The sequence below is a fragment of the Meriones unguiculatus genome, chromosome 20, assembly GCF_030254825.1.
Source record: "Meriones unguiculatus strain TT.TT164.6M chromosome 20, Bangor_MerUng_6.1, whole genome shotgun sequence".
NCBI lineage: Eukaryota > Metazoa > Chordata > Mammalia > Rodentia > Muridae > Meriones > Meriones unguiculatus.
The window spans coordinates 38293148-38361979 of record NC_083367.1 but is presented as its reverse complement, the minus strand read 5'-3'; the positions used below and the strand labels follow the sequence as shown (position 1 = coordinate 38361979).

At 39.3% G+C, this 68832-nt stretch overlaps 2 protein-coding genes across 3 annotated transcripts in view; one reads left to right on the top strand and one right to left on the bottom strand.

Moving 5' to 3' along the window:
- Window positions 1-9277: 9277 nt before the first annotated feature.
- On the bottom strand, window positions 9278-48641 carry Gopc (golgi associated PDZ and coiled-coil motif containing). Of its 2 annotated transcripts, XM_060373501.1 has the most exons (9): window positions 48114-48641; window positions 30588-30752; window positions 28525-28548; window positions 24280-24455; window positions 22785-22950; window positions 19894-19989; window positions 18421-18585; window positions 15502-15682; window positions 9278-12968 (listed from the first exon to the last, which is right to left on the bottom strand). In XM_060373501.1, the coding sequence occupies exons 1-9, from the start codon at window positions 48399-48401 to the stop codon at window positions 12838-12840; spliced, it is 1392 nt and encodes a 463-aa protein (XP_060229484.1). In that variant the 5' UTR covers window positions 48402-48641; the 3' UTR covers window positions 9278-12837. The 2 variants fall into 2 exon arrangements, with proteins under 2 accessions (XP_060229484.1, XP_060229485.1); XM_060373502.1 differs by lacking the exon at window positions 28525-28548.
- A 9040-nt stretch (window positions 48642-57681) lies between these two features.
- The window catches only part of LOC110541275 (nephrocan), an 11397-nt gene continuing 246 nt past the window's right edge, over window positions 57682-68832 (top strand). The window contains exons 1-3 of the mRNA XM_021628051.2: window positions 57682-57899; window positions 65243-66144; window positions 68383-68832. The exon at window positions 68383-68832 is cut by the window's right edge and continues 246 nt beyond it. Of these exons, the coding sequence (XP_021483726.1) occupies window positions 57711-57899; window positions 65243-66144; window positions 68383-68830 (1539 nt within the window). The 5' untranslated portion in view covers window positions 57682-57710 and the 3' untranslated portion in view covers window positions 68831-68832. The remainder of the gene's footprint in view (window positions 57900-65242; window positions 66145-68382) is intronic.

Genomic DNA, 68832 nt, shown 5'->3' with positions numbered 1-68832 from the left:
GAAACTGTCCCAGGGGCAACTTGTGCTGTTGTTGGCTAAAGATTTCCCAGTGAAATAATGATATACTCTTCTGACCTTTAAGGCAACTGAACAGGCAGTAGTGACTGACTGCAGGGAAATCGATGGGGCAGATCCATGAGGAGCCACGGCAGTAATTCGCCAGACAAAATTAAGAAGCTTGAAGTGAACCCTTGAGCTTTCATGGAAACTACTGCACAATTATAGAAACTCATGGCCCTTGTCCCAGACCCTCCCCATTTTATCACAACGACCAAAGACATTTCCTGTACTTCTCTTCAGAAGTACAATGAAAACTGGTTAAACACAGGAGACAACCTCCTGTGGAAGGAACATCTTCTGAGACCTGATAGAAGCCGCTCTCTCAGGGAAAGTATGTCATAGAACTATGAAAATGTTCAAAATTAGCAAATTTACATACAAAACAACTCCCTTCTGGTATCTCCTCCATGGAATAAAAAAAAAAAAAAAGTTATTGTATGTGCATGCATGTATGTCTGTGTATCACATGCATGCAGTGCCCCGACAAGCCAAAAGAGGGAGCTGCAACACCACCAGGAATTACATTCCAGACCATTGTGCCTTTCTAAACCTTTTTTTTTTTTTTTCTGAGTTGGGGTCTAGCCACACATTCTTGGCTGGCCTGGAACTCTATGTAGACCAGGCTGGCTTCAAACTCACAGAGACCCATCTTCCTGCCTCTGCTTCTAGGGTACTGAGACTAAAAACTGTCTAGTATTAGATGCCTCTATAGCAGTGGTTCTCAACCTATTGGTCATGACTCCTTTTTGCGTAGAACGACCCTTTCACAGGGGTCACCTGAGACCATGGGAAAACAGATATTGACATCATGATTCATAACTAGAAAAATTACAGTTATGAAGTAGCAATGAAAACAATTTAATGGTTGGGGGTGACCACAACGCGAGGAACTGTATTAAAGGGTTGCAGCATTAGATGGTTGAGAGCCACTGCTCTAACAGAGGAAGAATGACAATTCAACTTTACCTCGAAACCCTGAAAGCCAGGTTTGAATGGCCACAGACAGGGTCTACAGACCATTTCCTAGGACAGAGGGAAGCCTCTCTCACTACAACAGAAAAGGCCATGAAAGTACTTGATGCCTATTGAGAGGAAGCATCCCTATAATAGGACTCCCCAAATCTCTCCAAAGTGATATGAGCCTTCTGTTGCAAAGGTAACTTGAACCATCTTCTTCCTCTTAAAATTAATGACAAGCTTTATTCCACCTGCCCTCTCCAGCCCTTAGTAAAATAGAAGAATGCTAGGCAGTAGTGGCACACACCTTTTAATCCCAGCACTCCGGAGGCAGAGGCTGAGTTCAAGGCCAGCCTGGTCTACAGAGTGAGTTTCAGGACAGCCAGGGTTATACAGAGAAACTCTGTCTAAGACGATTGATTGATTGACTGATTGATTGAAAAGTAGAAGAGGTCAGTCAACCACAGCCTTAGTTAAACCTTATCAGGCTATGGTAGACAACCCTGGAGCTTTGGAGCACTGGAGTAATCTTCCCCACAGCCCTTGTGAGAACCCAAGCTACACCAAAGGGCTGCTTAAGGATGTTAATTTTGTCTGGCTTCTGCCACTTTGGGTGACATTGGTCACCATTATTCCCTCCAGAATTTTTTTGCTTGTGTTTGTTGTATATGCTGGTAAAGTTTGTGTTTTCCAGACTGGAATAGTACCCAGTCAAGAGTTCGCCCAGGGCTCTCACTCACCCTTCCCAAGGCAGAGCCCATTCCTCTAATCTCAGCATCAGTAGATCGAGTGTCCACAGATGTTAATCTTCCAACAGATAGGGTCAATAAATCCACCCTGCAAACGTGTCCAGAAAAGGGACCTCTACCCTTCAGTTAGAGGGTTAGGCAAGAGTTAGGCAAGAAGACATCCTTGTGAAGGGACTAAAACAGAAATTATGTACTCCTGGGGCTAAGAGACTAGAGCTTCTCAAGACCTCAATCATAACCTCACCTGTTTACTGCGGTCTCACTCCTCCCTTGACAGCGTATGGAACATGTATCTCATATCCCAGTTCATGAGAAAAAAATGAAGTAAGAATCTGGTATAGGAAGACTACAGGATACTCCAAGGAAAACAATCATCTTACATAGAAAACTTTTTTTTTTTTAAGCTCCCTCATTCCCTCCCAATCCCACCCTCCCTCATCTCCTCCCTACCCCTTTCCAAGTCCACTGATTGGGGAGGACCTCCTCCCCTTTCATCTGACCCTGTTTTATCAGGAATCTTCAGGACTGGCTGTAAAGTCGTCCTCTGTGGCCTAGCAGGACTGCTCCTCCCTTGGGGGGTGGGGAGGTCAAAGAGCCTGCCCTTGAGTTCCTGTCAGAAATAGTCCCTGTTCCCTTTACTATGGGAAACCAATTGGTTACTGAGCTATAATGGACTACATCTGAGCAGTGGTTCTAGGTTATATCCATACATGGTCCTTGGTGGAGTGTCAGTCTCAGAAAAGACCCCTGTGCCCACATATATTTGGTCCTTGTGGAGCTCCTACCCTTTCCAGGTCATACTAACTCCCCCTTCTTTCATATGATTCCCTGTACTCTGCCGAAGGTTTGGTTATGAGTCTCAGTATCTGCTTTGATATACTGCTAGGTAGAGCCTTTCAGAGGCCCTCTGCGGTAGGCTCCTGTCCTGTTACTTGTTTTCTCCTATGTCCAATGCCCATCCCATTTGTCTTTCTAAGTGAGGATTGATCATCTTACCCTGGGTCCTCTTTTGGAAAACTTTTTTTAAGTGTTGAGGAAGAGAATTCTCAAGTACCATCAACCTACCTCACTTACCTAGCATGAAAATACTCCACCAACTCACTAATGCCTCCTTTTACCTCCCAATTAAAATTGTGCCTGACAGTTTGTTATTTTAAAGGGTTTTTATGTTATTTTTATCTTACTGAGACAAACTCTCAGGTACCACAGGATGTCCTCTGACTCTCTATGTAGTTGAGGATAACTTTGAACCTGTGATCCTCCTGCCTCTACCTCCCATGTTAGGAAGGCACATGCTACAACATACATTTAAGTGATTCCATTTATTGAACCAGAATGGAAAGCTCTCACATCTGTTGTTACCAACTAATGAGCTATGCTAAATAAAGTGTTCCTGAATTTCACGTAGGCCTGTTTAGCTTGGCTGGAAGGTTTATTCTCAAACCACATTTCTGAACTGCAATTAAACAAAACAAACAACAAAAGAACCATTGCTTTGTGTGTTAACTTAAAAACTTAACCTTAGGGCCGCAGAGGTGGCTCAGAGGTTAAGAGCACTGGTTGCTCTTCCAGAGGTCCTGAGTTCAATTCCCAGCAACCACATGATGCCTCACAACCATCTATAATGAAATCTGGTGCCCTCTTCTGGTGCACAGGCAGAACACTGTATACATTATTATTATCATTATTATAACAACAAAAAAGCATCTTAACTTTACCCAATATGAATTGGGTAAAGACGCTTGCTATCAAACTTGAAAACATCATGCTTCATCCCTCACAAAATAAATGTTTTAATAAAAATATAAAATTTGCAAAAAGAAAAAAGGCCTAAGCCTGAGGATTGGAAAGAGAGGCAGCTCAGTGGTTAAGAGCACTGGTTGCTGTAGTGGAGAACCTGGGTTCAATTTCTAGTAACCACATGGCAGTTCATAACTGTCTGTAACCCAGTTCCAGAGTATCTGATGCTCTCTTTTGACCTCTCAGGACACCAGGCATGCACGTGGTACACAGACATGCATATGGGCAAAATATTCACATACACAAAATGAAAAACAAATTTTTCTAAAAGAAAAATGGCCTAACCATTCTTCATCCACAGTTAAATGTTTAAAATCAACAAGGACATTCTTTTCGAAGTCAACAGAGGACCATGAATCTAGATGCACACTAGTCTTTCTTTAGGTTACGTATCAGTGTGGTAATGGTGGCTAGTTTTGTGTCCACTTGACATACGTTAGTCATTTGAGAGATGGGAACCCTAACTGAGAAAATGCCTGAATAAGGCTGGGCTTTAGGCAAGCCTGTACAGCATTTTCTTAATTGGTGATTGATGTGGGAAGCCCACATTGTGGGTGGGCCCACCCCTGGGCTGATGGTCCTGCGTTCTATAAGAAAGCAGGCTGAGCAAGCCATGAGGAGCAAGCCAGTAGGCAGCGCCCCTCCATCGCCTCTGCATCAGTTCCTGCCTCCAGGTTCCTGCCCTATTTGAGTTCCTGTGTAAGCCAAATGAACCCTTTCCTTCCCAACTTGCTTTTCGTCATGGTGCTTCATCATAGCAATAGTAAATCTAAACAAGACAGCGGGTTTTATTTGTTTCCTTCATTTCTTGTTTTAAGGCAAGGTCTTATTATGTAGTCCAGGGTTTCAAACTCACTATGTAGTCCAGACTAGCCTTAAACTCGCAGCAGTTCTGACACAGCCTCCAGGTACTGGGCTTGAGCAACCATGCCTGGTTGACTGTGCATTTCTTTTGAGACATGTGTAGCTTTGGAGTTCTGGAGCCACTCTGTGGCATAGGCTGTCCTCAAGCTTGAGACAATCCTCCTGCCTCTGAGTCCCATCTGCTGGAGTATAAGCACTCACCACTGTGCCTGCCTTTTGTAATAACTGTTTAAAGCTGCTTTTCGTCAGGGATTTGAAGAGAGCCTAATGTGGCTCTCTAATGAGACTCTAATGAGCCATCAGTAGAATTTACACAAGAGAGCACTGACTTCTTGATCCATGCTCATCTCATCATGTTTTCCCACAGCCGAGACACCCTGTTTTGTTCATCCCGTAAGTTCTCTGAGTCCATGAAGCTGGAGAGAGAGCTCAGTGGATAAGAACACTAGCTATTCTTCCAGAGGACCCAGGTTCAATTCCCAGGTGTTCATAATTGTCTGTGACTTCAATTCTGGGAGACTTGATGCCCCCTGCTGGCCTCCTCGAGCACTAGGCATACATGTAATGCACAGACATGCATTCAGGCAAAACACCTGAACACATACAATAAAACTTAAATTATTAAAAAAAAAATGATCTAAGACCAATGCTTAGGGAGACAGATGAGCCCAGTACTCCACTACTTGTGTTTTGTGGTTGCATGATGAATTAAACTCTCACTTTTGCAAAACTTATTTCATGGATTAGCTCCTGGGATGTGGACAAAGAAAAGCCTGGTTCCAAGCAATCCCCAGTAAGAGGGCAGGTGGAGCCAGGCACGGTGGCACACACCTTTGATCCTAGTACTCAGGGAGGAAAGGCAGACCGATTGCTCTAAGTTCGAGGCCAGCCTGGTCTACACAGAGAAACCCTGTCTCAAAAAACCCAAAAAGGAAGAAGAAGGTAGGTGGTACAGTGGATAAGGCATTAAGGCATTGGTTCTATATCTTCATCTCATATACAGGGAATTAAAAAATCCTTAGCTAATTACACAACACATCGAAAACCCAGTTCCTCTGGGTAGAAAATAGTGCCCTTTTCCTGCAAAGGTTACTGTCTTAGTTCCTGTTCTATTGCTGTCAGGAGACATCATGAGCAAGGCAACTTATAAAAAGAAAACATTTAATTGGGACTTGCCTGAAGTTTCAGATGGTGAGTCCATGATCATGATATGGAGTACAGTGGCAGGCAGGCATGGTGCTGAAACAATCGCTGAGACTTTATAGCTTATCAACAAGTTGAAGGCAGAGAAAGAGACTGAGGATGGCATGGGCTTTTGAAACCTCAACAAGGCCATACCTCCTCTGAAAACCAAGCATTTTAGTATATGAGCTTATGAGGGCTCATCCCCTTACATTAAAAACATTAGAACTGCTTTAAACCTAGGCTCCATCAATTCTGTGTCATTTAAGAAAAATGAAAATAACGTAAAAAACCAATGAAGGACTTTAAACTCACCTGTAGTTCCTTTTTCTTTCTTCGTGGCTTATTAGAGAATGAAGAGGGGGATCGGAATCATGACTGACACGGTGTGACCCTGAACAAATGATGTAACTTCTCTAATCTTTAATGTATTCATTTTAGAATCAGTCTAGTTGTTTCAGGCTCCTTCCTCAAATAAGCCTTCTAGTCTAGTAGGTTAAACGCAGCTTTTGGGATCTCTTGCCCTCTACTGGCACTTTCTCAAATTGCACCTACCTTTCTAAACTTACCAGTTTGTGTTTTACATTTACCCAAGCTTCCTTGTTATAGATCATTCATCCATCTTTCTAGTTAGAAAATACAGGTCTTTATTTCACAAAATATAAAAATACAGCTTTCACTTAAAGTTTATAGCAAGCCCTTATTCAAATCTTGATTTCTTTACATTATGATTTCTTACATTATGTGTTGCGATTGCTCACTATGACAGATTTTTATAATGTTCTTGGGCTTCTACCAATTTTTATTAACTATATTATTAGTTATTACATTTGTGTGTGGTGTGCGTGTATGTTAGTGCTTGCCTTTTTTTAATTTTTTTCTGTGAATGTCTACCTCTGCCCTGGGTTCCAGATATGTGTGTGTGTGTGTGTGTGTGTGTGTGTGCCATGACTTTTGCATGGTGGTCAGAGGATAGCCTCCAGGAGTTGCATATCTTCCTCCACTTTGGGTTCCAGAGATCAAACTCAAGTCAACAAACTTGAGGCAAATGCTTTTACCCACTGAGACATCTTGGCCCATCCCTTTATATATTTTAAGAATATTTTAAGTGGGTATATACAAGGTGTGGGGGTTTGAGTAAGAACGGTCCTCCTAAATAGGCTCATGTATTTGAGTACTTAGTCCCCAGCTGGTGGAACTGTTTGGGAAGGATGAGGAGGTGTTGTCTTGTCTGAGGAGGTGCATAACTGATAGTGGGCTGTGAGGTTTCCAAAGCCCATTCATTCCCAGGTAGCTCCCTCTGCCTCATGTGTATCAGCTACTGCTCAAGTGCCATGCCTGCCTGCTGCTCTCTGCCGTGCTCTCAGCCATAATGGGCATGGACTCTAAATGAAAATGAAAACCCCAAATAAACTCTTCTGTTAAGCTGCCTTAGCCATGGTGTCTTTATCCCAGCAACAGAAAGAGACTAAGCCACAAGGTTAGAATTATTCCAACTCTTGTAGTGAACTGTAAAACAAACCCCCTCTATCCCAAATGCTTTTTTTCTCTTAATCTGTTTTGTACTAACATATCAGCTTTTGGAGAGCAAAATAATATCCAGTATATCTTCCCTTTTCCCTCCTGAGTTTTGTATTCTTGTGGTTAGGTATGCTCTTTATAAGCATTCTTTTCCTCCCTCCCTGCGGCTAGGATTCCTTTTTATATTCCTTGATCATAACCTCTCATCATCTCAGCCTTAGAACACTCTATTGGTTCTTGGCAGAACATGCTAATTGTAACATTGGGGTAGGGTGTCAGGGAAGCAGAGTCGTATTCTGCATAGGCTGGGCTGTCCTGGGACTATGTATTGCAAAGCTTATCCTGGCTGCTGCCTTCTAAGTGATGGGCTTCCAGGAACATGCCACCATGCCAGCTTCATTCTAACACTTTTTGTTGTATAGTATTCTCTTACACTGAGGATCTTCAGTTAAACGTTGCTGGACCTTAACCCTAGTTATAGGTCAGGCAGCAGAGTAAGTGGGGTTCCTACTGTCTCAGGATATGGGGTGGTAGTAGCAATCTCTAAGTATGAATTTTCCCCAAGTACGAGGTTTTAAAAGGAAGGGTGGGCTACTGTTTTATGTATTTTTTGATTTACAAAAATTTTGTGCATTTGTGTTTTGCCTGCATGCATGTCTGTGCAGGGATGTGGGATCCAATGAATCTGGATTTAGACCATTGTGAACTGCCATATAGGTGCTGGGAATTGAACCCTGTTCTCTTAACCGCTAAGCCATGTCTCCATCCCCCAAAGATGGGCTACTTTTACAAGAGTTTTTAATAGGAAGCATGAGCTTTTGCAAGATCAAGCCATCCAGAAGTCACCATCAGGAGCACCCATCCAAAATATCTCCGTGTATTTCAAGGTTCTAGGTTTCCCATTCACTTTTAAAGATTAGATGTTCTGCAAAAACTCAACGGAATGCCCTCTTTCAGTCTCCTCACCATAAGAGGGAGGCTTCCTCAGAACTCTTTCCCCTCTCAGAAGGACTAGCTTTCCCATTGAGGTACTAGCAATTTGATCACAGCCTCCCCACCAACCCAACCTACTTGGAACAGCCATCTCTGCTGTTGTGGCACTGTCATTGTCATGTTTTCCTAATACCCAAATTGCTGAATGTCCCAGAGAATTCTCTGTGGCTCTTTCCCAGTTATAGCCCTGAGGAGTTTCCAAGAACACCCCTTCAAGTTGATCTATTTGCAAAAAGGACACACTGCCGGGTACAGGATCAGGCTCATCATAGTAGGGAACACAAACAAAACCAGTAGAGAAAAGGCCCACATTCAGTCTAATCTCCCAACACTACTAAACAGGCTTGCACCATTCCACACACAATGGTCTATTCACCGAGGAAACAGGCCCAAGCCTATCATCAGTTAGGGTTAATCAGTATATTTTAATACAGGCTTAGGCACAGAAGTAAGAGGATGTGAGCTCAGATGACAGACACACCCTATTGTATGGGTGTGGGCTCTCAAAGATTTGTTCAGAGCACATTCTATAGGGTTAGCCAGTATGTACTCATAGCCTAGCATGTACTAAAATTCCAAATGCCTGACACAAATCCTGATGTTGATATAGACAATTCAGGTGTGCGAACCTCCAACTAGTTAAAAGATGGTGGTATCTTCCTGAAACCTGATTATAAACTAACCAGAAGCTGCACACAAGTGGTCCTCTCTACAGAAGACAACATCCTGTTGTCCTACTATGCCAATAATCTTCTGTATACTATCTCTGAAACTTTTAACCACTGAGCCATGGCCCAGTGTCAGCACTGGAGGTATCAAGTTAAGAGGCCATCCTGCTTACTTTTAGGGCATGAGATGAGCAGCTCTCTTTTAATTGTTTATTCATATTTTATGTACACTGGTGTTTTGATTGTACACGTCTGTATGAGTGTCAGATCCTCTGGAACAGGAGTTGCAGACATGAGCTGCCATGTGGGTGCTGGGAATTGAACCCGGGTCCATCTAGAGGAGAAGCTGGTGCTCTCAACCACTGAGCCATCTCTCCAGCCTGGATGAGCAGCTTGTAATCCCCAACCCAGTACCTATTTCTTCACTTGTGGTGTGCAAGCGTTACTCAAGGTTCCAATCAAGACACTGAGGCAAAAAGGCGCTTTCTGTGCAACAAGTTTATTAGCTGGTGAAGAAAAACTGGAGGGAGGGGGGAGGCAACCAGACCATGGACCAGTGCATGACTGGAGGAGGAATGTGTGAATTCGACTTGAATTATAATGTGGAGTCTTCTTGCCAGTCTCCATGACATACAGGATCTCTGTCCTGGTCAGCCATTCAGCCACCTGAAGAAATACAACTTCAGCCTGAACACAGACAATCCCAGAGCGAGGCAGCTGTGCGTCCTCTTGCTGGAGATATCAGAAATGTGTTCTCAAGGGTGCTGCAAGAGTGGTCATGGCTCAAGACAACCTGAGAAACATCTGTTGTCAAACAAAATATCACCAGCATGTGATAACCATAACACTGATCAACAACACAAATGCTGGTCCCTTTTTATAGCTCACAAAGTGAGCAACAGACAGCCTAAGGGGGAATTCTGGAAAAGACTTTTCCTTAGAGAACTTAAGAAGCAGTAGCTTTAATCCCCACAAAGCGCTCACAGATGTGAGAACTAAACCACAGCTGCCCGGTGGCAGGAGGCACAAATTTCTAAGTGCTCAAAATGAAAGACAATGTCTGCCAAAATAATATATAATTTGGAAAACTGTAAATTAGATATACGTAGATGTTGCCATGAAAGAATTTCCTTTCAAATACTAGTACTGGTTTTATACTTCTATCAATGCTGTCCTCATTTTCAACCAAATCAGATGAAACAGGTAAGACTAAACAGTTCCTACCCACCCCAGCATCTGGATTCAGCCTTTTGCATATTTCATGACATGTTGGTAGAAGTTGGAGAAGCTATTTAGGACCCACAGTAAACCAAGATACTTAATGTTAATGAAAGAGAAAACATTTATTTTTCTTCAAGTCTGATCAATACCACTTTAATGTAGAAGAGGCCATATTTATTTACAGGCTAATTAAGAATATGAAGCTCAACTTAACTAGCTATAATACATTTATCATATATCACCCTACATGTGAATCAATGTATTTTGCTTTAAAATGTGAAAACAACGTAAGCCCACTGCTGTGGGGAATATTCCAGCACCATGGACAGGTTGTGTTACTTGTAATTGTTCAATTCCAATCAACAGGCTCACAAACTCTTCATCTCTCTTAAATTTAATTTAACAATAATCCCTAGCCCAAATGTGGCATTTCCATTATGTTCAGAAAGAGAACCGCAAAAGACAATTTTGTACGTTAAGTGCATATACACTCAGGTTCTACTGAACAATTTCCCCTTTCTTTCATGTTTTCATTGTAATGGCGTTATAACAGCTTTCCCCCTACTTTTTGGCTTTGTTCAAGAAGATTCAGTGTTATACGGGCATCTTTCCCATGAATGTGAAGTATAAAAACTACTTTTCACTGAGTGCTTTGGGAAAAGTTTAAATACCCAGTTCATCCCTAAAGCCCACACACATTAAAATGAACTCCCAGCTAGGCCTGGGGAAGTGCCAGGATGCTCACAGCAGCACTTAGGCCACTGTGTTCTCACTTGCTTCCAAACCAGAAAGAAGCAGAGATGTAAAGGACACTGACCTGCAGAACCATCAACTACTCTTTCTAAGTATATATTGTAACCATCTCACCCAATCTCTCAGACGCAGCACACAAAAATGCCCATCCATTTTCTAAAACTCTTCTCACTCATTTATTGTGCAGATCTTGAAAAAATTCAAAGGGCTACAGCTTACATTTCCTAATAATTCAGTCATAGTATATAAGGCATATATTCTCTGGAAAGCAAAGGAAAAGAAAAAGGAAAAAAAAAAAAAGGGCCATGGTCGTTCCTAAGCAATGCTGAAAGACTATAGGAACAACATGGTTTCAGGTCAAAGCAAAAATGTTTTCAGATCTGTTACCATGGATAGTCTTAACCTAAATGAATACACTGGCCACCACCTACTTCAAAGATCTCAAGTCATGCATTGGAGTTTGTGTTTGGCATGGGAGGAATATACTGAGGAAAAAACAATCTTTCTCTTAAGAGGCCTAGCCTGTCAGGGGCAAACAATAATACTTGTTTATTCATTTGTACAACTGAAATACTATCCTTGTTTACAGGCAACGTTCCGCTACAAAGTATCTAGCTCAGCATCAGTAACAATATACCAAGTGCACTTCTAGTTACCAGTTAACATGGTGATATTGTTAAGAATGAAACCACCCACTGACCATAAATGAGCAACAGTTAAAAACTGAATTTATAAATAGCAAAATCACAAAATAAAGTATATACATTTTATAGATTTAACTTTGAACAAATATATAGTGCATCTGGGAAAAACAAACATATCAAGAAAGAAGATACTGCTATTCTAAAGCCTTGTATGTAGGCTTCTCCCATTTACTACTCCCTTAGGTGTAAATCCTTTAAAACAGTGACTTAGCAAAAATCATCACCACCTCTTTAAATACAGTATTTTGACTTTGCAATGGTCTGTAGATCAGGAAAGAGGGGAAGAGGCACTCTGTGCTTAGCTCTGATACAAGAGAACTAACATATTTACAGAGTTTGCTCACAAGTATTGCTTTAGTCAAACATGAACTGACGTGAAAACCAATACGGTCACTGTATCAAAGTATCTTTACTTCATCTTGCCCACCTTGGCTCCTGGCTTTTTAAATGATTGGCAAGTCAGGGATTTAAAGCAAACTGCTGTTTGAACACAATGTATTTCATGACATAGTAATATTTCCTGACTATCACAAGACAAAGCTTATGAACAACTCAAAATGTATAAAAACGTCTTTCGTGAATTCCAGAAATAAAGATTTGAGACTAGACATTCATAGTGTAATGCTCCAATATCATGCACACAGAGCAACATAATTGAGAACAGGTATTTTACACTCATCTGCGTTTCCTTTAAAAATCCAAAGTAAAATGCACAGTAGCTTTCCCAAAACTATTTCTAGTGCAGCATTGATTGATACAGGATTGCCTAAAGAAAACTATTTTGTACTGCAGTTGAATAAACTGGAGAGCAAACTCATCATAATAAATGATCATGAAGAATTAATTTAGACATCAGGAATTTACAATACACTTTTTTTAAAAACGTGGAACCAAATTTTTTAGTTGAGCAAAAATGTCAACCTAGATGTCTGCAATTCACTGAGTCAAATTCTGTCTTCTGAAATTCCACAGTTATCCTTAGGGAATATGTGATATCATTTACTCTGCTGTATTTAAAGGGTACTTAGAAAATTCCAGTTAGCACTGTCCTGTTAAATATGAAAAGGAACCAAATGAAACAGCATCCACTTGGCCCTTAAAAGCCTAGTAATACCCCTTTGGGAAACACATGCTTTGGTGCTTATATTCCAGGAAAATCAAAATTGCCTTCCATGCAATAACTAATTAAGGTATACCACAGAAAACAGGGGTTTATGCACTTAGAATTGTTCACACGAAGCCCTGAGGTTCCCGCCCTTCTCTAGGCAACACACAGCCTCCCTTGATCTTGTGCAGTCTTTACCACTGTCTTCCCTAGTGCCCCAAATTCCAAAGAGTCTGACAAACAGTGTGTCTGGGGATGGATTAGTAAGCCTTTTTATGATGCAGACTGTGCAGATCAGCTGCTCGGGCAGCACTGTCATCTACAGGGCTTTCACCCGAAGCCCCCATGTCCCCATTCTCATGTGTATCACTCACTGTCTTCTTATTATACCCTGTGAGAAAAGAACAGAAGAAAAAACAGGTATATTTGGCTGAAAATATGTTCAGTTTTATCATTTTACTGAAAAAAAAAATCATTGAAATTATTATGAGCAATATAAGACAAACTTAACACTGACTTGATCAAAATAATAATTTAAGGAATTTTTTCACCTTATATCAGATAGCAACACTGTATTAAAGTATTTTAAAGTATTAACTATTAAGGCTACCTGAAAGTTATAAAATAGATCTCTCCAGTTCTCTAATTTATTGAACTACATGTTAGTTGACTGCCAAACATTTAATCTGCTGGCAAGATAATATCTAGCTAAGCCAGGCATGGTGACATACTCCTTTAATCCCAGGTACAGGCAGTCAGATTGCTTTGAGTTGGAGGCCAGCCAGTTCTATAAAGCAAGTCCAGGACAGCCAAGGCTACACAGAAAAACACTGTCTTGAAATAAAATTAAAAAAAAAAAAACCAAAAAAAAAAAAACAAAAACAAAAAAAACCAGAAAGATAATATTAATTTACCTGAAAGATAATAGGGTTATAATAAATCTGATTGACTAGAGTACCCACTATGTAAGCTAAGAAAGATCTGTATACACGATAACCAACAGATGTATTTTAGTCAGGCATGATAGTACATGTCTGTCATCTCAGCACCGAGGAGGCTAAGGCAGGAAGAGCCCATGTTCAAGGACTGCATGGCCTACACAATCAGTCCCTGGCCAGCCTAGAAGTCATAGGAAGACCTCAACCCCCACCCCCCAAAAGACATACTTTTCATTATCTGGCTCAGTTATTAGTGATATGCCGTATGTGTATGTGGAACTTGAGGCATTATCAACACAGTTACACTAGAGTTTTCTTGCCTATCTTGTACTGTGAACTTGTACACACAACTTTGTAAGATCTCATATAGGTCATATGAAAAACACTGGATTGCTGAAGAAAGCAATTCAAAAGCTCATTACTTTATTGCCTTATTTAGGAATTACATCAATTAATATGTCCGTTCAGCTCATTACAAACTTATCGTTAGGAACCCAGTCTCAAGCTCATGGGGATTGATGCCATGTTCTATAAAACAATAATTTTCACTTAGGAGCTCATATTTTATTTCTGGCAATAATACTCTGAAGCAACAGACTGTAAAATTCAAAGATAATGGCCATCTAACTGAGGAATCATAAATTGTCAGTCATTCTTCCAAAAACGTTGGTAACCTTACTACTACAGTACTTGTTAAGACCAGCTCTTTTGTTCAGTATGCTGGGTCAGGGACATACACGTGTTCTGTTCAGCATGCTTGGTCAGTGACATATATGTGCTGTTTGGTCAGTGACATGTATGCACTCTGTTCAATATGCTGGGTCAGTGACATATGAGAACTTGCACATCATCAAATAGAATATTAAGAAGCACTGTACACAAACAACTGGCACTGGGACTTAGTCAAAGAACATTAAAAAAGAATAAGGATAAACAAGTGGGCTGGGCTTGCTTGTGCTGCATGCCTGTGACATCAGCACTTGGAGACTGAGGCAGGGAGACTGTACATTCAAAGCCAGCCCAGGATACTCAGTGGGAGCCTGTCTCAAAAATCAAACCAAAACAAGCAATATGCCCAAGAAATGACATTTAATTTTTTAAAAAGTTTTTGTAGATTTATCCCTAAATGTCAATTTTATCTAAAGATAAATTCTATCTAAAAAATTTAGATAAAGTTTATCTTAAAAAAAAAAACAGAACAAACAAACATGTTTTATCATGATATTATTAGGAAATGCTCCCCCATTCCGTGTGCCTTTCAAAAGGTCCCAGGGACTTCCAGACATTTAGCTATGATAATTTGGAAACCACTGCTCTACCCACGGAAAGTGCTAGCATACTTTTTTTGTAAGTACCAGACTGAAAGTTTTGAGGATCCTATCTCCTGACCTGGGCAATAATCACAGGCATCAGTTTAGCCACCAGTCCACAGTTCCTAAGCTCTAACTCCTTGTGTTATGACAGCAGAATCTGCACTGAGACAGACGACCTTAAGAGGTGTGTACTCGAAAGGGATGTTGGGTTTTGTTTCAAAGTCTAGAAAATTGGAATCTTCTTTACTTTTCAAGCATCTTAGCCAATATCAACTAGAAAATGTGTAAGCATACTGGAACATAATAAAACTGCAAGACAGACTATTCCTTTTGTTCTGCATCACTTAACTGTGTTAATGCAGAACACTGATGCTTTTACATTTAAAACATTATTAATAATCTGGGAGAGTGACAGAGAAACTCTGACTCAAACAAACAAACAAACAAAAAATAAACTGGGGCGCGGGGTGGGGGTTGGTGGCGCATGCCTTTAGTCCCAGAACTTGGAAGACAGTGGATAACAGATCTCTGAGTTCCAGGCTAGCCTGGTCTTCAGACTGAGTTCCAGGACAGCCAGGACTAAACAGAGAAACCCTGCCTCGAAAAACCAAAGAAAAAAATGGTTATGAATAATCAACACATCCATAATAAAATTTAGAATGATTTTTTTTACCTTGTAACACTTTTATTTCACCACCACTGTCTTTGCAACTAGCGCCAGGATTACCACCTCCTTCTAACTCATCAAGATACAAACGGTAGCGGTGTCCACTCTCATCTTCATACTCTACATTTTCATCATCAGAATCCACTTCAGGAGCCACGTAGACTACTTCAAATTCAATCTCTCCTCTCTAAAACAGGGATGAACACTGAAAGTCAAGTCACTGTGATCATCATCAACTCAGATTTCTCAGTCTTTGGAACAGGCAGGGAGAGGAGGAAGTTGCTAGTAGCAGGTGCAGGAGGCCATGATGGCCAGACCACTGCATGGATCTGCTTTACAAGGGAGTTCTTCTGATATTACAGTTCTTTCTACTGCTCAAAGCATACATTCACTTGAGACAAGGTCTCAAGGAGGCCAGGCTGGCCCTGAATCTGCACATAGCTGAGGATGAACTTCAACATCTGATCATCCCGCCTCCACCTCTTAGGAGAAGGGATTACAGGTATGTGTCATTATCCCTGGCCTGACCACAGTACTTTAAATTAGTATCTCTAAAATAAAAAGGATAGTTAAATTTAACAGAATCTTGGGATAAATGTTCAGTTTAAAGTCATCTTGAACTTTACCAGCAATTTTGCAAATCTATTTAAACTGATATTAAATAAACTTGTATATAATGATGTCAAACAAACTTTGCTAGTTCAAGAAATTGCTATGGCTTATTGTTATCCACTATGTTCTTTCCTCTTGAGATAGGACCCTATTCTGTGGCCTAAGATAACCTTCACCACGCCCACACTAGCTTCAAACTTGAAGCAATCTTCTTGCCTCAACCTTCCCAAACTGGTATTACAGGTGTGAGTTACTACACCCAGATTTTTAGTAAGGCTTAAACCTTTATTTTGAAACACTTTTTACTGAGACAACAGTTAATAAAGGTATTTATTTAGTAATAACAGTAATTACTATATTTATTACATAAAATTATAGCTTCTATCGATCCCTCCAGAGCATCCCATTCTAGTCTCTTCTCAAAAATAGAAGCATTGGTGAGTACTGAAGAGAACATGTATCTTTCCTCAGAGCATGAGCAAGCAAAGAAACAGCAATTTGGCTCTCAAGTCCTTACTCGTTTTACTATGCTAGGCTAGATGTAGTATTTTTACTGTTCTTTAATAACCGCTTTATGCTCAAACACAAAATTCTAAATCATTTTAAGTTAAAAAAAAAAAAGTTTCTAAGCTCTGTCATTTACTGAGACTACAACCACCACATCCTAGTCTTGTGTGAGTAACTCTGAAAATTACCACTTGTCTCCTCTCCAAAGAAAGTCTGCTGGTTTTGACTGCTACCCACTAAGTTAGTATCTTTGGTGCCCTACTTTCCTGTTGGCTCCCACCAAAAAATGTGCTGTAGGCTCTGTGCTTCTTTAACATTCACATCTGCCTACCTGCAGCTCCTTTACCACAGCTGCTAGTCATTCAGTTCTCATGCTACCAACATGTGGGCAAACTGAGCCCAGAGAACTCTAAGAGACGACAGTGGCATTCTTAGGTCTTTCTTATGAGATAATTAAATGACAGAAGTATCATAGCTATACAGAGTTTTAGAGACAAGACAGCTGTAAGCAAAATCATTTTAGTCATAACATCTAACTGAAATGATCCTCAGAATTCCTGTACCCTAATTTTCTTATTAAAAATAAATCAGCTGGGCTGGTTAAAAGATCTTGCTGCTCTTGCAGAGCACCCAAATAATTAAAAATAAAAACCACATGTCAAGGTAGACAGGTGATGTAGCGGTTTTCATGAAGCTCAAAAGCACATCCAGCTCACGGCCCACATGCATGTGTGCAGGGTGCCTATCACTGTGACTGAATACAAAATGTAAGCAGACTTAAAACACTGCAAGATTGCTTTTGCCTTTTTTTTTTAAAACTCCATTATGTGATTCCAAAGAGTAAGCTTTGTAGGTGACAATGCTGTGTCACAATATCAGAAGGCTGGAAATCTATACTAACACAAATTTCAGGCTTGATATAGAAGACCTTTCTAAAACAGCCATTATCTATAGGTCCTCCCTTTACTGAAGCTATTTTTAATTGACATGCAGGTGTTTCCTGCATCATGCAGAGCTAAGCTAATTATCTACACATTCACAATCAACTACAATTGTTCTACACTAATATATTACGTTGATGACCCCCTAACATCTCCACGCTTCACCAACACTGTTCTAATTCCCTTAACCCTACTCTCAGGGGAAATCAGTGGTCTTAAGTAAATGAGATAACAAATATGACTCTAAATATGGATTCTTACTCAAATTGATTTGCTATGCAACTCAGCAATCTTTTATTCTCTAAGAATTTCAGTTTAATTACTTTAATATTTATTATTATTATTATTACTTTCTAATATGTGTGTGTTTTGCCTGCATGAGTATCTGTGCCCATGGAAGATAGAAGAGGACATAGAATCGATTCTGGAATGGGAATTACAGATGAATATTAACTATCATGTGGTGCTGGGAATTGAACCTGGGTCGTCTGCAAGAGTAGCAAGTGCTGTTAGCCTCTGACCCATCTTTCCTGCCCAGCTTAATTACTTTAAATAAGACAAATGGGCTAGGAGAATTCTATTCCTATCCGTCTTTTCTCTGATGCCCTATACTGCTATGATGCATCTATCATTCATGATGCTTTTCTTAAGTACCTATCCTATTCTGAGCATCCACCTTACAGCTCCATCTCCACCAGGCAATGAGAAGGCTGTGCACAGAGGATTTATGTAGTTTGTTCACAGCTAAGTAGCTATGTAAAGAAGTAAACATAACTTTTTAGCAAATATCATCAAATGACAACTGTAACCTTCAAAGAAGAGAAACAAGTTCTATACCAGTTTTAATCACATAAAGAGAATTCACCTGCTGGGAAAGTATGGTTACAGCTTCTTTATGCTTTGTATCTCTTAGGTTAACTCCATTCACTGCCAGAATAGCATCCCCCACATGCAGCCCTCCACATCTATCCGCAGGCTGTCCTGGATGGATCTCAGAGATGAGAATGGGAACACCATGCTCCTTCCCACCCTGGCAATATCAAAGGAGGTAAGTTAGCAGATCATCTTAGACACAAGGTATTTTCTTTAAAACTCGTTTCAATAAGCAGAGTCTCTGAAAACATGGGTGAACTTTTACTTGCTACCAAAGGCGCATTGAAGTAAAAGTACCAAAGTAGCATATTCCTCTGAATACAATGTTTCTGATATTACAGACCCCAAAATTAAAACACCCCAAACAACTACAATAGCCTCATTTCTTTAGCATTAAAAACAGATTATATATTAGTGTTCCACAGTACTTCGTGCAATCCTGTGGGCACTTCCATAGAACTTTTGTCAAATCTAAATTATTATGTATTGTGATGGTTTGAATAACAGTGGCACCTATATGCTCATATATTTAAATGCTTAATGGAACTATCAGAGACCCTTAGAAGGACCTGGAGGTGTGACCTTGTCAGAGTAAGTGTGTTACTGGAGGTGAGCTTTGAGTTTTCAAAAGCCCAAGCCAGGCCCAGTGTATCTCTCTTGCTCTCCGCTAGAACTTCAGTGCCATGCATGCTGCCATGCTCCCCACCATAATAATGGATTAAACCTCTGAAACTGTAAGCAAGCCCCAATTCAATGTTTTCCTCTTTTTAAGAGTTGCCTTGGTCATGGTGTCTCTTCACAGAACTAGAACAGTGATTAAAACATGTATGATAAGACCAATTATTTTATGCATAACCAAGAAACTTTTTTTGAGACAGGGTCTCTCTATATAACTCTGGCTGTCCTGGAACTCAATATGTACAGAAGTGGCCTTCAACTCACAGATATCTACCTGGCCACGCTTCCCAAGTGCTGGAATTAAAGGGATGTGTCTCCACAACTGGCTTTAACTAAGATAATTTTCAGATTGCAACACAACTCTCTACTTCAGAAATATGTAATGTTGAATTAAAAATACAATAATTGGTAGCTGCCACTTTATATAGCTTGTACAGGTTATTTCTATTTAAAAATTTATATTATGTTTGTAGGGTTTTGTCTGCATATATGTCTTTGTATCCTGTTCATACCGGCTTCCAGTTGTACTGAAAATGTTAAACTGCACTTACTGAAGGAACATCTAAATTACGAAAGCTTTTTTATACACAAAAAGGCTATACATGTGCAAAAGTATTGCTGCCTAAATATTAATTTTTGAAAAATTAAAAAAAAATTTTAAAGTTTTGAAAAATTCAGTTGTTTTGAGTTATATCCAGAACACTTTGTTCCCCCAGATGATGTCCAACAAAGAAACCTGGTTCTACCAGACAATTGCCATAAAGAAACTGGAAGCACTACTTCTTACTGTAATTGAAATGCCAAGGCCTTCATGATCTTCCTTAAGGAGGAGAACTTTTCTAATTGGACCAACTCCCTGGCTTTTCTTCAAAGAGTCTTGATCCTTATCGCAGGGGAAAAAAGAAGAGAGTATTATTTAAACAACAAACCAAGTAGAACTCATGTTACATAACTTGCTTTTAGAATCATTTTTAATCTCCTGGCGTAGATATATAGCATAACAATTAAAAGAGATGAAAATGCTCTTCAGTAGATATGGTAAAATTTGTAAGTTTTTTCACCTTTTGTAAAATATTGATTATAAGGCATTATAAAATTACCAGGAACCAATCAATAAATAAGTATCTTCAAGTAATAAAGTAGTAACGATGTATCTTCACTAGAAAATATCTTAATGAATTCATATAAACGTTAAGTGATTTTTAGAATTGAGAATTTTTTCAGCTTGAATATTAATTACTTTTTATTCTCCAGTGTTCTAGAACCTACCTATTAAATAAAGTAGTTTATTCCATTAATTGTTTTTTGGCCTCCTTCGCCTTTTTTTCAGTTCAAACCTAAGATTGTTTTTGCATGTTAAGCAAACCCTTTTCACTGACCCACTCAGCTCTCTCTGTTATCTTTGATCTTTTTCTCTCTACAAAACTCTTAAGTATCTTCTACTAAGTTCTAAGTATCTTCCAATCTTTGACAAACCAAACCCCCAAACCTAAACCAAACAAAAAGAGTCCAACCCAATATCCTGTCAATCCTTCCCTGTCTTTTTTACTCACTATCTTTTACCCTCGACACATACCTACTTCCTTGCATCTAACATTACGTTGATCACTGTGATTAAGACTTTGTCCCTAGCCTGAAATTTTCTTTATGGTCACTAAGAATTCTGCAGAATCCAATGGACAATTTTTAATCACTATCCTATAAGAACCCTGCAGAAAGTTAGCAGGGGCAGTAAGTACCCACTCTGAAACCCACTCTGTTCCTGCTTCTTTTACACTACTTTCCCAGGTGATTTAAATATGACTGTCCCAAGTGTCTTTCTTTGTACCCTATCTTCTTCCACACCAAGTTTCCCTCCTGGCCTCCTATTTGAGTTTAGTCCTCACATGCGTCCCTTGGCTACTGACTTCCATGATTTCAATTATACCAAATGAATTTAGCTTCCCTAATATTTCTCCAACTCAAGACTTCTTTCCTGAGTTCCATTCATGAACTAACCTGGATGGATTTCTTAGATGTCACACCAGCATCTCAAACACTGCTTGTCTAGAACTGATGTCACCTCCCCCACATTGACCTTCATTTTCTTGTACTTCTTTAATCAGTAAAATCCAAAGCAAATCTCAGACTCTTCTTCTTCACTCACTTCCTTAGCTAGTAGTTGAGAAGAACCAGCTCAGTCAAGCACCTCAGTCTAATTTCTTAAGGCTACCCTTCCTTTCCAGTGTTACTTCCCAGGCTTTTCTCATTTCCCCCTTGGATCACCGCTGTCTTTCTGACTGAGGTAGCTGGACACATTACCACACTAGTATGTTCACTCTTTTCTGAGACTGATACTCTCACCAAGGACCATGCATGGAGAACCTAGAACCCATGCACTACTTTACTTAAAAGGTTCATAACTATCAGAGTAAGTAACTTAAGACGGCTATATTTAATGTAAAATAACTCTGGTCTTCTGGATTCTAGCTGACTAGTAGGCGGATGTCACAAAGCTGTTTGAGTATGCTTTATCATGCTGATGTACTGCCACACCAACCATTGTGTTCCTTCACATAGCCTGTTTCTTAGACGTACTGGACCTCGAAGTAAACTAAGAGCATTGGGCCCTAGAAGAAAATGGCATACTATACGCTGTGACCCTGATCTTCATTATATGATATTAATTCTCTTTATAAAAACTTTTGTGGAGGCCACAGATTATTTTGCTGTTTAAAGCTGCGGTCGTTGGAATGAGACTGGCACACATATGTGAATGCTTGGTTTCCAACTGGCAGACGATAAAGAAAGGGTTAAGAGGTGTGGCCCTCCCTCCCTCCCTCCCTCCCGCCCTCCCTCCCGCCCTCCCTCCCTCCCGCCCTCCCTCTCTGCTTGCTGTCTACAGATCAGGATGTAAGCTCTTAGCTACTTCTCGAGTGCTATGCTTGCCTGCCTGCCTACCTGCCATCATGCTTCCCATCATGGTATTCATGGACTAACCCTCTGAAACTGTAAGCAAGCCCCAATTAAATGCTTCCTTTTAATAAGATGCTTTGGACATAGTGCTTCAGCACAGCAACAGAACAGTAACTAACATAAAGGTCATGTTCAACTGGTATTAAAATATGTGAACCACTGGGGAAAACTCTGCTTTACATACTAACCTGTTACAGGTAAGGTCAGTGTTATCAAGTACAACTTAATAAGGATTTACCAAAGCTCTTGTACAATGATGGCTATGGAACAGAAAAGTGCATACAGACCTCAAGTTACATTCTAATTTAAGACCAAATACCTGTAAATGTTACTTCAGGTTCTATATTTGGATGTACGTGCCAAAAATTCCCTTGAAAACTTCTCCCAAATACACCTTAACACAGGTAAGTTTTTAACAATTAAACATGCCCAATCATTATACAGGAAAAAAACTGAAGTATGATCCGAAGTGCAAGCAATATGTTTGCTAAGACAGGGCTCACTGTCTGAAGAAACACCACTCTTAATACATAAGTCTGAGAAATGAACAAAATTCTTTTGAGTAACTGAACCTTTTAATTATTGAACCTGTAATTCCTTTAGATAAGCTAACCCCCCTTTTCATTCTTTAAGTAAAGGTTTCAAATACTAGTAGAAGGAAAGAAAGAAAAGAGTAGATTTATGTCAAAACAAGAAGAGGCTGAGTGGGAAGCAGGAACATACATGGCCTGGGGGCGCTTGCATGGGTCGCTTCAAGTCATTGCGTCCTCTGCAGGCTCTGATGACAGTTTTGTGGCGATGCAAATGTATTTCAGCTTCTAACTGGTTCCAGAGCTTATCATGAGCAGGTCCCTTCATATCTCGTCCCAGTAATTGTATCTGTTGGACCCTTCGCATAAGGAAAAGAGAGTAGTTTATATTAAACTTATTATGTTTAAGATAATTCAGAACAATTACTAATTTAAGTAGCCACTGCATACATTTCAGTCAATAAAACTAATACCTAGGTCCTTCCCAGTGTCTCTCAGATTTGTATAGAAAAGCTGAAAGGGACAGAGATCTTTAAGGGAAAAATCAGCTAAAATTTTTTTAAAGAAATAAATGAGAATTCCTTTAATTATATACTTAATTTAAATATAAGTTTATTGTTTAAATATAATTTAAATATAAATATAATTTTAAAATAAGTTTATCTACAAAAACAATTGAGATCTGAGATTAATGGCAACATGTTTTATTTCTTGCATAATTGAATTCAGTGCACTATTAAATAGAAGCAGTTAGACGACACTGACCATACTAAAACATTTCTTTTAATGATAATTATTTTTACAAAGTGATTATTTAAGTGAAAAATCATTAAAAAAGTTGTACTTCAAAATGATAAAAATTATTAGCTTCAGAGATAAAGAGATGGCTCTTGAAGCTTTTGAGGAAGACCCATGTTCAGTTCCCAGCACCCACAAGGTGACTCACAAGGATCTGTAACTCTTGTTTTAGGGGACCCCCTCTTCTGACATCTGAATAAGGCATACACACGGTGTATGTACAACATTCAGGCAAAACACACACATAAAACTTAAAAATCTAAAAAATAATTTTAAAATGTTTGCTTCATCTCAGCTCTTAATAAAATATTAAAGTGTATATAAAATGACTTGATACAAGTATGTCACCAAAGTTTGTGACTAACTCACCTAACACAATTAAAGCCAACAGGACTTTTATAATAAAATTACTTTTGTTCTAAGATGTAACCGAGGGGCCAGAAAGATCTGGTGTGAAGGACTGTGGTGTTCTTCACTGCTGAGCAGGCCTCAGCCAGCTCACTGTAAGTTAGTATTCATCTGTGTGAGTCACCTACACTTATTTAGTGTGGACAGATAAATCTGTAATAAGCAACGCTGCCGATATTAATTCAACACTATTTTTAAAAATAACTTATTTAATTTTGTTTTATGTGCATTAGCGTGAAGGTATTGATCCCTTGGAACTGGCGGTACAGACAGTTGTGAGCTGCCATGTGGGTACTGGAAATTGAACCCAGGTCCTTTGGAAGAGTAGACAGTGCTCTTAACGACTGAGCCATCTCTCCAGCCCCTAATTCAAAACTGTTAACCTATTATTCTGTATAAAAATAACTGAGGGTGAAAGCGTTTCACTTAGATGAGTCAATTGCTTGCCACCTAAGAACACAAGCGGAGCCATTTTTACACACCTGCCCGCCAGCTCCTTATCCAAGTACTTGGCAGCCAACCTCGCCCCATAAACTTCAGCCTGGAGAACAGCTATGTGCCTGCGAAGGGCCTCGTTCTCCTTCCTCAGCAGCTTCACTTCAGCTTCAAGTCGAGCTTCTTTTACCTTTTCTGTTTTATTTGCTTCAAGCTCTCTTTCCTATTGTAATTTTAAGAACATAATTTTATGAAAATGTCTTTATGAGTCTACAGCCAGGAGACTATGCTCCTTAAGAATATACACAAGCTCAGCATATAATACAAACAGTGAAAACATGGGAAACTGAATTGGAATACAAAGCCTCAATCTAGTTCTTTGTTTTGTTTTTATATTTAGTGTGTGTGTGCCTGCGTGTGTTTGCGTGTGCATGCTTGTATATGAGTGTGTACCAAATGTGTGTGGGCTGTCCATGGAAGCAAGAGAAGAAATCAGATCCCTTGGAACTGCAGTTACAGGTGATTGTGAGCAGGGTAATGGGGTCGTTGAGAGCAAGTGCTCGTAATGGCAGAGCCGTGTCTTAAGATGATAATTCTTTGTTTTTGAGATAAAATCTTGGCAGATATCTCAGCCTGGCCTGGAAAGTACTATGTACCTCAGGCTAGCCCTGAACCTGCAATCCTGCATCCATCTCTTACATGCTGGGATTACAGACATATAAAACAATGCCTGGCTGGATTTCCTTCTTTTAAAATTAGGAAAAAAATGTCTTGGACCGTCCTTTGTACAACTGCATGCCTTGAAGTTTCCTGACATTAAGAGAAGCAAGAGCGATCTTCTTTAAACAGGACACTGAGACTGCTTACTTTCTAAAAATGACTTGAAGAAAGCAGACTCATATTGAATGACAAGCCACACATGGCAGCTCATAACTGCAAAGACTGCACTCAGGAGGCTGAAGTAGGAGGACCCTAAGTGCCCAGTCACCTTGGTTATACAGAGCGCTACAGGTTAGTGCTTACCCACTAGACCATCTCACTGTCCCATTCTAAGCTGTAAGAAAACACAGTACAGCCATGAGTGAAGAGCCTGTAGTTACTATGTTAGAGCACACTTTGATTTTTCTAGGAAGAAAAACCTCCCTTTACTGTCTGTGAAGTAAAATAGTCATCTGAAAATTTTCAGCTCCCAAATCCGAGCATTCTTTGTGAATCTACAGGTATCAGAGAACACAATCCCAAGATTGTCACCATTACATTTTTGCTGAAAGTTCATATGCAAGAATTAATGTTCAGTTTTTCCTGAATTTATACAGTGTGCTTACGCTCACAGACCATGGGTTTAGGGATCCACATATAAAATGGGCAGCTTCAAGTCAGAGCAGAGGGCAAAATGGAAGGTACAAAGTTTTGCCCAAATAAAGGCAAATTCCAGATCATATGCACACTAAGTGTGGGCAGGCTCACCTCTTCTGAGAGTTGAATAGAGGCCCCATAGGTATCAGTTCTGAATCAAAACCACCCAAACATTTCACACTAGCATTTATTCTGATTAGGCTGCTCTAGTTGACTTACTGACTTACAGGAACCCACAGAGCCTAAGAAAACAATGGTTATATTTGTTCATAAGATATAGAGGACACTAATCACTCCATCATCATGTCCCCATATGAATACTTTCCTTAGCACAAGGAAAAACTGTTGCTGTTGAGGAAATGGCAGATGGTATTATTCTATGAATAGGCGCTGACTAACTAGTCATTTCTCCTTTTATTCTAGAGATGAAGAAGATAGACACTAACTATATACCCAGCCACTGGGAGGCTGAGGCAGGACAATCAGGAGTCCAAAGGCAGCCTCAGCTATATAGAAGTTTGAGGCTAGCCCAGCTTACCAGAGACCTTGTCCTAAGCAAGCAAACAAACAAAAAACAGTGGGCATGGATGGTTCACTCCTGTAATCCCAGCACTCTGAAGGCAGAGGCATGAGAAATCACTTAAGCCTGAGGTCAGCTTGGTCTAAACAGCAAGTTTCAGGACAGCAGTGCTACATAGTAAGGTTTGTCTCAAGAAAGAAGGGGGTTGGGAAGAGAACACAAAACAAATATAAGCAAACTTTTGACAATTTGAAATATATTTTGTTACTAATTTAATTGATGCTTTGTTCTATTTTGACCACCAATAAAGATGGTATGTTCAAATACATGGCATTACATAATCTTAATATACATGCATTTTAAGTGCATATGTGTAAAAACACATGCAGAAGGTAAACCAATGAAAACTCTCAATACTGGATATGCAGCACTTTCTCTGAGTGGAAATACCTGTAACATAATAAGGCTGGGAGTGTAGCTTAATGGTAGAGAGCTTGCCTGGCATTAACTGGGGCACTGACATTAACTGCCCAGAACTGGGGAATCCTGTCTCACTTATAAGAATATTTATTATATAACTGATGAGCTGTAGGAAGATAAGCAGCCCCTCCCCAGCTTTTATAAACACACAAATACATGCACACTCACAATTTCTAGAGATTATTAGTAAGAGATATGGAAAACTAATAATCTAGAGTCTCTTTTAAAACAACTTTGGAATTATAATCTCCTTTCCTCCTCTCTCTTTTTTTTATTAAATTTTTATTTTTTTTAATATTACTTACAGTTTATTTACTTTGTATCCCAGCTGTAGGCCCCTCTCTCATTCTCTCCCAATCCCATCTTCCCTCACTCATCTCCTCCCTGGCCCTCTCTAAGTCCACTGCTAGGGGAGGTCCTCCTCCCCTTCCATCTGATCCTAGCTTATCAGGTATCTTCAGGCCTGGCTATAATGTCCTCCTCTGTGGTCTAGCAAGGCTGCTCCTCCCTCGGGGGTGGGGAGGTCAAAGAGCCAGCCACTGAGTTCATGTCAGAGACAGTCAGTCCCTGTTCCCCTTACTTGGGGACTTCTCTTTCTTTCTTTTCTGAGATAGTTTCATTATGTAGCCCAGGTTTTGTGTACCACCAGGCCTGGTTTTATGTGGTGCTGGGAATTTACCCCGGACTCTATCTACACTAGCAACACTCTACTAATCAAGCTTCATTCCCAGCCTCAAGACCAAGATTTCTTTGGTGCATAGATTACAGAAATATTACTACAAAGTTTACCTCCTTTCAACTGCTTTAATGAGCTAGCTATACAGTGCTTATGAAATCTCAGATGCTTATGAGGCTGCCACTTTAACAATTCAGACTCTTAAGGAATCTGACAGTGCCTGAAACTTGCAACTAAGACACGAGGCAAGCCAGCCACAATGATGCACACACCTTTAATCCTAGCACTTGGGGGCAAAGGCAGTCAGATCTCTATGAGTTCTAGGACAGTGCCATTAAAAAATATATATATATGTAAACAAGAATATGATCAAGGCAACTGAAAAGAATTACTTTAAGATTTAAAGATAATCTGTAAGTTTGTTTTCTATTAACCTTTTTTGTATTAGATAATAAGCAAGAAGTTTGTTTTAAATTTTAGACTTGTAAAAAATGTATTTTTAGAAGCAGTAAAGCCCTAAGTCAACTAGAATCTTATTAGCCTGACACTATGAAAGACAATGTGAATTTACATATTGTTTTTGTCTAAAATAACTTCTAATAAAACACTTAAAAGCAGGACTGGAGAGATGGCTCACAGGTTAAGAGCTAGCACTGGCTATTCTTCCAAAGATCCTGAGTTCTATTCCCAGCAACCACATGGTGGCTCAAAATTATCTATAATGAGATCTGGTGCCCTCTTCTGGCCTTCAGGCATACAAGCAGGCAGAACACTATATAAATAAATAAATCTAAAAAAACAAAAACAAAAAAATACTTAAAGCCCAGTACTTTAATGACTACACAATCATTTTCAAACCCGCCACAAGGCCCTAACACATGCAATGGATGAAGGAATCAGCATGCACATTCTCTTACTGGGAACAAGTTCAAATAGAAACTCCAGGGGGTAAAACCCAGGCCTTTTAAATATGTCTTCAATACCCTCATGTGGGTATTTTTGCAAAAGTGGAAGCGTGAGCAAGTTACAAGGCCCAAAATTGGTCAAAAATTGATGGGCTCTGCAAACAATGTCTGTAAGTCAAAAATGAAAGATTAAGTCTTCAGCTACATGCAGTGAGAAAAGCACAATGGCACCCTCTTTTCAGGTGTCTGAACACTGAAAACCAGCATTAACCAAATACAGTGTGACAACGGGTAATACATAAAACACCAGAACAGTTCAGCAGGACACATGAAAGCAAGAGAACAACAGACTTACCAGATCCTCCACAGAGGGGAAAGACTTCAGATACAAGAAAAAAGTTTTATAATTAGAAAACCATCAAACAAAGAAATTTATCTAGTGGTATTATCATTACAGAGAAAATGTCCACATTTTCAAATATCAGTTGGGTAAGCTCATCAGCACAGATATATCAGGAAATCTACAAACAACAGTTATAATATCAGTCTAAATTTTTTAAAAATTAATATTAGTCAATACAACTGACCCAATATTTCTTTCTCTCTAGCACCTATTAAAAGATAAAGAATGCTTTTATAATCAAAATATAAAATGTGTCTCAATGTCACTATTCCATAGCTTAAATAAGAACCTCTGATCTGACTTTTTTTTCATCAATTACACTTTATTCATTCTGTATCCCCCCCATAAGCCCCTCCCTCCTCCCCTCCCAATCCCACCCTCCCTCCTCCCTCTGCTTGCATGCCACTCCCCAAGTCCACTGATAGGGGAGGTTCTCCTCTCCTTTCTGATCTTAGTCTGTCAGTTCACATCAAAAGTGGCTGCTTTGTCCTCTACTATGGCCTGGCAAGGCTGCTCCCCCCAGGGGGAGGTGATCAAAGAGCAGGCCAATCAGATTATGTCAGAGGCAGTCCCTCTTCACATTACTATGTAACCCAATTGGACTCTGAACTGCCCTGGGCTACATCTGTGCAGGGGTTCTGGGTTATCTCCATGAATAGTCCTTGGTTGGAGCTGATCTGACTTTTAAGTCAGTTAAAAACAAACAAAAAAAACAAAAACAAAAACAAAAACCCAAACACTGTTAACATAGAGCCATAGCCCTTCAGTTTATGAGAACTTCAGGAGAACATAAATGCTGATGCAGATTCCAAAGTTATCAGCACATAAAAACATTCAAACAAAGCTAATAGCAATTAAGGAAAACTTAAACGTGTTTTATACTCAACACATAATAGCACTGTGTCATGGCCCAAGATTTATCTTTCCTACTGCTGACTTCACAAAGTTAGCAAATATCTGGCACACAGAATACACACTTGGCTTGAAACAAGCCTTAAAATTTTGTTTTCTACTTAAATAGCCTGTTTTGATTAAGATAGTTGTGGCTAATTAGAGGGAACTCACAACAAAACAATATATAGAAATGATACAATGTTCATACATATGATACAATATAAGCAGAAGAAATACTTACATTCTACTGAGAGCTAAGAAACTTGGTGGCACTTATCTGTACTGTCCCTTTCTTTGTATTAGCAGCACTCTGATTTTACCAAGATGCATGGACTAACACACAGCTAGGACGAAGTGAATGAGGTGCTGACAAAAATTACTAAGGATATTTAATGAACATTCTTTTTGTTAAATTTTATTTTATGTGCATTAGTGTGACGGTGTCAGATCCCTTGGAACTGGGGGTACAGACAGTTGTGAGTTGACATGTGGGTGCTGAGAATTGAACTCTGGTCCTTTGGAAGAGCAGACAGTGTTCTTAACCACTGAGGCATCTCTCCAGCCCCTAATGAAGATTCTTTATGAAAGTTAACATAGTTAAGAAGAACTTTTCTGTCCTTTAGACTTTAACTTGTTCCTGTGTAGACACAGACCTGAGGAAATCCCAAAGCTGGAACTCATCTGCTAAAAATGGCAGAACACAACAAAACATAACCTCAACCCCTAGTATATACAGAGCGGCTGCATCAGTTCTGGATGCCTGCCTCAGGATTAGCTGCAGAAAAAAACAAAACAATAAAACTATTTAGAACAATCTCAGTACTACTCCAGACTTCTGATACAGCAGCTGGATTTAACCCTTCAGACAGCAGAACAAAAACTTGTTTATGTTATATCATAAATACCCTTTACATATATTTATTCAAATGTTTTTAAGTAGGTCATTTTCAATTCTAACAGGTGGCTATTGATACTAACACACTTGGTACTGCTGAATATGATGACTATAAACTTTCTATTGCTTGAATTCTCACAATGAACACAACCTTTTATAATTGTAACTCCATTAAAAATCACTTATACACCCGCCAAAACACAAGTGAATGTCCTGTTTTACTTACCAATTTTGCCTTAATGGTACCAGAGTCAACACTTTGACCAGTTTTGGCATGAAGCTGAAGCTGGGTGGAGTGCAGCTGTAAAAGCTGGTCATGGACTTCTTTCTCCAGGACAAGTTTTTCTGCTTGAGTCTCTGTCAGTTCGGATCGCAGATCTACCAACTGTGCCTTATAAAGCAATAGAAAACATTAAGGATACTTAATTTTCTTTATTAATCAAAAAAGACTTAAACTGACCAGAAACTGAGTGTGAAAAACCTAAGTGGCAGGAGAACTGTACTATAAGAAGTGTCTTCTGGTAACACAGGATGCTTCCATTTTCCATGGCTTACTCTAATAGAGCCTTTACAAAAGTGTGGGATGATCACCCTGTTCAGACAGTGTGTGTTATAGTGGTGCACTAACATGAGTAATACTAGTGGGGTTCTATCTTCAACCCAGAAACTTTTGGCCTACATTAGACTTCCTAAACTTTTCCCACTTGCAACATTCACTAATTCAAGTGGTTTCTAGTGTGAGCTGCCTTCAACTTGCTATGCAGCTGAGGATGAGCCTTCTGTGTCCGCTGCCTTGGTGTTTAGATTAGACATGTGCTTCCATGCTCTGTTTACGTGTAGCTATGGACTGAACCCTGGTCCTCAAGAATGCTTAGGCAATCCCTCTACCATTGGAAATCTATCGTCGGAGCTATCTCACCTATCTTTTGTTGTTGTTGTTGTTTAATTTCATTATATATATATAATATATATTCACCTTGCATGGCATTGTTACATAAAGGCCTTTACACACAAGCACATATTTAAATTGAGCTTATGTCTGCCCTCTACTTTCCTAGCCCCCCCCCAACCCTTTTCACTAGATTTTTACATATCCCCAGACACACAGGTATATAAAATAAATACAGGAACACTTCCTGGTAACAAATCATGAATTTATTTTAAAACAATAGTTATAAGATTTACCAATTCTAATTTGCATAACGAGGTATGCTTATTTATTTTTACATACTTCTTGGCTGAGGATGTAACACAAGAGGTATGTCTAACCTATAGCCCATGAGCCACATGTGGTTGAGAAGAGCTATGAATGCAGCCCAACACAAAATGGTAAACACTCTTAAAGCACAGTTATTTTTTTTTGTTTTTTGTTTTTTTTAAGAATTTGATTACATGTTCTCATTTGTGAACTTCATAGATGACAACATGTCACAAGGTTGGCCAAGCCTAAGGTAGAACACATTCAGCATTTTTCAGGGTTGATCAATATTTTTATTTGTTAACTGCCAATGCGGACACTAAAGTTCTTTATGCAGAAAAATGCTTAGGGTCATTTCAGAAGTTTTTGGAAAGTCTTTCCTAGTCCCAAGCCAAACTTCATTTAACAATAAAAAATTAATGACTAATAATTACTATCATTTTTAAGATTTATTGTTATCTATGCATGTGTCTATATGTGTACATATAATACATGTGCAGGTATCTGATGAAGCCAGAAAAATTGGATTCCCTAGAGATGGAGTGAGCTATGGTTGTGAGCTATCTGATGTGAAAATGGCACTTGGGTCATTTGAAAGAACAGCAAGCACTCTTAACCACTGAGCCATCTCTCCAAAGTATGTATTTATTTACTTATTCATTTGTTTATTTGTATTTGTGAAATTTCTGTGTGCTAGTACTGCAACATGTGTGTGAAGGTACGTTGGGTGTTGGTCCTCAACTTCCACCATGAGGTACAGTACCTCCGGCTTGCTGCTGCATTGCATACTCCAGGCTATCTTCCCTGGAGCTTCTGGGGAATTCTCCTGTCCCTGCCTCACACCTTACACACACACACCAACATTTTACCTTGGTTCACGGGATCTAAACTCAAGTTGTGAGGCTCGAAGAAAGTGCTTTTTACCTTCCCCTTGGCTCAGCATTTTATTTTAAATGAAACAAAAGTTAAACTGCAATTTTTGATATCCAACATCCCAACACAGTAAAACCCAGGCATATACTAATTCCAGCATTACATGCTAAAGAATAAGAGAAAAATATTAAGTCTTCATTTTGTCTAAGAAAGCCATACGTAACTGTAAGGACAGGACACTGCATATGCTGTAAGAACACTGTGATGCATAACCAGCACCTACATGCTTCAGGCATGTTCATCAGTACTGTGTGTTGCAACAGCACGCACAGTGCAAACTGCACGTGGACTCAGAAGCAAGGCTGCTATTACGGTGTGTAATACAACAACAGCAAGTGAGCCAGAACACCTTAGATTCACTACATGTTTGTTTTTGAATTAATTTTTGGTTGCTGCACATTCAGAAACCTTTTACTGTTCTCCAACTTTGGAGGACCCTCACATTTAGTTACCTCATATAGAAGCCCAAACCTCATTTTAGAAAGCTGAGGCTTTTATTTGTTAGAAAATTACTGTTTTGTAGTTTGTAGTAATTATTGTAAGTGTAAAGTGCCAAGTGCTGAGATCACAGTGAGCCTAATGTCAGAGTTAACTACAAGTTTTCAGTTATAGTAGACAAACTCAAGAGGGCTTACTCATTCCATTAGAAGCTTTCCACTTCCACACAGCTGGTAACTTTGTTTTACCATTGTGTACCACTGCACATAGTCCCTATGTTTGCGCTTCCCAAGTAGGCAGCATCTATAACTTTCTTTCCTATTCAATTCAGAAGAATTTTAAACTTTAAGTTTCAATTTAAAAATTACGAGGACAGAGAACTACACTGTCATACAAAAAAAATGTAAGTAGTTCATAGAGAAATTAACTCAGCTCCAAGGAAGATCAACTTACAGAAGTGGTGCTACCCTGTTAATTTTATAAATGGAAATAAATTCTTCTGTAATGTTAGAAACACTGCTAGGAATACTTGCAGCACTGTGCAATACATTTGAAAATAAAGTCTAAAACAATAACAAGACAAAAACCTTCCCAAAGTGAAGCCATTGATGCAAACAGTTAAGATTAGGATAACAGTTTATTTAGGAGGGAAGAAGACAAAGAGGCCTTAGATCTGCTGAACTTGGTATAAATCATGATATTACCAATAAGAACTGTTGGTAATTACCACAGGAACTCCAAAAGAAAGAAGTACAAAGCTGAGACTTGCCCTGGGAATAGGAGCAAAGATATAAATTAATAATCCAGCACAGACTTCCATGGAGAAGAAACTGTCAGGAACTGGGACTTGGAAAATCACTAGTCAGAGATGGTCAGAGAAAAGAAAAAAGATAGTGTGCAAGGACATCAAGTTGAAATGTGGCATGACAAAATACTGTCATATGTGATGGTCTGTTAATTGCTAACGACAGAATTTAAAATTACGTGGGAGATGTATATGGTATCTTGATTATGTTATACATGTGGGAGGACCCGTCATAATCCCACAGAGTTTATAATTTTATAATGCAGTAAGCACATAGATGACTGTTATATAGATAGAAGTGCTAACTGCGTAAGTCTTATACCTGATTTCAACCTCAGAACACTAATAAAAAGAAGACAGATTATGGGTGGAAGGATGCACCCATAATCCCAGCACTCCTAAAGAGAGGTGGGAAGCTACAGGAGAATCACCTGGAAGCCTGGGCTACCTGAGACTCTGTCTTAAACACATGTACAAATACACACACACACACACACACACACACACACACACACACACACACCCCACCACCACATCACAACACACCACAAGTGAAAGGAGGGTAAAATACATTTCCATAGTATAGTTTATTTAATACAACATAAGTAAACAAAATCAGTGTAACACTTACTGAGATATTACATTTTACCTCACTGTTAGGTCTATTATATAGATAGATATCTGCACAGCATATCTAAATCAGAACTAGCCATTTCTCAAGTACACTCAATGGGCCACATCAGTAACTACTGTACCAGACAGGACAGATCTAGACTGTTTATCATGCTAAATCAGAAATAAATTTCATTATGATTTAAATGTTTAAAGAGATAATGCTAACAACTGAATCCTTAGATAAAATAAAAATGAAATATATAAAATAGAGCAGTATTTCATTCCCATTGTTGTCTACAAGAGTATGTAACAGGTTTTGTTTTTGATTTTTCAGTACTGAGGATCAAGCTTGGCCCTGTATTTATTAGACAAGCACTCTACCACCAGACCCAAGTGACAGTTTCTATCACCTTTGATAATCTTCAACAGAAAAAACTCCAGGAAGAAAAATACTTACCAGTACCATAAAGTCGGTGTACAGACCTTATTCAACAAATTACCCACCAAAAAACCCTTACCTACATTTAAAGCCACATCCCACTAGACAATGTTCAGCACACTTTGAAGACTACCCTTTTAACATACAAGAAAGTTCTTAGTAAAAGAAACAACAACAAAAAACATCCTATAGGATTCTATGACCTCTGAAATAATGACAGAAATAAAACAAATATTTTCATAATATATGTACTCTGAGCTTGTGTTAAGCCCAGTATACCCCGAAAGTTCAGATTCAGCTATTTTAATCTACAACATTGTTTTGTCTCTTTTCCTACTGTTGCTTTTCATTCTGTTTGACTCTTTCTTTACAATGTCATCTAAAGTATCTTTTATTCTTTGCATTTCTTGTAAGCTGGAGTTGGAACTAAGTACTTTGGCCTTGCTAATAAGAACATGGGTATGTAGGCATGTATAATCTAGTTGTCTTACTATGCTTTCTCTTTTATTAAAAAAAATGGTATGATGTATTAATACATGTAAAATCTGTATCATTAACAAAGAGATTCAAATGCAAACTAGATCTGATTATATCCAAAAAGGACAAGAAAAATGGGGCTGTGAATAAATCTTAATTTTGAAAGTGGTGTGTTATATAGGCTCAATTAAATGAAATTTCTTCACATTTCACTCAACATAAAAATAAATATTGGTGCTGGAGAGATGTCTCACTGGTTAAGAGCACTGGCTGCTCTTCTAGAGGACCCAGCTCAAGGTCCAGCACTCACAACTGTCTGTAGATGCAGTTCCGGGGGATCCAATAGTCCCTTCTGGCCTCCACAGGCACATGCATGGTTCACAGACATACAACAGACAAAACACCCATACACACGAAATAAAAAAAAAAAGGTGGAAGTATCAAACTCTGAAGTCCTGTTTTACAGCTGGGAATAAGACTGCTTCAAACTTACTTTCAATTCTGTAATATTTAGTAACCTCTTTCTTGCCTAAAATATAAGCATTCTGCCTAAGAAAATTTAGTTACAGATAAAGTTTAAGTAGTGATTTAAAATTTCTACATACTATTTAATGGTTACCCTTTAACTTGGCAGAACTCTAGAAAGGGACCTACAAGAACACAAAGACTAGGATTACTACGATTATGACAAAGTTTAGGTAATAAAATCAAAGCAGCATATTTTCTAAAAATAGCCAGGTGGTCAGTAGCGAAGTGGTATTCGGCATCCAGTTCTGATTTCCAGGCAGCACTGTGGAAGTGTTCTCACCAAGCAGGCAACCAGAGAACAACCGAGCTTCTGTAACTACAGTATAGATAAGTGCACCAATGATATGCACACTCCCACAAAGCAAGCATCTATCCACCATATGGCAGGCATGGACATTAGCTCTATTCTTTTCAGTTAAGGATATGGAAATCAGGACTCACCCAAGACACACAGGCTATTTGAAACTAGCTTAAGCATTAAAAAAATTAGTTTGAGGATCTTTTATCCCACTGTGGTAGACCACCTTTGTCCCATCTCAAATAAATATGAAGCCTTTTATCCAGAGAAATTTCATTAAAAATGTTTACAAAAGAAATTGTACACCATGAGTTTTCCTTGTGTCTCCACTTTTATCAGTTCAAAAAGAATTGATATTCCACAGTTCGGCTTCAACTGTGTGTGTGTGTGTATGTGCATGTTAGCTGAGTGCATACAGATGTGTCTGAGGATTCTGCACATGCACACAGTAGGTTTTAATCAAGGTCACTATCCCCTCTACTTTAATTCCTCTCCCATCCTCCATCATTCCCTCCTATCTTCATTTGTTTTTCTATCTATCTATCTATCTATCTATCTATCTATCTATCTATCTATCTATCATATCTAACTACCTACCTATTTTTTAAATCCACTGGGTTTACTCAGCATGGCCAGGATGTGCCTAGATGTAGGGTCTTCCATGGGGAATATGGATTGTAGCTGCTTGGGTTGAATCCCTGGAGAACACCGACTCCCCCTTTCCTAGCAGCCAATAGCTCCTCTGTTACACTGTAATCTTTATTCTGAACAAACAGTAAACTACTAGGAATTAACTACCTAAGTGTTTTGTTTGGTTTTTGTACTTGGTCAGAGAGCCCTTTTTATGATATCAGCACATCTATGAGAGGTAGAGGTAGAGGAAAAGAAAGAAGAAAAAGGAAGGAAGGGAAGTCAGGAAGAGAAGAAAAAAGAGAGGGCAGGAGTGAATAAATGCAAACTTTTAGTAAGGGAACAGAGATCATTGTGAATTTTTTGTTTAAGGTAACCAAAAACTGAAATTAAAGTAATTTATGATAATTACTGGATTACACTTAACTATTGAAGTTTAAAAAAAAAAACAATCAAAAACAACAACAAAAACAGCTGTTTTCAACCTTCAACTTTAACACCCAACAAAAGTTTTTTTTTTTTTTAAAGAAAAAGAGCACTGGTTGTGGTGGCCCACACCTTAAATCCCAGCTCTCCAGAGGCAGAGGCAGGTGAGTCTGAGGCTAGCCTGGTCTACATAGTAAGTTCTAAGACAGCCAGAGCTACATAGTGCGATCTTGCCCCAATAGATAGACAGATAAATAAATAAAGCCAATACAATTAAAAACTATATTACATACAAATTTTCGTTGGTAGACATCTCTCATTTCCTATATCTGACCTCAAAGGTTCATTTACAAACATTCCCTAGACCTCATCAAGAGTCATTAAATCTACCCCAGGAAAGATTTTCTAAGACAGTGGTCCTCGAATCATTAGATTCAGCAGGAGACAACTCAAGGCCAGTGTCACTAGGCTTTTCAACAGTGTTTCTTTCTCATTGTTTTACATAGTTGTACTTAGATCTTTAATCTCCTTGGAGCTGTTTTTATTTTTTGCATATGGTCAGAAAAACAAGCCTAATGTCATTCTCTTTCATGGGGATTACCCTTCCCCCCATTTACTGAAGAAATATGTCCCTTAGGCAGTATGTATTCTTGCTATGTTTGTCAAGAGTCAGTTCACTGTGTTACTCTTTCTTCTATAAGTTGCCTTGGTCATGGTGCCTCTTCACAGCAATACCAAAATAACTAAGACACACAGTGGCAAAAACAAAAACTGGCAAAGAAACTATAACACACTAGAAACAGCAAAACAAAACCAATCAACCAGATACAGCCTACAAAGTGGAAGAATGTATTTGCAAAGTATATATCTGATAGGGGAGAGAATACCCAAAACACAAAAGGAACTAGGACTACTCAACAACAACCAACCAAATAACCCAGTTAAAAAATGGACAAAACATCTGAGTAGACATTTCATAAAATATTTACAAATGGATATATTTAAAAAAAAAGCTTAACAGCAGGACTAATACAAAATCAACTCTATAATATCACACACACACACAGCCCTGTTGAAATGGCAACTATCAAAGAAACCACACACGAAAAACACAAGCAAGAATATGGAGGGGGGAAAAAAAACCCAAATAGTACAGCCACCATAGAAGACAGCACAACGTTTCCTCAAGCAAACAAGAAACCAAAACAGCAAAGATACAACTACCAGCAATCTAACAATTTAGATATATGAAAATGAAATCAGTGCATCAAAGATATATATGGAAACCCATGTTTACGATAGCACTATTCATTATAGCTAAAATAAACAATAAGCCTAGGTACTCATTAATGGATAAAAGAACAAAGAATCTATGGTTCACACACATACACATATACAATGGTGTATAGAGACACAAGAGGATAGTACTCAGAAATAAAAAGAATGCAATGTGAAGCAACACAGTAGAGATTATGTTAAATGAAATAAGTCAGGCACAGAAAAGCTGAGTATTACATGATCTTAACTATAGGTGGCACCTAAAAAAATTGTTTTCATAGAAGCAGAGGTTCAAGAGGCATGGAGACTCGAAGGGAGTGGGAGGATTGGAAAAGTCTAATTACAGATACAAAATCATAAGTAGAGAAGAAGGATACATTCTGGTGTTCTACTGTCCAGTTAGATACCCAGGGTTAACAATGTGTTAGAAAAGCAGTTTTTAAATGTTCTTACCATAAAAAAATAATACATGTATCAAAAATAATGTTTACAAAGAAGTACAATTACATGTCAATCAGAAATTACATTAAAAATTTAAAATATACTGCACGAAGTAAAAATGACACACTTCCAGAAATGGAAGGAGATACAGAGAGGCATTTTACCTACAGAGCACTATAGGATTACTACCGGCCTGCACTGAGTGAGTCATTACTGTATCACACCCATTTTAGTCTTCTAAACTATTCTATTCAGATAATTCCTGGGGCTAGAGAGATGGGCCAGTCTAGCAGAGGAATGAGTTCCCAGCATTCATAAGACAGCACACAACTGTCTTTAACTCTGGTTCCAGGGGACTGAATGGCCTTTCCTGGCCTCTGTGGGCAGGGGCATACACATGGTGCACCGATATACATACAGGCAAAACAGTCATACATGAAAAATAAAATCTTTTTCTCTTATATTTTGGAGATTATAATATAATTACAGCATTCTCTCTTTGCTTTCCTCCACCCAAACCCTCTCATATATTGCTCCTTGCTCTTTCAAATTCATGGCTTCTTTTCTCATAAACTGTTGTTATATGCAGGTATCTATGTAAATACATACCTTTTTCTAAATAAAACCTATATATATATATATTTTTTTTCATGGCTGACCACTTGGTACTGATTAACCAAAGATTTAAAAATCTTTTTAAAGACAATTCCTTGCTGATAGAATTCTTTTTTTCCCCCCTAATATAACTCTTAACCACTGAACCCACCCTTTGTAACATGTGTCTGTAATTACAGTGCTGCACAGCAGAAACAGGATCCTTGGAGATTGCTAGCTGACCAGCCAGCCTAGCTTAATCAGTGAGCACCAGGTTCAGTGAGTACCCTGGCTCAAAAAATAAAGCGGAGAGCAACTAAGATACCCAACATTGATCTCTAGCCTCCATGTTCATAAACACCTGAATACACATGCACATATACTCACATACATGTGTGTGCACACATGTGTACACACACACACACACAAATAAATATCACACACACAAGCTTATTACAACTTACTCTTATTTAATGCTCATCTCCAAACCAATAAGAAAATTTATATATTATCTGCTTCTCCCACTAAAAGCTGCACAGCCATCTTATCTGTCATCACTGTCTCCCTACCCAAGAACTAAACTTTTAAAAGGATGTATCACACCGATTCTTATATAAAAGATTGTAATCTATCTGACAGAAGCAGAATCATTCTCCACAGGCCTTTTCACTTGTGGCAAGAGCCAAAGGACAACATAACTAGCATGAGGATTTTAGTCTATTCCCTTTCTTCTTATTCAAATTATCATTTAACTCACCCTTTATATAAAGGATATTCCTCTAGTTTCTTTTTCTCCCTATGTTCAAAGTTGTGTTTTTCCTACTCTTCAAAATTATAGAGAACCAATGAATCCCATTCTAAAACACAAGGCTAATACTATACACTGAAAATACATTCAAAGGTCAAACCTGTCATTTTTCAAAGCAGGAAATAATACCTTCCTATTTCAAGTCAGCCTACAAACAGTTTGCTCATGTAGGTTAGGAAAGTTTTGCAAAAAAAAAAAAAGTATGTAATCAGTACAAGTTTTTTTTCTATGTAATCATAATGACTAGTTTCATTAGTCACTATTCTTAATTTCTGCAGTCTAGACATAAAAAAATGTTTATTTCAGCTTTTTTTTTTATTTGTTTTACGTATGAGTGCTCCTCTTCATGTACACTTGCATGCCAGAAGAGGGCATCAGATCTCAGTATAGATGGTTGTGAGCTACCATGTTGTTGCTGGGAATTGAACTCAGAACCTCTAGTAGAGCAGACAGTGCTCTTAACCTCTGAGCCATCTCTCCAGCCCTTTATTTCAACTTTTTACATCATCACACATTCACTGAGTTCCAATGATATACCTAACAATGGGCTGGGATCTGAAACACACACACAAACACACACACACACACACACACACACACACAAACAAAAAAAGGGTGCACCTTGCCCCAGCAAAGGTTACAGGCCTGGTGCACAGGGTGGACCTAAAAGAATGAGATATATGTTAATTAGTGCCAGGCATTATTTTAGAAATGTAAATCTTAGAATCTTCTGAGAGGCATTTTTGACTATTTTTTTTTAAGTATTAAGAGGGCTTCTTCTTCTGGAAAACACCAAATGGCAGGTGACACTGGTGCAGCGGTCTTAGGGGCCGAGGTTGAGGGCTCATGGGATCTGTCACCCACCTGGGCTGCCTGGTTAAGGACATGAAGTCCTTAAAGGAGATCTACCTGTTCTCCCTGCCTATTAAGGAACCCGAGACTATTGACTTTTTCCTGGGTACCCCCCTACAGGATGAGGTTCTAAAGATCATGCCAGTGCAGAAGCAGGCACAGCTGGTCAGTGGACCAAGTTCAAGGCTTTTGTTGCTATTGGAGACTACAATGATCACACTGGTCTTGGTGTTAGGTGCTCCAAGGAGGTACCCATTGCCATCCAAGGGATCATCATCTCGGCCAAGCTTTCCATCGTCCCTGTGTGGAGAGGCTACTTGGAGAACAAGACTGGCAAGCCCTACACTGTTTCCTATAAGGTGACAGGCCACTGTGCTCTGTTTTGATGCGTCTCATTCCTGCCCCCAGAGGCACTGGCATCGGCTCCTGTGCCCACAAAGCTACTGATGATGGCCAGTATTCATGACTGCTACATATCAGGGGCTGCACTGCCACCCTGGGCAACTTTGCCAAGGCCACCTTTGATACCATCTCCAAAACCTACAGCTACCTGACCCCTGACCTCTGAAAAGAGACTGTTCACCAAGTCTCCTTATGAGGAATTCACTGATCATCTTATAAAAACCCACAACAGAGTGTCTGTTGAGAGGACCCAGGCTCCAGCTGTGGCTACCACATAAGGGTTATTATTTTATGTAACAAAAATAAAGTTAATTAAGTCTGAAAAAAAAGTACAAGAGGTAAGGAAGGTAAGATGTCCAAGGTTCCTATAAAGTCAATTTAACATATTATTTATATGCATTACATATGCATTATATGTAATTAAAAACTATGTAAAAGAAATTAAAACACTCAATGGGTAGATATGCATAACTGTTTTTTCTGCAAAGAGTTTCCGTCATCACTGGAGCACAAGTTCCCACCCAAGTCTCATGGGACTCTTTCACAGGTGCAAGCTGCTTTCATTATAATAAAATGTTACTTGCTTTTTCACTAGGCTGATGTTTGCATTAACAATGCAAAAGCTCAAGTAAGCCAAGTATTGGCTTATGAGCAACACAAGGCCACAAAAGGGACAAACTGCAACACAAACTCCACTGCAGGTATTCAGTTTTATCATATTCCTCTTTATGAGTAAAAAAAAAAAATAATTACTGCTCTTTTTATAAATTTCAATCTTTGAGTATTTTTTATAAGTTTCAATCTTTGAGCACATCTCTGTAATAAGATAGAAGCCAAGCATGTCTACTATAAATCAACATATGCTATCTCAAGGAAAAAGCACCTGGGCAACTGCTTGACTAAAAACTGGACTTTTTTCCTTTAAAGAACATCTTTACATTGGGGGAGGACCAAATAGCTGAGGTTGGTGATGCACAACTAGTAACGCCAGCACCCAGGTGCAAGACAGGAAGGTCAGGAATTAAAGGATGGCCTAGCCGGGACTGTAGAGTGAGACCCTGTCTCAAAACAAATATAAAAAGGGGACAAAACAATTATTTATATTAAAATGTGGCAGATACATTCCCGAGAACATGACAGTATGTGTTCTAAAGACAAAACTGGAGTTTTAAAGTGAAAATTAGAATCCCGGAAAACTTGAATTCCATCACCATGAGCTTGACAGGTTCCCAAAACCTAAGGTTTTCTTGATGACATGGAAAATATTAACAAATGTAATACTTAAAAATTCTGCAGGACCTAAAATGAAAAAAAAAAAATCAGCAAACCATTTAAAAAATGATCCATGCATAACACTACAAAACCCATTCTTGAAAGAGCCACTCAACCTGCTAGACAAGACCAGTATTTATCAATGAAGCAGTGGGGAAGGTGCAGGAAGGTAGACAGGTGACAGATATAAATACAGAGATATAGGCAGCAGAGGAAAAACAGTACAAAGATAAATACGTATGAAATGTCATAATGAAACTCATTGTTTTGTACACTAAAAATAAAAAATAAAAACAAACCCATTGTATAAATAGTTCATTTTATTGCTTTAGATTCTACATTACAGCCAACCTTTAAGAAACTATGTCATGTCTACAGCCAGACACCCTGAACATTCCCTATCTTGTCATATCTCAAAAAAAACCTATCTCTTGTCTCCTCTCTAAAAAATATTTTGCAACAAAGTCTCATTGTATAGCTCTGGCTGGCCTCAAACTTGCTATGTAGGATGAGGATGGCCTGGAACTCAGAGATCTGCCTGCCTCTGCCTCTTGTCAACTTTTACCACCAGAGAGTATCAACAAATACCTGATGGGGTTCCTCCCCTTCAAGCTATAGCTCTCTTCTTGGTCAAATATTCTTCCTACCCACAAAACCCTACCACAATAAAACTGAGCACAAAAACAGACACAAGAATCCAACTATTACCCCTTAAGCAAAATGTTAAAAGATTTAAAAAGGAAAGAAAACAATGTTACTCTGTTCATTCAGTTTATTTGGTTTTGGAACAGCTATTTTAAATTTAAAATGATGTTATTATCGGCATGGTGGTGGCATGTCTGCCATTACAATACTTGGGAGGCCAAGGCAGGAGAATCCCAAGGGCCAGCATAAACTACAGATTGAAATCTAAATATGTATTGCCCATCCTCACCCAAATTAATATGTATGATTAATATGTACAACTTTCTTAGTTCCAACTTCTAAAACAGTAATGATACACACACATATATATCCGTATATGTCTGGATATGTAACCCACAGAGATAAAGCTCTCTGGGGGCCCCAGAATTTAAGTGCCAAGGGGTACTGGAATAAAAAAAAGTTGAGCATACTGTCAGTGCTTTTGAAAGGTCTGTGTCTGGATCATTAAGAGTAAGAATAAAGAAAGGCAATATACATCACTGAAAAGATATCCTGAGGTAAAGTCCTATAGAGCTTGGCAGTCCTAAGTAAGGAACTTGAATTTTAGTCAAATTGGGAATTTAGTCAACTTCTCAGCATCACTTTGGTGGCCATAAGTTAGGTGGTGGTGGTGGGGCACTTAGGTGACTACAATACCAACAAATCCATTTCCTACCAGAAATAAGATACCATCCTTACTTTCTCTGTGTCTGCATAATGATCAACTCCGGGTTCACCTTAAATTGTCCTCCACTTCTTCATCATTACTACTTTCACTTTAATAACTTCCTTGTCCATCTAGCAAACTCCCTTGCTTCAACACTGGATGAACCTAAGTATTACTTGCATTACTGTGTCCATACTTGCATGGTGGATATTGCTGGAGAAAGTCATACTATAGGGCACACTGGCTGTCATGATGTTTATGATAAGCAACGCCAACTAAGTCTTCAATATGGCCTGGCAGTTCATCTCTCTGGGCAATGGAACTTTCCCTTGATCTTTGTCTACAACAACCTCTACCACTCTTCTCAAGTTCTTACCCTTACTTTCAGCAACTGACCTGAGCTCCTATTTTTAGAAATAAATAAATAGTAAAGAAAAATAACACAAAAATTCTGGTAACCCTCCTCACCCCATTTATTCAAATCGCCCTTCACTTCTTGCTGTATGAATAATGCAAAGCCACTTGCTGTGCAGTTCTTTGTATCTTATCTGCACCCAGCCTCTTAATATTACTCATCTATTTCCCACAGTATTTAGCTTTTCCCTTAAATATAAACATGTTCAAGTTTATTTTTTTCACTTCAAAACATAATGAAGTAATAACTTCCCTGAAGCCTACCTCTGCCTTTCTAAGCTATCTATCCATACCCACTTCTTCTGGACATTTCTCTCTCTTCCCAATGCCCCTCTGAACATAAGTTTGTTTATAAGAATGACTCTTTTAGCTTTGCAGGTGTGGGCCTCTTATGTCACTTCTATAATATAACAAAAACCATAATTATAGACTTATCTTGAGGAGCTGCTGTGAAGATTAGAGGAATAGGTAAAAACCAAACACTCTTAGGACAGGGCCTAATCCATAGCAACTGATCAATAAGGTTAGCAATATATCATTATTTGTAATAATATCACATATCCATCTGTTCCAGGAGCTAGACAAGAGTGATGCACTGTATAGTCATCCTGAATCCCCTCATCCTTCCCTCACTCTGGATTTTGTTGAATTTTATCTTTCAAGTTTCTCTTGTTCTGAATACTTCCCTCTACCTACATCACCTTATTTTATGCTATCATAATGTTACGTGGATAACTTGAAAAAAATGCTTGCTCCTGTATGATAAAGCCCAAGTCTACGGCACAGCCTATGAAATAATGCGAGTTTTGTTTCCTACCTACCAAGACAATCTCATCTGGCATCTTGCTTCTAGTGTGCCTTCAACTCTTTCCCAGATTTTCTAATGTACCATGATCTCTCACCCACTACCACAATTTCCACTTCCTAGTTCCTCTACTTTATAAAACAGAACAATATTTCTATTAATTTCTATTAATTCTATTAATTTCTATTAATCCATTACATCTTAAGTTAACAGTATTTATTTCTTCAGGAAGATGGAGATAGGAGGATCAGAGATTCAAGGTCATCCTTGAACTTAATTATGAGATTGAGGCAGCAATGACAAGAGATCCTTTTTTAGAAATAAAAATAGTAGAGCTGGTTCAGTTGATAAAATGCTTGGTATGCAAGTATGTGGACTGGAGTTCAGATCCCAGCACCCAAGTAAAAAGCCAGCCATGGCTGGGTGCCAGTAAACCCAGGAATGGGAAATAAAGACAGGGTATTCCAGAGGTTTGCTGGGCCAGCCGGGTTCACCTAAACTGGCAAGCTCCAAGTTCACTGAGAGACTTTGTCTTAAAACATGAGGAAGATACCTGATATTGAGCTCAGTCCTACACACACACACACAGACACACACCACAAACCACAAACAAATAAAACAGTATAAACTTAAAGCTGCACAAAGACAAGCACATCATCAATTTAATATCAACACAACTTCTGACAAAGGCTTAACAGCTCTCCCCTAATGATTCGAACAATAAGTCACTTTAAAGAGACACTAACTAGTTCAGCTATTATGAAAGAAAGACATGAAATAGAATGTCTTCTGGTTTTGGAAATAGGGGGTCAAGTAGCTCAAGATGGCTCCGGAATTCAATGTGTAACTGAGGGTGCCTTCAATCCACTTCCCTGCTTTGTAGTGCTGGGGTTATAGTCAAGGACCACCATACCCTACTGAGGTGTATTGTTTGTTAGTATTATATTATTCCTAACAGGAATAATCAAGCACAGTATACATTCCAAAACAGACAGAGGTAAATTATTTTAAGGGTCATAGCCTTTGCTCCTCTACAGCTATTACTGCCATTGCTACTGATATTATATTGGTGACTTTAGCTGGGCCTCAACCAAGTGTCTGACCAGGAAATCTCAGTCAGGGAGAAAGTTTGAGAGATTTAATTTGAAATGGTGCCACCTAAAAATATCCTGATTTTTTTTCTTCAATCGCCAGCCTTTTTTATATACCTGTCTCTTGCCTAAGGCAAATTTATGGCAAAAAGCTGCTACATGGATGGCATTTATATTTAATTTAAAAGGGAGCCATTTTTTTTTCAGTGTGATATACTAGCATTTCTTATTTTAAGAAATAATACTAATTCCTAAGATATGACATGGACTTAGAATATGTAAGTATAATTTCTGAAAAAAAGGAACACATGTAAGTTATTACATGCACAATCTATTAGTTAGAGAACTACTCTTTTAAAATATGTAAAGATTTTTTAAAAACTGAGTACCACCTACCTATTCATAAAAAAACTCCTTTTTTTTTTTCAAAATCAGATTTTATAGCTAACATCAGAAAGTACTATTGTTTAGCTTCCTTGGGTCATTTAAAAAGGCAGTTAAAATTGTTTTACCCTTTAAAAGCCAATTATCTTTAGAACATGGTTAAATGTAGTATACATAGTATACTAGGTATATGTCCGTATACTATGTATAGATATACATAGATAGCCTGTAAGTTCTCATTTGGTAGAAGCTACTCTTAATCTTTGCTCTTTGGAGCTAAAATACTATTTTTAAAAGCCACCAATGCACACTAACATACACACTAATCTGGGCCCTATCATTACAGTCTAAGACACAAAGAACTTCACCCATCACAGATTATCTCATTTTCTTATCCTCTCTAAAATGAAAGACCTATTCTCTACTTAAACTGCCTATTTCTAAAATGCTTTCTATATAGCATTAATACACCATGATTTCTAAATCTTGTAATACTGCCCTAATTTAATTTTCCATACAAAATGGGAGGTTTGGAATTTTTGGTTTTGCAACCACACCCCCTTCCCCCGTGATGAGAGACCAAAGCCAAGGATTGTCTTTACATACTCTCGAACTGTCTGAAATTAGGGAAACACAGGAAAGTACAAACACATGCATCTCAATGTTAGAAGTTACTAGAATACTGACAGGGAGCTCTAAGGACATATCTGCCTGTATTTTAAGGACCCAAGTGTGAATGTAAACCGAGAAGGACGAGAGTAACATAAAAATTCCATTACATTTCCCGAAGAGCTATGATGTGCTTCCCGTAAGTTCATGTCTCTGTGTACACACACACACGGACATATAGAACTGGGCTAGCTGATGAAAATAACCAGGGCTGCATCTGTCTGAGAATTTTTCAGTCTAGTTTATCATTATCAAAGAGCTCACAGGTCGAAAGAAAGCTGAGGTATTTCCTGACAGAGGATCTTGGTGATGCTTGTTAATGTAACACCTACAAGGCAGGCAGCGTGATTAACTCCCGTCCCCACCTCAGAGAGATGCTGGGAGGCGGATGACAAGACCCACAGGTCGGTCTCCATCCTTTTCCTCCCCCACCTGCCCCTCACTCCTTTGCTTCACACGCTATAAACGCATTCTCCATCACATTCAAAGCTGAGGTGCCTAGTGGGTAGTTTTTCAGGCTCGTTTTCCTGGTGCGTTAAATGGGACCTAACGTCCTCGGACAGTCTGGGGTTGAATGCCATTGCTGCCAGCCCCGGGGGCTCACCTCTAGCTTGTGGTTGATCTGGGACACAGTCTGGGCTTTGTGGCAAAGCTGCGCAAAGCAGGAGCTAAGGCTGGTCATCTTCTGACGCCCCTCATAAGTGATGTCCGCCTGGTCCGGATCGATCTCGCCCAGAAGCAGATCCACATCTACGAAGGCCTTATCGAACTCCTTCTCCAGCACCTCCAGCCACCGGAACATGGACACCCCGCCAGGGGAGACCCCTACAGGGCAGGAGGCGCTCCCTGGGCCGCCGCCGGCTCCCGCCGGGCATGGGCCGCCCGCCGACATGGCGCCGTCCAGGGCCTCGCCGACTGCTGCTCACGCTGGCCGCCCGCCCAGCGCGAGGGGAACTGCTGGCACCGCGGCGCCCCTCGCGTGCTCGCACTCACGCCCCGCCGGTCCCCTCCCCTCCCTCGCGCCGCCAACGCCGGCAGCGCAGCCCCAGAGGCGCAGACACAGCGGGGCTGTAGCAGCTACCGCGACACACGGAAGACCCGCCCGCATCCCGGCTCGCCCACGCCGCGCATGCGTAGCGGAGCCCAGAGCCAGCGCAGCCCACAGGGAGGAAGTAGGCGGGGCGGGGCGAGGCCTTGGCCAATGAAAAGCTTCCTCCCGCCCCACCCCGCCCACAAGCCTGCCTGCGGCCATATTGACAACTGGCACAGGCCCGAGACACGGGTACGGTGTCTCCTTTCAAGTGGGAAAGGCCGGAAGAAGGGAAGGGTTCCACGTCGCTGACTGGACTGGCTTCCCTCAGTTTGGCTTCACAGTGGGCGGGAGCCGGTCCACAGCTGCCTGGGAAAGTTGCTGGTGTGGCGTCCAGGAGCTTAGGTGGGCGCGCGGAGGGCCGTGTGAGCATGCGCGGTAGCCACGTTTTTCTCTTCAGCTTTGAAGACTGCAGTTTAGCTCTGGATGGGTGTGTACACAGGCTGTTCTTGGTGGACCAGACGGTGCATTCCAGTTAGAAACTACCTGAAGTTGCCCGTAGAAGCTGCTGACCAAGTTTTGCCGAATCAATGGTCCCTCCTTATGCGATTGACAAGCCTGGGTTCAGGCCCTCCACGTTATCACATACTAGCTGCCCCACCTCGCTGTTACTTAACTTGGGAACCTAGTTTCCAAAATTTACTTCACTTAGCATCAAGGTAAAATGAAAGTGTATATACTTGGCACAGGGCACTCATCTTACTAAATCACACATATTTCTAAGGCAACCACTTGGAATGCTGTGATTATTTTATAAACTAGTATCCCTAGCCCTGTCATTTTCGTATGTTCATAAACATTGAATACATGTCCGGGTGAGGCACCGAGGAAATAAAATCTAATGAAACGACCCTCACTCACGTTGAGCTAGTAATCTAGTAAGGCTGTCAAAACTTTTAATTCCAATGTTCTGTGCATTTGGGAGCATTTAGCAACAGCTTTGTTTACATCCTGCCTCCCATCTCTTCCATTTCTCTAGCTCCTCCACTGTCTAATACAGGAGTCCGGAAGGGAAAGGAGAAACCAGACTAATTAGAGTAGGCGGTATGAGTTCTGTCTCCTGCTTCTCCTGCTTCTCCTGCCTCGCCTGTGAGAGTATTTGGAAAATGAGTCCAGAATTCTTTGTAAGCTCTTCTTGGGGCAGACCCTTCTATTCTACCGTTAATCAAAACCTGCACGGCACTTTGTGCCTCTCATTAAAGCAGTGCCAATAAGAATGAAGAAACTACAGATTTTGTCTTGCACTCCAATGCAAGACTGGTTACCATCAAGCAAGAAGTATTATGGCTTTAGCAAACATAGTTAAGTAAAACTAACCATGCAACCCTTTCCTTGAGAGTAAGCAGAGACCATCGCTTAGGCTTAGTACACAACAATATAAAACTGCCCATCCTCTTTCAGTGTTAGGTGTATTTTAGTGGGTGTGTGTTTGGCCTACATGTATGTGTATTTCTGTGCACCACATGCACACATGGCACTCAAGAAGGCCAGAACAGAATTCCAGATCCTCTGGAACTGGAGTTACAGATGCTGTTAGCCACCATGTGAGTGCTGGGAACCAAATCCCTCTTCAGCCAATGCTCTCATCTGCTGAGCTCTCTCTCCAGCCTCCTTGTCTACCGTACCCCGTGCTGGTCTGTTGTATTTTTGTGTACAGTATTTGTAAGAACATTTTCTCTAGTGATACTTTTTTTTTCAGGAATTTGAAATAAAAAAAATACTGTGTGAGAATGGGAAAATACTTAAAACTACAAAAACAATAGCTTTCAAATTATTAAAAACATGCTGTGTTGTGGCTCACGTGAGTTTGAGGCCAGCCTGCTCTACAATGTGAGTCCAGTACAGCCAAGGCTGCACAGAGAAACCCTATCTTGAAATAAAAAAAAAAAGTGTTACATATCAGAGTTATTTCTTTTATTCTCAAAACGTCCTGCAGTAAGTATAATTACTCTGTTATAAGTGATGGTAAACAGATTAAGCATTTTAGTGATGCCACACAGAAGGCATCTCAATGTAGGTGCCTTTCTTACTAGTCTTTGGCATTAGCTATATGATGCAGAAGAATAAAGAATCCATTTCATGTTGCTAGTATGAAAAATTGTCAGATCTGTCCTAAGAGCTTTCTTAGACAGTATTTCCAAGGCATGTGCATATACAACTATAACAACATAAAAGTCATTTTCTTTTGTAGCTTTTTAAATAAACCACACAAATACAAATTGCATTTCTTTAAAAATATTAAATTTACTACGTACTATGTGAAAGAATCCAAACTGCATTTCGTGTTTATGTGGCCATTGTTCTTATGGCTGGTGAACATCTTAATTTTCAGCATTGTACAACTCCAACAAGCCACACCAAGTCGTATCATGGATGTCTCAGGCTAGTTTCTTGTCACATTGTCCCCTCTCATTGTTATCCTGTGTGGTAGCTGCCATATCCTATGTGCTCACCATCTTGGTATTCAGTGATTACTTTAAATGCTCATGAGGTTTCCTAATAGAATGTTTTGCCCATTTTAGATTTAGGATTTTGCAGTTCTGGAAGTCACAATAGAACACAAAGGTGGAAAAAGAGGCTCAATGGTCAAATACTGCCATCTGTTGTCAGTGTGCTCTATATGCATTTGTTGCTTTGTCTTTCCTGGGATTTGGACTTGTGTGTTTTGTCTTTCCAGTACTTGTAAAGTTTGTTTTCACACAGCTTTAAAAAAGATTGTGATATTTCTATTTTCAGTTGGATTGGAAGATACTTCCAATAACTCATAAATCATGCTTGTGTGATTTAAAACATCATGATATGACAAAAGCAGTCTGGTTTTCTTTTGTCATTGTTGTTTGGAGACAGGATCTTGCTATGTCTCTCTGACTGGTGTGGATACACCAGGGTGGCCTAAAACTTCTAGCAGTTGTCTCGCCTCTGCCTCATGACTGCGGAATTCAGACATGGGTCACCACACACATGTGGTCAATCTTATTTTGTTCTTACTGAGTCTCACCAAGACAGGGTCAAGACTGAGGAGACTAGAAAAAAGAGGGAAGATGCTGGTGTGTCCTTTCGTACCTAGTTGGTAGATGTGCAGTTAGTTAATGATGTAGATTCTTCTAGAGCACCACCAGCGGTCATGGCACTGGAAGGTCAATAGGAAACCGGCCTTGAACAGGATTGTGCGATTATGAGTTTTAAGCTCCACTCTGTTCCAGGCTTAATACTTCATACTTGTTTCCGTTAATTTTCTATAACCCTGGCAGGAATAGGAAAAGAGATTAAGCACTCTTGATAGTTATAAACAGCTGTATGATGAATAAAGAAATGCAAGGAAAGTCTATTGCTGTTTATTTTAGCAATGTGGGGAAGCCTTGGAATATTGTACTTATTTTACAATCACTGCATTTGTAACATAAAATTGCTACGATTTATAATTTTGAGAAAGTCATGCAAAAGAAGCAAATTTGAGTATTTCTGAGTGATTTATTTAGCCTCGTCCTTCCTCTGTTTGTCTCTTTTAATAGAAATGGGGAAACTTGTCTTCTTCTAAAAATACAAGAATTATAATAGAGTGATTTAGGATTAGCTCAGCCACCCTGCTTTCCTCCTCCTCCTCCTCTTCCTCCTCCTCCTTCTCCTCCTCCTCCTTCTTCTTCATTTCTCACATGAAGCTATGGACTTCATTCCCATTTAGGTTTCTACAAATATCTACCAAGGCTCTTTGCAGTAGTCATATGAAACACCTTAGAATGTAAGCCCTAATGTGTGACATTCTGGCCTGGGACATGGCTCAGCAAATAAAGTGTTTGCTGTTCAACAATGAAGGCCTGAGTTGGGACCCTTAGTACCTTCATTAAAAAAGCCAGATGTGGTGGTGTGCATCTGTTCCTCAGTACTTAGAAGCAGAGCCAGGAGGGTTCCTGGGGCCTTGCTGGTCAGCCCATCTAACTGAACCAATGAAGTCCAGTTTCAATGAGAGAACTTTCTTCAAAAACTAAGTTGGAGAAAGACAAAAGACGAGACTTAAGATCACCTTCTAGCCTCTCTATAAACATGGCTGGGCATATGTACTTGTATGTGTGCGCACACACATACAAATTAAACAAACAAATAAGCAAAAAACAAAACTATTTCTGCTAGGGGAGGAATGCTGGAACTGGATAATGTTGGTAGTTAAGACAGTCCACTATTTACCTAGGAAATTCTAAAAGCAGTTGCTTTTCAAACATACCTTTGATAAATGCAGCAGGGCATAGCTAAATAGATTTTATATTGTCTAATGGGTTAGACATATTGTTTAAAAAACATTAGTCTTTAAATTTCAAGTAATTTTCCAACATATTTAGCAATATTTAGCATATTTCCAAATATTTAGCAATATTTTATCTTATTTTTTAAGTCCAACATAATTTAGGCTTTAAAAATGATTTTTTTTTCTGTTCCACAATTAAAGGGTCTCTCTCAGGTGCTATATTTTGTATGGTGTACCCAGACTTAAAACATGACAAAAAGGTTTCAGTTCCCATTACTATATCTGTATTCCTTTACACTGTTAAGCCTAACTTTTAAGTTCTTTTCCACTGTGACCTGCTCCATACTCTTCATTTACTCTCTCCCATGGGTCATTATCTAAAACCACTCTCTATCAGTGGCTATCAGCATTTACCGGTCATTGATTCTTCTCTTTATTCACTGTCAAGTCATTGTTTGCTTCTCAGATTGTCAATTTTCACAGATCAAACACAAACTCCCCCTCATTTACCTTCTTCATTTACGTTTCTAATGGATTACTTCTATAAGCAGCCTCCCCCAAGAGGTGCATTCTAAATACCCTTTAACATATTCTTTCCTTTGTACTTCAAATTTAGAATGCAAGAATGCTTTTTTGTTTGTTTTGAGACAGGATGTCTCTGTGTATCCTTGACTGTCCTGGACTCACTTTGTAGAGCAGGCTGGCCTTGAACTCACAGCAATCCTCCTTCCTCTGCCTCACTGTGTGGGATTGAAGGCATGGCCACCATGCTGGGCTTACAAGAATGCTTGACAGAACTATTTTTGAGACTTCTTTTGTAGTCGATGGTCTTGAACTCACTGTTTTTCTGCCTGAGCCTCTTGAATGAAGTGTGTACTGCTGTGCCCAGCTATCTTCATTTTATAAGAGAAAGCAAAACAAAAAATGAAGTGTGTATGTTTTTGTTTTATTTTAACACCTTTGTTCAACATGCTCCAGAATAAACAATTTTGAAAGAATGTGTACACTTTTTTAAAACCCTTAAAGTATTTTTTTTAATCTAAGAAATCCATGTTTTTATTTTTGAAAAATTTTCTGTTTACCATTTAGTCAGTCAGTTTGTAGTCAGAACATGAGCTGATACTCCTAGTGCCAGATCAGGTCCCATGTAGGTAAGTCAGTTTCTTTTCTGGACTTCAGTTTTCAGTAGATAATAGAGAAGAGACTATTAAGAATATTATCTCTAAGTTTTCTTCTGATGCGGACATCCGGTGACAGTAATTAAAATTCATCCGAATAACAGGATTTAACTCCCCCCTTTAACACAACAGGAGCACTCATTTAAAAGCGACTTCTGCAGAGTTCTCCATGATGCCTTTTGTGGTAATGGCTCCCAATATGTAATTTCAGAGTATGGGCCAATTATGTTTGATCCTTGATTGTGATAAATCAGGAAAGGTCAATATCCATTCGCTTTTCCTGCAGTTTTTCTTCTTTTAAACAATTGCACTACTGGCATTTTGGACTGTAAAAAAATTCCTTCCTATGGGTGACACCCTGTCCCTGTAGGGTGTTTAGCAGGAGTATCTCTGCCTGTTTCCCACTAGAGGCCAGTGGCACTGTCCCTTCCCTGGCAGTTTCATGACAATCAGAAATGTTTCACTTTGCAGGCTGTGTTTCAGGAAGGGTCCATACGCTATTGTTCTTGATTCTGGTCATAACTTAAGGAAAACTTTCAAACCGTGCCTGGAGCTCTTGAAATCCTGCAAATAAAAGGAGAGGAACTCCTTGCAGCAGGAACCCACTTAGGTGGCACCTTCCTTGATTTCCACACAGAATAGTCGCCTCTACTAAAGGAGAAGTAATGCTGTCAACATCAGAAGTCTGAATAAGACCCGGGAGAAGCTGCTGTTGGAAACTCAAACCATTGTTGCCAATGAGAACTCTTATGTCAGGGTCATCTCTTTTAGGAACATTGGCCTGCAAGATTTATTGAATGCCACTGGAGACATTCCTATTGCTGGTAGCTTCGTTCTTAGGACCTTCACTGACCTCATTCGAGCAACTTTCCAGGAGGTGTGTCTTCTAGCTGCTACAGGTCCCAGGGACTGACTGGCAACCACTCACAGAGGCATCTTTTGTACATATATTCTCCTCCGCAAAGGGAACATGGCCATTTCATGCAGCCATGTTCCCCCAGCAGCTTTGGTGCCATGGATGATGGCTTGGGAAGTTCTGTGCATGCGCAGCACCATCTCCGGTAAGCATACGTGAGAGGTCATGCCTGAACAAAGAGATAAGAAAGAAGACAAAGGGTCTGCTGAGAAGGCCGTGACCAAGGAGAAAGGTCAGAGTGTAGGGTCTGTGTCAGCTTCTGAATTCAGTCGGGCTCTGCCTGAGGTGGCAGACTGGTCTAAGCTTCTAAGTGACAACTGAGTCTACGCCCTGAAGACCTGAGGGAGTGTCAAGGCAGCTACTGGGGACTGATCTGTAACTCTCACTGCTCAGGCTACTGAATGAGTTGGCACAACTACAGATTGTTTGCGAGGTCTTCTGCAAATACGCAAAATGGAAAGAAAGTGGATAGTAAAATAAACAGTTTCTGAAAAACAACGCGAAAAACCTTTCAGTGGAGAGAAACAGTAATAAGAGAAGTCAGGAAGAAACTGAGTTTGGAGAAGCTGAACTAAAAATCTAATCCAAGCCCAGTTCAAATGCAAAGACAATTCCTTGAAACTGTTCTTTTCTGTGCTGAAAGATTAAATCCAGATTCTGGGATGCATATGGAATAGAGCTGTTGGGAGATTATTGCATTTCTGTGCTTGAGCAATATATTGTATTCCTCTATTGGCATTTCTTTCCTCCAGAAAACCAGGTAAAAACATCAGAAGTGTTCTGAACTCTCTGATATGAGGAACTATATGCCTTATCCTTCATCTTAAGAGACTCAAGTTCAGGGACTAGAAACCTGAACCATATGTGGCTAGCCCTTGGTCAGCAAGTGGAAGCTCCAGATGTCAGTAGAAAGAAGCCGAACAGTGGGGCATTTCTGTGGCTATTTCTGGTTTTCATTCTTTTCTTTCTTTCTTTCTTTCTTTCTTTCTTTCTTTCTTTCTTTCTTTCTTTCTTTCTTTCTTTCTTTCTTTCTTCTTTTGGACAGGGTCTTCCTAAATAGAACAGACTTGCCTAGAACTCACAATCCCCCTGCCTCAGTCTCATGAGTTGGAATTATGGTACTCTGCAATGCCAGGGCTATGGTTTCTCCCTAGCACAATAAATAATGAAAGGAGCTCTCAACTTCCAGATTAGATACTAAAAATCATGAAAGTAATTGTATGTCATCTGTTTAGCAATGTACAGACACACATAACAAGTCTAGTGACCATTTCTCTTGTCTTTTCAAAGCCTAAGCATAGAGAGGGGCTAGAAAAGTAATGCTTAACTTTGAGATAGGAATAAAGCTGATGTGTCCCCCTCCTTGCTATCTTTCTTAAAATTTTTATCACATTTTTTGTGTGTGTGAGAGAGGGGAAAGAGGGGACAGAGGAGAGGCAGGCATGGGGAGGTCAGGGGACAACTTTTGAAAGTTGCTTCTCAACTATGGGTATCAGGGATTGAACTCAGATCATTAGGGTTATAGGCAAGTGCCTTTACCTATAGAGCCATCTCAACTGCCCTTTTAAAATTTTCTTCCATTTTTTTAAAAATCAGTGATACACTTTGATATTGGGAAATTTTGAAAACTTAAAAAATAATTATTATTAGACAAAAGCAACAAGGTATTTAAAGGTAAAACATGGATGAAAAAGAAACCTTTTACCACACTTTGTCTCTGATAAAATAAAATAAAACAAGAAAATAAGAAAAAAAAATCAGGAAGACACATAGTAGCAGGACTCCGGAATCCAGTCCAATCAGTTGGTTATAAGGTCAAAGACAATGCATGCAAATGGCACTCGTATGTAGAGGGCTGAGGGTCTCTGGAGAAGCTTTTTGCAGTGAAGTGTTGCTTTGGAGCACTTACTGAGGCTCAGCAGCATGACAGAGTCCGGATCTCAGTTCAACACTTGCAAAGGCTTCAGCAGTGCAGTGCCCAGTGCAGGACAAAAAGCCACCACAAAGAACCACACTGAATAAATGACCCTGTCCATCTATGCCTTTACAAGATCCCACAATCAGCAAATCCATGTGAAGAAAATAAAGACCCTCTTGCCATTACTACAAGAAGATACAGATAATAGGCTTACTTGGTGTTTCGTTTTTAATATAGTTAATATTTTGAAGTGAGAAAGAGTTTTTCTCAAAACATTGTATTTAGGTGAATTAAGAGATAGATAAACCAAGCTCCTTATCTGTGGCTCTAAATATTTCACATTGCAACCCATTGTTTCATCTAGCAATAAAACGTCACTGAAACAGTAACAAGTAGAGAACCTGCCTGTTTCCCCTTAATAATTAATGTGAGAGGAGAACACCTGCTTGCTTAAGTCCTGAAAAAATGGTTTTAATATAGGGTCACAGAAAATGCAAAGGTTTTATGGCCCACTATAAAACAGCTCTTTGTCTTTTTCCACTAATTCCTTAGTGTCACATTTAACAAAACGAGGAAACTACAGATAATAGAAGTGTTTGCAGTTTAGACTTGCAAGTCATAAATAACATAGGGTTTTGTTCACCTAGAGATATTAAGGCAGCTTATCAATGTTTACGCCCTTTTTCTTTGTAATGATTGCTAACCCAGACAAATGGAGCAAACGGAGGTTTTTCTCCCCCTTGTCTCCTCACACCGACAGAGTACACATTCATAAGATTCTGTTATCAGAGTTCCTAGTATAAAGAGTAAGGTGTCACCTAAACAGTTGGTTGCTACCTGCAAACCTCCATTTTGGAAGATGCACCTGCTCTGTGCTTTTCTGTTTTGGCTCTCTCTTAGCAATGGCCTCAGCACTAACTGTCCAGGACGATGCAGTTGTGATTCTATGCAGTCTGTACAATGCTACAGGCTCATGGAGGTACCGCTGGGCATCCCTTCCACCACCAAGAGACTCTACATTAGTCACAGCAGAATCCAGCACCTTCAGGTAACAGTGTCCTTTCCCCATTGAAGTTGCAATGGTTTAATTCTTGGAGCAGGGTGTGGGATGAGGATGGGGATTTTTAACTTGAATAATCCTAATTGTAAGGTGTTATATCTCAAGTTAAGCTGCTGTGCTACCTACTTGTTGGACATTAGTGAGATGTTCTATGCCTCTAGATATTTCTTTTGAGGGAACTAGCCACATAACACACTGTCCCTAGAGTCAGAATTTTATTTTGGTTTTTATTCAACAATTTAAAAACCAAGCTGTGACAAAGTACATATGAAGAATGGGCTCTTTCTTAAAGAGAACATTGCCCTGGAGAACAAGTCCTTTTAAAGGAAAAGGTTTTATTTTATCCCAAGGTAGTAGAACAGAGTGTCATAAGACTATGTAAATGAAATGGCAGATCAGACTCATTCATACAAATCCACAGCCAGCCAGGTACCAGGGCTTTGGGAGAACCCAGATGGAGATATGTTGGCTTTAATTTTGTCAAGTTCGGCGCAGTTCTCATGATGTGGCTTGAATTGTGACTCTGGAAACAGTACTACCAATTTGTCTGACTTTCACAAGTTAGGAGAAATTTTACTTTTGATCTTTGGTGTTTGGGAAGGCAAGGGAGGACTAGGGTTCTCTCTAGCTAGATACACGACCATCTTAGACAAACTACTAGCAAACATCTGTGTCTCATTTTTTTGTATCCTTGATGAAATGAGAAGGCTGCATTAGATATGTCCTCCTCTAGACAGAAACGTCTATCACATTCTGGTTCTTTCTTCAGTATTAAGTGCATCTTCTCAGATGATCAAGCCCTGAGATAAGAAACTAGCTCTTTGAGAACTAGAAAGCTAACTCCTCTATGAGAGGCTTTAGGTTAAGCTATCTGAGCTCCCAATAGAGGCAACCATGCAGCTTCATTTGGTTGAGAATTTCTTCACTCGAGTTTAACAAACTTTTTCCCTAGTTTATGTTCCCTAAATGGCATGGTATTACTATCAAGGCTCGACGTGTGCAATCAGCCTCATCTGTTTGCCTTCCCCTACTACTCTAATAGCACCTAATACCAGAGAGCAAGTCTGACCTTGCCTGTCGGGTCTTACCATATAAACAAGACAGCTGGGTAAATGTGAGACACTTAAATATTTGTTCTGCGACCTAAGCTGCCTGCAGAGTCTGGTAATATCCTATTCTGCCACTTTGTTGTCAACTGATGACTCATCAAATTCTGTTACTAAATGAGTCACTTTGTCACCCCTTTAGGCTTATGGAGCAGTGGCACTGCCATTTCCATGACTTTAACTCTGTCTAGTTGTCTCTTGGAAGGGCAGGTCACATCAGAAAGATTGATGAAAGCTAGATTGTTCTGTTGAGGAAACAAAAAGCTCCAAGTGATCAAATTTCACTTGTAAACACTTAATACAATGTATAGTCTACAGTAAATAAAATGTATATTCCATTTATTTAGTTTGGGCTTAACAGAACTAGTGCCCATATGTAAAACGAACAAACAAACAAACAAACAAACAAAAAACCCATCTTTGAGTAAAACCTTGGGTTATCAGTAACACAAATTTTATATGACTTAATTATAAACACTAATATAAGCAGCATTTTAACGGAGTTTGTTACTTGTTCATAAAATTTAACTGTTTGAGATTATGAATGTCATGTTTGAGATTCAGGATAAAAGCCTAAAAATTCTGTTTCTGCCTTAAGGAAAAGAGGGATTTTATTCATCAGATTTGCCTATAAAAATTCCTGCTTCTCTGAGGTTCATGTTTTTGGCCCATACTAGTCTTCCTTTTCCTTTTGCCTACTTTACTCTGTATGTCTGACCTCTTCCCTGCTAGGTCATGGTCTTTCTCACCATCCTGAGTCCTGAATCTTCTTGGGTGTCTTTAGTCACTAGGTAGATGCTTAGTCTATTGTCCCAGTATCATTCCTCCTTGTTCTCAAAATGTATCTTTCTTCAATTCCACATTACCTCAGCCATCTTAGTTATATCGCTTGTTTCTATGAAAATCATGTCTCATACTTCCCATTACCCTGTGACCTTCTCCACTCAGGAAATTTTGACCTCTTTTCCATGCCTCTCTTTTTAACTTATGGAGACTTGGAGACCTAACTTTACCTGTGTTCTCCCAGATATTGAGTTTATTTCCCATCTCCCTTCTTCCTCTGCCCCTCTCTCCTATATTGCACATTTAATTGTCTTCTAGAAAGGCCTCAGTATTAAAGGCAGATGGTAATTCTCCTCTGTTTCTTCTACACCTAGACAAGTGGGTGCTGCTGGAGAGGTTCACACAGCCGGATGGTTTAGAGCCACCATGAATACAAGGTCTCCTACCTCATCTGCATCTTGTTAATCCCTTTTCTTCTTTTTGTTTTGTGAGTTCTCATAATCTTCTACTACTCCAGTGCAGTTTTGGGTTTCCTAGTCAATGCTCCTACCCCATTCTCAACAGGTGCCTGTTTTTCCATTCTATTGACAGGTCATGACAAACCTCTGTTTTTTCACTCCTGCTCAGTGTGTGCTAACACTGCACCCCTCTAACCTCTCCCCAGACCTTGCTCTGGGTGTTCTCCACCCCCACATCAGCAGTAGCCATTCCTCTGTAGCTCTTTGTTCTATGCCACACACTTGCTCCTTTTATTACAACACTAAAGTCCCCATATTTCTGCTCCTCTTCTCCCTATCACCTTCTGTGATTTTCCAGACTCTGCCTGACTCAGCTTCCTCACCTCTTGTTTATTTCTTAATTCACTGCTGTCCTCCCTATTCCATACAATTGAGATTCTAAATCTTGGCTGCACACTTCCATTTTCCAGAAATTTGTGCTCTTTTTGCCAGTTGTGAAACTATATAGTCACGCCTCTCCATTTTGCCTTTTTGTTCATTTATTTTTCTCTACTGTTCTCCTTCCCTTTCACCCCTTTTGAGGTTTCTCAATAAGTCCTAATTACTAAACAATGTTCTTAGGTGACTTCAGTGTATCTCAGTGATAATGGCTCCTCTACCTGAATCCTTAATACAGAGCTCCCCCACATTTCAGATTTATTCATCTGGCATTGGGCTTCTTTACTTAGAGACAAAGAAGGATCTCAAAACAACATGCTTCAAACTGAATTCAGCCTTTCTCCCCGTACTTAGAGTCTTCTGTGACTGGCTTATTTCACTTAATAGAATATCTTCAAGGTTCATCCCTAATGTAGTTCATGTCAGAATTTCCTTCCTTTTAAAGGTTGTCTGGGTTTTTCTGTTTGTGTGTGTGTATGCACATATATATGATAGGTTGTTATACTCTGTAGTCATCAGACATTTGTATTGTTTTTTTTCATTTTGTTTATTGTGAACCATGCTACTATGAATGCTTGTATTTCAGTACAGAAGTTTTTTTTTTAACCTAATTTTATTTTTTGGTTTTTAAATTTTTATTTATTTATGTGTGGGTACTATGTTTGCATGTATGCCAGCATGACAGCAGAGGGCCTCAGAACCCAGTATAGATGCTTGTGAGCCACTATGTGGTTTCTGGGAATTGAACTAGGACCTCTGGATGAGCAGCCAGTGCTCTTAACCCCTGAGCCATCTCTTCAGCTCCCAGTACAGAATTTTTTACATGGACCTAGATTGTCCTTTTCTTTGGTATCTATATAGGAATTTTTTTTTTCCATAATGGGGACTCCAGTAGTATTTTGAAAACTGTCATCTTATCTTCCACTGTGGATACATGATTTTGCATTCCTGTAACAAGTTTGACACTTTCACTTTTCCATAACCTCACCAATATTCATTGTCTTTTTCTTTTTGATTATAGCTATTTTAATGTGTTTCAGGCAGTATCTCATTTCAATTTTGATTTGTGTTTCCCCAATGTCTAATAACATTAAACGTTTGTGTTTTTATTTTCATTTACTTGTTGGTCATTTGTATATTGTTTTTGGAGAAGTATAAATGCAAATTATTTGCTTATTTTTAAATCAGGTTACTTATATCATAATTATCAAGTTGCAAGCATTCTTCAGATATTTCAAAATGGCTCTCTTACTAGAGAAATCACTTGCAATTTCTTTTTCTCACAGTCTGTGGGCTTATCTTTTTTTTTTTTTAACACACTGAATTTTTAGCTTTAAATGAGTCTAGCTTCTCTTTTGCGCAACTGTTTGTGATTCACTTATAGTCCCAGCCTCATATCTAAGATGCTTCGCCTCAACAAAGATTATGAATAATTATGTCTATAATTTCCTCTGAGAGTCTAAGGTTTTAGCTCTCATATTTAGGTCCACAATCTATATCTAGTTAAATTTTTATGTGTGGTCTGAGAAAGGAGTCATCCTTACTCTTTTGTAGTCTTCATCTTTTTCTATCACTATTCACTATTTTATATTTACTTTCAAGACACAGTGAAGTACTTGATTGTACTTAGTGGAAGACAGGAGAAACAAATGATGCCAGGGTATCATGTGGACACTGCCAGGCCACCAAGTTCACTCCTGTTTTGGAGAGTACAGATTCAGTTCAGTTCTTTGTGTGCACATCTGCAAAACAGAGCTAAATTTACCTCACTATTATCGTTCAAACTTCCACAAGCCCAAGTAACATATTTTACTTTATGGCAGAGGTCAAATGTGAATATAGTTATGGTAGTAAATTAAAATTATTCTACTCTACATTGTGTGTGTGTGTAAGAGAAGTTATATTGGTTTTTAACAGGGTAACTTAACAGTGAAATTACAGGTTATTTTTATTATCTTTCCACATTTTCTCAGAGATTTAAGATAGGTTATAGAGACCAAGTGTTCCTTTCATAACCAGAAAAAAATTTCAAGATTGCTTTAGAAACAACTTGCTGGTTGCTTCATATAGGTCGGAAGTCATTTCTTTGTGGGGTTGGCAGTTTTGTCATATATTCAACCTATGAAGAGTCCAAGGATAGTGTGTATGGCTCCCTTGGGTGGGTGACATTGGAACCACAACCAGCAGACTGAAAACAGAAGCAAGGCCTCTGAGAAAGCCAGTAGAAGCACACCAGCTACACACCACACGCTTGCTTCCTCTTGAAAAAAGAAACCTGAATGAGCTACCAGCTGTGCCAATAGCTCTAGGGCTATTGCATCTCTCTCCACTTTTGTGAGTACATCTTGCTGAGGTCATGAAAAGGGGAAATTCGGTCTGGATAATTCATTTTTCTCATTGTCAACTCAGCAAACTCATCCCTAGTGTTCAACATCAGTGGAAGGCAGAGGCAGGTGGAGGCCACCCTGGTCTACTGAGTGAATTCAGAACAGCCATAGTGGTTACACAAAGAAAACCCCTTCTCAAAAAAATAAAAATAAATACATAAAAATTAAAAAGAAAATAAATTGAAATTGCCTGCCCAAGCAGCAAGTAAAAAAAAAGAATTTATTTTTTATTTATTTTTTAAAGATTTATTCATGTTTTAAAATTTTATATAGATGAGTGCTCTGCCCGCATGTACACCTTCTTGAGAAGGGGTTTCTTTGTGTAACCACCTGCCTCTGCCTTCCAAGTGCGGGAATTAAAGCCTGTGCCACTACCCCATGTCAATTTAAATTCCATAAGCCTTGGCTTTCCTCTCTGAAGAGTCAATGGTCATATATTATAAAAATCATGATCAATCAGTTTTAATTAATAAGCATCATAACTAATCTATGCTGACTCTGAAAAAAAAGGATAAGAAAATATCTCCCATGTTCAATAAAGGAAAAAAAAAGAGGATAAGGTTAGAAATGTGGCAGCATCTGTATGTTATCTAGGCCACTCTCTGAACTTTGTAAGTAGAAAGGAAAGCAAACTGAAACTCTGACAACATGACTTTCCTAGTCCCAAAGTGAATTGACCATCCAGATCCATGCCAGCTCCAAGATGATTCTTAGGAATTATCAAGGTTTAGAAGTTTCATTGAAACCAGATTCTTCTTTGGGGATTCTACAGGTCAAAAGTGAAGGGCTGTGTCTATTTCTGACTTTATATGAAAGATAAACACCCAGAAAAGTATTTTTTTTGTTTTGTTTTTGTTTTTTGTTTTTGTTTTGTTTTGTTTTGTTTTGTTTTGTTTTTAAGAATGTAGCATGAAATAGAACAGAATGCTTAACTCGGGGGAAAGGGAGACTGAAATTCACCACTGAAATGGGAGACCTGGACAAGATCGTTGATAAAGCACCCATTCGCCCCACCCCCCAAAAAACTGTGTGGATTTGTGTCCAAATCTTGAGTTTCTTTTTACAACATATTGTTTAGAGGCCAAGTACAATAAAAATGGTGTAGCTGAGGGAGGGCGGACCTTGGTCAGCTTCTCTCACTTTCTAACATAGTTTTCTCATTGAGATACTAATATTGGTGATAGCCAACTTGAAGTGTTGTTGGGAGGCTCTGGGAATATTTAAGAAAGTGGGTGGCAGTTGTAAATACTGAGCAAATTAAAGAAAAAAAACTTGCTGTAGAGATAATTAATGTGGACTAATTAATGTGGTTGTTGAATCGTTGAGAAAGTTCTAAACACCAGCAGCAATATATACTTTAGTGCCAATGTGCACTGTCAGGTCACACGTATACATTTGTGTCTTTGGGAATCTTTTTCACTGGTGAAGTATAATCTGGGGATAGAAAATAGGCTTATTTTCCAAATTCTGACATAACAAAATGTCCTGAGTAACATCCTAATGACAGAAGAGTCTATGACATTTGAGTTTTTGCTTTTCATGTTTTTCCTCTGTAATCTTACTTTTTAGGCTTAGAAACTTTTTTTTTTTTTTTTTTTTTTTTTACAGTTGGTGAAATGTTTGTAGGTTGTTTAATTTCCGGCTATTGAAATGCAATAAAAGAATGCTCTAGGGCACGATGCAATTGTGTAATGTGTAAGCACTTCTGCCTAGAAAAGAATTTCCTGGGTCAGAAAAAAAGTGTAGTAAGAGTTGACCAATATCATCTATTGGCCAAGAGTGTGTTTAAGAGCAATTTTAATGTCTTACACTGATGAAGTCTGTATTAGTCAAGATTCTCAAGTGCTAAGTTGGGAGGCAGATGTGAAGGGAAATCCAGAAAAGTTGGAGGGGAAAAGTGGAGGTGGTAATGATCTGAACACATGATAAACATACACAAAATTACCAAAATATTTAGAAATTATCTAGACTTGATTTGAAATTATTATTTTAAAAGGTAATTTAAAAACAAACGTGAAGGGCAGTCTGAAAGATGATTAGTATTGAAATGATAATGTGTGTGATTTTTTTCACAGATTCTTAGTTTATTTTTCTCTTTTCTTGTCCTCTCCTGTCTCTCTCTCATCACCATCACTGTTGTCATTATTGCTGTTTTGCAGCTATCTAACTTTACTGGACTGTTGGCTCTGGAAGATTTTATTCTGCTGGCCAGTGGAACAGAGTCTGTGGAAAATGATACCTTCAAGACTCTGAGTGGCTTAAAGACCCTCGAACTTTGGAAAAATAAATTGAGACGGGTCCCCAGTGCCCTCCCAGCCAACCTTGAAGTGTTAAAATTAAATGATAACTTAATATATGCTCTACACAGTTCAGATTTTGAAGGACTGGGGAAATTAAAAATCCTGGAACTTAAGAACAACTTGATCTCTGCTCTGTCTCCCAGCATGCTCTCCTCACTCACCAGTTTGCAAAGTTTGATGGTGGATGGTAACAACATAGCATCTGTAGCTGGACCACTGAACCTTCCCCATCTGAAGTATGTGAGCATGGAGAACAACAAACTCCATCTTATACCAGGGAATGTCTTCTCTTCTCTGCAGACTTTGCAGTTCCTCAGTTTCAGTGGTAACCTCCTGACTAAAATTCCTACAAATCTACCCCAGTCCTTGCTATCTTTAAAGCTGGAGAGGAACCAGCTCAAAGTGGTCAGGTTTCGAGATGTGAGACACTTGGAGAACCTGTCCCATCTTTACCTGTCAGGGAACTTCCTGTTCTCCATTGATGGGGTGCAGCTGCTTACCAATTTAACCGTTCTTGAGGTGTCCCAAAACCGGCTTCAAATGTTGCCTCCCAAGCTACCAGCAAGGCTACAGAAGCTCGACTGTAGCAGTAACTTCATTCAGAGAGTGACAGCGCCAGAATTCCAGGACCTCAGAGACCTGAAACATCTGTTTCTAGACAACAATGTAGTCAGCTTGTTTGAGGCTGGAGCCCTTCAGAGGTGTTCTCAGCTGTCCAACCTGGCCCTGGAGCAGAATCTGCTGTTGTACATACCTCTGAGGTGAGTGAGCACTGTCATTTCCTGTAGACACCAGAAAGCAGTCACAAGACACTGGGACACATCAGCTGCTTCTGCAGTCAGAAAATAAAACTAGGGGTTAGGGACATATATTTCCAACAGTAGTTTAAAATCCTGCAAACCAAATCTGTAAGGAATTAATTTTGTTCTTGGAAAAATACACACAGATAATATCCACACTGACAAACACAATATGGGCACACAGTAAAAAGTACCTCTTGATTTCTGAGAATGTGGTGTGCAAAACTGGGTGACTGGGCATGGGTAGCCACTAGCAAGGACACGAGGAAACATTGATGGGGGATAGTTGGTAAGAAATTTTTGTTTTAGAAAGCATCAAAGTAGTACTTCTGAGGAAAAACTATAATGTAATTACTTATTTTGAATTACTTATTGGGGAGCCTCAGATTATTCTCAGTTATATGGCCCAAGGGCTTAAGCAGGCTCTGTGTAAACTTCTGTGTCCATGTGAGTGGGTGGGTCCATCAGCCTTGATCTTACTCTGTTTTCAGCTAGACAACTACTTTTTTCTTTCTTTTCCCCTCTCTTCTCTGGTCCCTTCTTATCCTCCCCACCCCTTTCCTCTTTCTTTAACTCTTCCTTCTCCTCCTTCTAGTTTTCTCTTTCTCATCTTCTCTCCTCACCACTCACACTCCAGTTTCCCTTTGCAAATATTTTTCCTTCCATATACAAGTTACTTCAAATGTTAATCATTCTCTTAACCATACAACCACCCCCATAACTATTCAATCATCCCCTTAACTACTCAACCACCTCCATAACTACTCAACCATCCCTATAACTACTCAACTATCCTGATAACAACTCAGCCATCCTTTTAGCTACTCAACCATCTCACTAACTACTCAACCACCCCCTTAACTACTCAATTATCCTGATAACTACTCAGCCATCCCCATAACTACTCCACCATCCCCTTAATTATCCAACTATCCCCTATTCATAATCCACTCATAAGTTTACGTCTGTGGGCATGTGTTTGTGTGGGGCACAAGGCTCATGTGTGGCACTCACAGAACAGCTTACCAGAGTTGGTTCTCTTCTTCCATCATGTGAGTCCTGGGTATTGAATTCAAATTGCAAGCACTGGGTACCTTCATAGCTGAACCATCTCTCTAGCTCCCCAGTATTCAACTTTCATGTCTATTTAAAAATCTTAAAATCCTTTCAGCACTTCATCTTAAACAAACAAACAAACAAACAAACAAACCAACCCAGAAGGCTTTCTGGTCCTGCTCATTATCCTTACCAAGTTTCTTATAATTAATACAGCAACTTCTGCCCCCATACATTCACATGGCTCCCACTTTGCCTAATTCATGGTTAGTCACTGTGATAATCAGGAAAGGAAGAATTATCTTTAATATATATAGACTTTTTTTTTCCCTAGCTGGAAAGGAACTTTTTTTTGTGTGTGTGACATCTGTACCCACTTCAGAACATTAGAAAGTGATCCCCCGACTAGGGAAGTTAACATTTAAAATATGTAGATAGTGATTTGAAATATGAACTTTGACTTACTCTTTCCCGTCTGTTTTCTGTGTTGTTTTAAAACCATCTTGTCTCAGCTTTAAGACTCCAGTGTTAGGGAGATTGCAGCCTGCAGCATAGCTGCAGAAGCTTCCCTTCTTTCGTCTTTTGACTTTGAACATGTCTTTTACTATATGAAAGTTTTTAAATTTATTGATTTATCAGTTTTTAATAGCTTCTAGATTTTTGAGTCATGAAAATATTTTAAAAAATAGAATTAGTAGTCTAATTTATTTTGATAATTTTTATAACCACATAATAGCTCATTGTTTTATGATTACTAAAATACCAGATATTAGTGTCCTTGCTTTTTGTTGTTATAATTCAATATGTTACAAACACTTGCAAATAGTATTTATTTATTTTCATATTATTTTCTAGCTGGAGTCCAGGCATTACTTAAATTTGTTATATATCACTACATTGTTTCTGAAATGGGACCAACTGATGATTCCTAAACAGTTTTTTGCATAACTTTGGGAGAAGAAAATTTTAAAGTTTAAAACCAAATCATGTTGTAATTTCATACATTAAGACATACAGCTTGTTTCCTTCCTTGTAAAAGGAAGGAACTGTACAGAGAAGTGGCTACTGAGTATTGGCTGGGAGGTTTTGAACGATGGTTGATGGTTGTAACCTCCTGTCTCATGCTGTTTCTTAACTTTGCAGGCTCCCTAAGACTCTGGCCAGGCTGGACCTCAAGGGCAATGCCATCCAGGACATGGCTGAGAGGGAGCTCAGAGACCTCAAACAGCTCCAGGTCCTCAACTTGAGGAACAACAAGATCTCTGCCTTAGACCTCAAGGCACTGGAAGGGCTGCCTCGGCTCAGGCACCTATACCTGGATGGAAATCCCTGGAATTGTACCTGCAATCTCCTACGAGTCAGGGAAGTCCTGAAGGCCAAGGGCACGGATGTGAAAGGAGGACAGTGTGCGGCCCCGGCAGAACGACAAGGGGAGAGCTGGATGTCCTCCAAGAAAATCCTGAAACAGTGCGAGCATCACTTAAACCAGAACGAGAAAAGCAAAGAGAGCAAGAAGAAAGCAAAACAGGAAGACTCTTCCAGCAGTAGACTCAGTGTGGATGACGATGATGATGATTATGAAATAGATTAGAG

Excerpts from the sequence above, each read along its gene's own strand:
- Gopc (XM_060373501.1), bottom strand. The coding sequence starts at position 48,401 with ATGTCGGCGGGCGGCCCATGCCCGGCGGGAGCCGGCGGCGGCCCAGGG. Across the intron at positions 18,586-19,893 it reads GCCTTGGCATTTCAATTACA|GGTGGGAAGGAGCATGGTGT; the intron begins GTAAGAAGTAGT and ends TGATATTGCCAG. Across the intron at positions 15,683-18,420 it reads TAACCATACTTTCCCAGCAG|AGAGGAGAGATTGAATTTGA; the intron begins GTGAATTCTCTT and ends TCCCTGTTTTAG.